The 60,948-nt window shown below is 44.8% G+C and overlaps 1 protein-coding gene across 1 annotated transcript; it reads left to right on the top strand.

The window, feature by feature from the left end:
* The first annotated feature begins 21,981 nt into the window (after positions 1-21,981).
* On the top strand, positions 21,982-39,494 carry TNFAIP2 (TNF alpha induced protein 2). Its single transcript, XM_069737649.1, has 12 exons — positions 21,982-22,032; positions 25,184-25,384; positions 26,498-27,107; positions 27,269-27,383; positions 28,060-28,182; positions 28,711-28,811; positions 30,098-30,196; positions 30,306-30,432; positions 30,524-30,646; positions 30,820-30,975; positions 32,819-32,940; positions 38,406-39,494. The coding sequence occupies exons 2-12, from the start codon at positions 25,198-25,200 to the stop codon at positions 38,542-38,544; spliced, it is 1,902 nt and encodes a 633-aa protein (XP_069593750.1). The 5' UTR covers positions 21,982-22,032; positions 25,184-25,197; the 3' UTR covers positions 38,545-39,494.
* Positions 39,495-60,948: the final 21,454 nt, after the last annotated feature.

Genomic DNA, 60,948 nt, shown 5'->3' with positions numbered 1-60,948 from the left:
GATACAATGTATTATTATTATTATTACTATTATTATTATTGTTATTACCGCCTTCCTGGTAGATACAATGTAATAATAATAATAATAATATTATTATTACTATTATTATTACTACTGGCTCCCTGGTAGATGCGATTTACAATAATGATATTATTATCATCATTATTATTCTATTATTATTACTATTATTATTGTTGTTAGTATTATTACTGCCTCCTTGGTAGATACAATGTATTATTATTATTACTATTATTATTACTGCCTCTCTGGTAGATACAATGTAACAGACAATACCCAGTGCGCTGGTCGGATCTATGTAGAAAACCTCATGACTCTCCTCATGCCCGGGCACACGCCTGGCATTACCACTTGCATTCCCTGCCCTTGGCTCTTTCTGTGGCGGCTTTCACCTTCATGTAGATCAGCTGCAATGCTCCTGGCACAAGCTCAGTAATGGAGGTGCCAACAATACTGCACAGAACTAGGTCACAAGTAGTAGGACAGGCCGTGGCGTGGTTGAGCCTGGGCTCAAGGGCGTATTCCCAGCACTCTTATTCCTGAATACCCCTAACATCCTGAATCTGAAATCAGGACTTTACTGTAAGGCCGGCGTCACACTGGTGTATTGCATCGGATGCGAGATCATCAGATGCGATATGCTAATGGCACTCGGCTCCTGCTCGCAGCAGAGCAGGAGCCGAGGGTCATGCGTCTGTGCTCCGATTCTCTCGCACAGGGAGGATCGGAGCACAGCTGCGGAGGAGGCGGAGAAATGAATTTCTCCATCTCCTCCATTGCTGGGGTCTGCTTATAGCGCACATCACTCGGATGATATCGGAGTGGTGTGCGCTGTCTCACTTGCACCCATACGCTTATATGGGTGCGAGTGAGCTGAGAGATCTCCTCGGTCCGAGACAATCGCAGCATGCTGGGAGCTGCCCCATAGCTTAACATTGGTCCGCGTGCAATGCGATTTTTTATCGCATTGCACTCGTCTGTTTAAGTCGCCAGTGTAACCCTGGTCTAACAGCGTCCATGACACGTGGGTCTGGCAAAGGAGGCATGGCGGCTCTCATGAGAGCATTGAGGTTATTTTGGCCGGCATAGAAAGCATGATGACAGTCTTTGCTGTTGACATAGAGGCACTGAGGGCAGTGTGGCCTGTATGGAGAGCGTGTGGCCAGCATATATAGCCCCTTATGGAGGTTGTGGTACCTGGGGGGACATTGTTGAAGGAACTGAGGCGGCATGGGAGCAGTGATTGCTATAGGGACTAGGCATGGAGGACGTAATACGGAGAGGGTCACAAGGAGCATCTTTTTACAGCCCCTAGAACTGAATAGTGCAAGTGTGAATAGACTAGTATAACTAATGGCAGGAGGAGCAGGAAGGACCCACACTCTCTTACGTACCACACCCACGGCTCTTACGTACCCCACCCACGACTCTTACATACCCCACCCACAGCTCTTATATACCCCACCCATGGCTCTTACGTACCCCATCCACGGCTCTTACGTACCCCACTCACGGCTCTTATATACCCCACCTATGGCTCTCACATACCCCTACCATGGCTCTTATATACCCCTCCCATGGCTCTTACATACCCCACCTATGGCTCCCATATGCCCCACCCATGGCTCATACATGCCCCACCTATGGCTCTCGTATACCCCTCCCATGGCTCTTACATACCCCACCTATGGCTCCCATATACCCCACCCATGGCTCATACATGCCCCACCTATGGCTCTCGTATACCACTCCCATGGCTCTTACATATCCCACCTATGGCTCCCATATACCCCACCCATGGCTCATACATGCCCCACCTATGGCTCTCGTATACCCCTCCCATGGCTCTCACATACCCCTACCATGGCTCTCATATACCCCTACCATGGCTCATAGATACCCCACCTATGGCTCTGATATACCCCTACCATGGCTCTTATATACTCCTCCCATGGCTCTCATATACCCCTACCATGGCTCATAGATACCCCACCTATGGCTCTGATATACCAATACCATGGCTCTTATATACCCCTCCCATGGCTCTTACATACCCCACCTATGGCTCCCATATACCCCACCCATGGCTCATACATACCCCACCTATGGCTCTCATATATCCCTCCCATGGCTCTTACATACCCCACCTATGGCTCCCATATACCCCACCCATGGCTCATACATGCCCCACCTATGGCTCTCGTATACCCCTCCCATGGCTCTCACATACCCCTACCATGGCTCTCATATACCCCTACCATGGCTCATAGATACCCCACCTATGGCTCTGATATACCCCTACCATGGCTCTTATATACTCCTCCCATGGCTCTCATATACCCCTCCCATGGCTCTCATATACTCCTACCATGGCTCTCACATACCCCACTTATGGCTCTCATATACCCCACCCATGGCTCATACATACCCCACCTATGGCTCTCATATACCCCTACCATAGCTCTTATATACCCCTCCCATAGCTCTCATATACCCTTACCATGGCTCTTACATGCCCCTCCCATGGCTCTCATATACCCCTACCATGGCTCTTATATACCCCTCCCATGGCTCTCACATACCCCTCCCATGGCTCTCACATACCCCTACCATGGCTCTCATATACCCGTCCTATGGCTTTCATATACCCCCCATGGCTCTTACATACCCCACCTATGGCTCTCATATACCTTACATACCCTACCTATGGCTCTCATATACCCCACCCATGGCTCAAACATACCCCACCTATGGCTCTCATATACCCCACCCATGGCTCAAACATACCCCACCTATGGCTCTCATATACCCCACCCATGGCTCATACATACCCCACCTATGGCTCTCATATACCCCACCCATGGCTCATACATACCCCACCTATGGCACTCATAGACCCCTACCATGGCTCTTACATACCCCACCTATGGCTCATACATACCCCACCTATGGCTCTCATATACCCCTACCATGGCTCTTATATACCCCTCCCATGGCTCTATTATACCCCTACCGTGGCTCTTACATACCCCACCCATGGCTCTCATATACGCCTACCATGGATCTCATATACCCCACCTATGGCTCTTATATACCCCTCCCATGGCTCTCATATACCCCTACCATGGCTCTTATATACCCCACCCATGGCTCTCATATACCCCTACCATGGCTCTCATATACCCCACCCACGGGTCTCATATACCCCTATCATGGATCTCATATACCCCACCCATGGCTCTCATATACCCCTACCATGGCTCTCATATGCCGCACCCATGGCTCTCATATACCCCTACCACGGCTCTTACATACCCCACCTATTGCTCTCATATACCTTACATACCTTACCTATGGCTCTCATATACCCCACCCATGGCTCAAACATACCCCACCTATGGCTCTCATATACCCCTATCATGGCTCTTATATACTCCTCCCATGGCTCTTATATACCCCTCCCATGGCTCTCATATACCCCTACCATGGCTCTTATATACCCCACCTATGGCTCTCATATACCTATGGCTCTCATATACTCCACCCATGGCTCAAACATACCCCACCTATGGCTCTCATATACCCCACCCATGGCTCATACATACCCCACCTATGGCTCTCATATACCTTACATACCCCACATATGGCTCTCATATACCCCACCCATGGCTCAAACATACCCCACCTATGGCTCTCATATACCCCACCCATGGCTCATACTTACCCCACCTATGGCGCTCATAGACCCCTACCATGGCTCTTACATACCCCACCTATGGCTCATACATACCCCACCCATGGCTCTCATATACCCCTACCATGGCTCTTATATACCCCACCCATGGCTCTCATATACCCCTACCATGGCTCTCATATACCCCACCCACGGGTCTCATATACCCCTATCATGGATCTCATATACCCCACCCATGGCTCTCATATACCCCTACCATGGCTCTCATATGCCGCACCCATGGCTCTCATATACCCCTACCACGGCTCTTACATACCCCACCTATTGCTCTCATATACCTTACATACCCTACCTATGGCTCTCATATACCCCACCCATGGCTCAAACATACCCCACCTATGGCTCTCATATACCCCTATCATGGCTCTTATATACTCCTCCCATGGCTCTTATATACCCCTCCCATGGCTCTCATATACCCCTACCATGGCTCTTACATACCCCACCTATGGCTCTCATATACCTATGGCTCTCATATACTCCACCCATGGCTCAAACATACCCCACCTATGGCTCTCATATACCCCACCCATGACTCATACATACCCCACCTATGGCTCTCATATACCTTACATACCCCACATATGGCTCTCATATACCCCACCCATGGCTCAAACATACCTCACCTATGGCTCTCATATACCCCACCCATGGCTCATACTTACCCCACCTATGGCGCTCATAGACCCCTACTATGGCTCTTACATACCCCACCTATGGCTCATACATACCCCACCTATGGCTCTCATATACCCCTACCATGGCTCTTATATACCCCTCCCATGGCTCTATTATACCCCTACCGTGGCTCTTACATACCCCACCCATGGCTTTCATATACTCCTACCATAGATCTCATATACCCCACCTATGGCTCTTATATACCCCTCCCATGGCTCTCATATACCCCTACCATGGCTCTTATATACCCCACCCATGGCTCTCATATACCCCTATCATGGCTCTTATATACTCCTCCCATGGCTCTTATATACCCCTCCCATGGCTCTCATATACCCCTACCATGGCTCTTACATACCCCACCTATGGCTCTCATATACCTATGGCTCTCATATACTCCACCCATGGCTCAAACATACCCCACCTATGGCTCTCATATACCCCACCCATGGCTCATACATACCCCACCTATGGCTCTCATATACCTTACATACCCCACATATGGCTCTCATATACCCCACCCATGGCTCAAACATACCCCACCTATGGCTCTCATATACCCCACCAATGGCTCATACTTACCCCACCTATGGCGCTCATAGACCCGGGCCCTACCATGGCTCTTACATACCCCACCTATGGCTCATACATACCCCACCTATGGCTCTCATATACCCCTATCATGGCTCTTATATACCCCTCCCATGGCTCTATTATACCCCTACCGTGGCTCTTACATACCCCACCCATGGCTCTCATATACGCCTACCATGGATCTCATATGCCCCACCTATGGCTCTTATATACCCCTCCCATGGCTCTCATATACCCCTACCATGGCTCTTATATACCCCACCCATGGCTCTCATATACCCCTATCATGGCTCTTATATACTCCTCCCATGGCTCTTATATACCCCTCCCATGGTTCTCATATACCTATGGCTCTCATATACTCCACCCATGGCTCAAACATACCCCACCTATGGCTCTCATATACCCCACCCATGGCTCATACATACCCCACCTATGGCTCTCATATACCTTACATACCCCACATATGGCTCTCATATACCCCACCCATGGCTCAAACATACCCCACCTATGGCTCTCATATACCCCACCCATGGCTCATACTTACCCCACCTATGGCGCTCATAGACCCGGGCCCTACCATGGCTCTTACATACCCCACCTATTGCTCATACATACCCCACCTATGGCTCTCATATACCCCTATGGCTCTTATATACCCCTCCCATGGCTCTCATATACCCCTACCATGGCTCTTATATACCCCACCCATGGCTCTCATATACCCCTATCATGGCTCTTATATACTCCTCCCATGGCTCTTACATACCCCACCTATGGCTCTCATATACCTATGGCTCTCATATACTCCACCCATGGCTCAAACATACCCCACCTATGGCTCTCATATACCCCACCCATGGCTCATACATACCCCACCTATGGCTCTCATATACCTTACATACCCCACATATGGCTCTCATATACCCCACCCATCGCTCAAACATACCCCACCTATGGCTCTCATATACCCCACCCATGGCTCATACTTACCCCACCTATGGCGCTCATAGACCCGGGCCCTACCATGGCTCTTACATACCCCACCTATTGCTCATACATACCCCACCTATGGCTCTCATATACCCCTACCATGGCTCTTATATACCCCTCCCATGGCTCTATTATACCCCTACCGTGGCTCTTACATACCCCACCCATAGCTCTCATATACCCCTACCATGGCTCTTATATACCCCACCCACGGCTCTCATATACTCCTATCATGGATCTCATATACCCCACCCATGGCTTTCATATGCCGCACCCATGGCTCTCATATACCCCTACCATGGCTCTCATATGCCGCACCCATGGCTCTCATATACCCCTACCATGGCTCTTATATACCCCACCCATGGCTCTCATATACCCCTACCATGGCTCTCATATACCCCACCCACGGGTCTCATATACCCCTATCATCGATCTCATATACCCCACCCATGGCTCTCATATACCCCTACCATGGCTCTCATATGCCGCACCCATGGCTCTCATATACCCCTACCACGGCTCTTACATACCCCACCTATTGCTCTCATATACCTTACATACCTTACCTATGGCTCTCAAGATTCAAGATTCAAGATTCAAAGAAGCTTTATTGGCAGGACCAAATACACATCAGTTTTGCCAAAGCAAGTGTATAGAGGCAATAGGGATAGGGACTGTGGGGATGTTGGGTAGGATCTGTAGCTCTCATATACCCCACCCATGGCTCAAACATACCCCACCTATGGCTCTCATATACCCCACCCATGGCTCATACATACCCCACCTATGGCTCTTATATACCCCACCCCAGGCTCTTACATACCCCACCTATGCCTCTCATATACCCCTACCATGGCTCTTATATACCCCTCCCATGGCTCTATTATACCCCTACCGTGGCTCTTATATACCCCACCCATGGCTCTCATATACGCCTACCATGGATCTCATATACCCCTCCCATGGCTCTCATTTACCCCACCCACGGCTCTCATATACCCCTATCATGGATCTCATATACCCCTACCATGGCTCTCATATGCCGCACCCATGGCTCTCATATACCCCTACCATGGCTCTTATATACCCCACCCATGGCTCTCATATACCCCTACCACGGCTCTTACATACCCCACCTATGGCTCTCATATACCTTACATACCCTACCTATGGCTTTCATATACCCCACCCATGGCTCATACATACCCCTCCTATGGCTCTCATATACCCCACCCATGGCTCATACATACCCCACCTATGGCTCTGATATTCCCCACCCAAGGCTCTTACATACCCCTACCATGGCTCTTATAGACCCCTCCCATGGCTCTATTATACCCCTACCGTGGCTCTTATATACCCCTACCATGGCTCTCATATACTCCTACCATGGCTCTTTCATACCCCACCTATGGCTCTCATATACCTTACATACCCCACCTATGGCTCTCATATACCCCACCCATGGCTCAAACATACCCCACCTATGGCTCTCATATACCCCACCCATGGCTCAAACATACCCCACCTATGGCTCTCATATACCCCACCCATGGCTCATACATACCCCACCTATGGCTCTTATATACCCCATCCATGGCTCATACATACCCCACCTATGGCTCTCATATACCCCTACCATGGCTCTTGCATACCCCTCCCATGGCTCTCATATACCCCTACCGTGGCTCTTATATACCCCTCCCATGGCTCTCATATACCCCACCCATGGCTCATACATACCCCACCCATGGCTCTCATATGCCCCTACCATGGATCTCATATACCCCTACCATGGCACTTATATACCCCACCCATCCCTGGGCCTCTCTGCTCAGATTATTTAACTCCTTCCTGCGGTAATGAACCATTAAACAAACATTCCTAAACTCCTGACAAGTGTAAAGTGCTAGGAAAACATCCAAGAATTCGATAGCCGCCTAGAAGAAAAATAATCAAATTCATTGTGATGTCTGTGCATGAAATCAGCAGTAATAGTTGTATTTGACTGCTTCTGTATTAGATTGTAAGCTCCTTTGACAGCAAAAGGTAAAGGACAAGATATTTAACAAAGTTACAAAAGATAGAACGATAAGAAATCAGGTTATTAAAGGGAATATTGAACATAGGAAAGAAACATCTGCTTTCTTCAAATAAACAGCACCACCCCTGTCCATAGGTTGCATCTGGTATTGCATCCCTACCACAGTCATTTCAATGGAGCTGAGCAGCAGTACCAGGTGCATCCCATGGACAGGTGTGGTGCTGTTTGTAGAAGGTAGCTGACATATTTTCCTAATTCTAAACAACCTTTCAAATTCATAAAGGTTTTTTATATTTTTTATTTTTTACAAAGATCATTCCTGTGCACATGTGATATAAGGCCGCATGAGCTGTAAATAAGGAAATCCCCCATGTCTGAGTCGAATTGCCAATGCTGAGAGATTTTCTCATAAGACTTCTCCTTTAAGGAGCTTTTTTTGTAGAGACTTTCCAGATTCTTATCTTTTTTCATATCTTAAATCCTGAGGTTCGATTTCCTATCATTTAAATTCTTTTTATCACAGATTTTCATATTTATAACACAATTCTTCTCCCAAACCTTTAAAGAGAATCCGAGCTTTTGTCATTTAATCTGACAACAGCATGATCTAGGGACAGAGACCCTGATTCCAGCGATGTGTCACTGGGTGCAGCAGTTGTGACAAAATTCCTGTTTTCTCTGTCGCAGTTCTAGCAGAGCTCGGAATGTTTAGCTGTGTGTAACCCCGCCCACACCACTGATTGGCTGATTTCTGTGTACACTGTGCATAGACGGAAAGCTGCCAATCAGTGGTGGAGGTGTGGTTGGACACCTAGTCCTGCAGTGATAATCTACAGCTGAAAAAGCACTGATTTTATTGAAGCAGCACAATACAGCCTAGTAAGTGACACATCACTGGAATCAGACTACCTGTCCCTACATCATGCTGCTCTCAGACTGCATTGCAAAACCTGCTGATGGATTCCCTGCAAAACCATATTAGACCAATAATGCAGCCCACAGTGCTAAGAGAAGAGCTCAGGTCAGGGCAGGGGTGGATTAAGGGTAGCCAGGGCCCCGGGCTGTTCAGACACTGTGGGCCCCCCGGTCATGTGACGGGGTCATGTGACAGGGTCATGTGATGGGGTCGTAACGGGGTCATGCGACGGGGTCATCATATACCTGAACCAGATTATTCCAGAAAAATAGTTGCTGTGTGAAACTATAACCTGTCAAACATCCATTGATCTAGTCAATTTACCCTTTAGTTCAGTATATAGTATACAGTGTATAGTGTCAGTGTATAGGTAACACTGACTCACCAGTGACGTCTCTAGGTGAAGTCCTTCATCTTTCATCCAGCACAGACCGCCATCACTTCATCCAGCCAGGACTCGTCTCTGCAGGAAATAATACAGTTATCTAGAGCTTCGCTTGCAGAACACATTACTTAATTTTTCCCAACTTCTACATTACCCCACATGAAGAAAAAGAGGCGACATAGTGTCACTCTACACAGTAACAGGACGGCCCCCCCCATTTAAAACAGTGTTCTCAAGAAATAAAATAAATACATCACTGCAGTAATAATATCCCTTAATTAGCCCCTATGGTAATAATAGTATCCCCCATCCTGGCCCCGTGTATCTCATTCCTGGCTCCAGCCATATGTTCTCCCATCCTGCCCTCATGAGTATCCATTCTGCCCCATATGATCTCCCCATCCTGCCCCATCAGTCTCCATCGTATCCATCCTGCCCCATATGATCTCCCCATCCTGCCCCATCAGTCTCCATCGTATCCATCCTGCCCCATGATCCTGCACAATCTGTCTCCAATCCTGCCCCATGTCTTTCATTTTGCCCCGTGTCTCCAATCATGCCCCGTATCTACATTCTGCCCATGTCTCCAGTCCTGCCCCCAGTGTGTCCAGCATCTCTGCCCCCAATGTTTCCAGCATCCTGCCCCCAGAGTGTCCTGCATCCTGCCCCCAGTGTGTCCTGCATCCTGCCCCCAGTGTGTCCAGCATTTTGCCCCCAAAATGTCCAGCATGTTGCCCCCAGTGTCTCCAGCATATTGCCCCAGTGTCTCCAGCTTATTGCCCCCAGTGTGTCCAGCATGTTGCCCCCATTGTCTCCAGCTTATTGCCCCCAGTGTCTCCAGCTTATTGCCCCCAGTGTGTCCAGCAATATGGCCCAGTGTGTCCAGCATATTGCCCCCAGTGTGTCCAGCAATCTGCCCCAGTGTCTCCAGCATTGCTCCCAGTGTGTCCAGCAATCTGCGCCAGTGTCTACAAAATTGCCCCAGTGTGCCCAGCAATCTGCCCAGTGTGTCCAGCATTGCCCCCAGTGTGTCCAGCAATAAGCCCCACTGTCTCCAGCAGTGCTCCCACTGTGTGTCCAGCAATCTGCCCCAGTGTCTCCAGCATTGCCCCCAGTGTGTCCAGCAATGTGCCCCAGTGTGTCCAGCAATCTGCCCCAGTGTGTCCAGCAATCTGCCCCAGTGTGTCCAGCAATCTGCCCCAGTGTGTCCAGCATATTGCCCCGGGCCCCCGGATTGCCATTCACAAAAAAAAACAAAAAAAGAGTTCTCCTCACCTGACCTGCGCTCCAGCGGCGAGCTTCCTCCAGCAGCGCGGACTCGCCGGCGACTGACAATGACGTCAGACGCTGGCGACGTGTGCGCTGCGCCTGCGATCGATTTCAGCTGCCAGCCTCCAATTGGCTGGCGGCTGTTGTTAACTATTGACAACTATCAATAGGTGAAACTGCTGCAGCGCCGGTAGGGGCCCGGTGAGCAGATGCAGGCCCCCTCTGCCCACTGGGCAGTAATGCCCTGATGGCGACTGGGCCCTGGGCTACCGCCCAGATTGACCCTGTTATAATCCACCCCTGGGTCAGGACCATACAAGCTCTGATGCAATCTTCTGACATTTCATTATGGAGATAATTCAACATGGACTAGCCCTTTAAGTAGCAGGACTCTGGAACTGCACTTTAATTGTATCCATGTGCTCCTTCCTATGTAGTCCTGCACTCTGAAGAAAATATCCTGTACATGTATTCTGGTGTATCATGAGCAATCACATTCCTAGAGCTTTCTCCAGAGACTTGGAAATTCCAAGTAAATTCTCTGAGAGTCCAAGTCGGCATCTGTTAGATGGGAGCGTCATAGTTCTCTGGCTCAAGTCTAGGCAGGAGGAATCTGATGGCAGCTGACACTCCTGATATTAGTGTCGGTCCCATGTGATGTGATGGGGTCCAACAATTGTGTATTGTGAATATTAGGCTACTTTCACACATCAGGTTTTTTGCATCAGGCACAATCCAGCAAATGTTGGAAAAAACGGATCTGGCGCAGATTGTGAAAAACTGATGCGACGGATCCGTTTTTTGACGGATCTGGCTAGCATCTATAATATAACGCTGGGAGCGTCACTCTGTCCGAAGCCTTTATAGACTGCGCAGGCGCAAGCGCCGGCGCAGTCTGGCCCCCACAGAGTGACGCTCCCAGGAGATCGCAGTATGCGTAAGCACTGAACGCATACCGCGATCTCCACCGGAGAGTCAGGGACCGCCAGGAGGGAGGGTAAGTATATTCACCTTTCCCGGTTCCAGCGCTGCGTGCGGCTCCGTCTCCCGACCCCTCCGCTCCCAGCTCCGGAAAGCGCGGACTGCACAGGCGCCGATTCCTGCTGCCGGAATCGGCGCCTGCGCAGTCCGCGCTTTCCGGCGCCATTTTCTTGAAGACACACTCCGGCTCCACTGCAGGTGTGTCTTCAAGAAAATGGCGCCGGAAAGCGCGGACTGCGCAGGCGCCGATTCCTGCTGCCGGAATCGGCGCCTGCGCAGTCTGCGCAGTCTGCGCATTCCGGCGCCATTTTCTTGAAGACACACCTGCAGTGGAGCCGGACGATAGGTGAGTATGGTATTTTTTTTTTATATGGCAGCAGCATACGGGGGCATACACACTGGAGCGTCTTATGGGGGCATATAATACAATGGTGGCGCAGGATGGGAGCAGCACATGACAGAACGGGCGCAGGATGGCAGCAGCACATGACAGAACGGGCGCAGGATGGCAGCAGCACATGACAGAACGGGCGCAGGATGGCCGCAGCACATGACAGAACGGGCGCAGGATGGCAGCAGCACATGACAGAACGGGCGCAGGATGGCAGCAGCACATGAAAGAATGGGCACAGGATGGCAGCAGCACATGACAGAACGGGCGCAGGATGGCAGCAGCACATGACAGAACGGGTGCAGGATGGGAGCAGCACATGACAGAACGGGCGCAGGATGGCCGCAGCACATGACAGAACTGGCGCAGGATGGCAGCAGCACATGACAGAACGGGCGCAGGATGGGAGCAGCACATGACAGAACGGGCGCAGGATGGGAGCAGCACATGACAGAACATGGGAGCAGGATGGGAGCAGCACATGACAGAACGGGCACAGGATGGCAGCAGCACCTGACAGAACGGGCGCAGGATGGCAGCAGCACATGACAGAACGGACGCAGGATGGGAGCAGCACATGACAGAACGGGCGCAGGATGGGAGCAGCACATGACAGAACGGGCGCAGGATGGCAGCAGCACATGACAGAACGGGCGCAGGATGGGAGCAGCACATTACAGAACGGGCGCAGGATGGGAGCAGCGCATGACAGAACGGGCACAGGATGGGAGCAGCACATGACAGAACGGGCGCAGGATGGGAGCAGCACATGACAGAACGGGCGCAGGATGGCAGCAGCACATGACAGAACGGGCGCAGGATGGGAGCAGCACATGACAGAACAGGGGAGCAGGATGGGAGAAGCACATGACAGAACGGGGGCGCAGGATGGGAGCAGCACATGACAGGATGGGGGCGCAGGATGGAGCAGCACATGACAGGATGGGGGCGCAGGATGGAGCAGCACATGACAGGATGGGGACGCAGGATGGAGCAGCACATGACAGGATGGGGACGCAGGATGGAGCAGCACATACCAGGATGGAGACCATATACCAATATAAATGCTCGCCACCCGGGCGTAGAACGGGTTCAATAGCTAGTATCTATATAATAGGATAAAAAAAATTTGTAGCATGCTCAGTTTAAAAAAATGGAAACTGGCGCCGGAATCCGTCATTTTCCGGATCCGGCACCTTCCGGCTCCCATAGGCTTCCATTCTACCAAACGCCGCAGACAAAAAACATTGCTATGGACGTTTTTTCCAGAAACTGGAAACGGCAGATTTGCTGGATCTGGCGAAAACCGCACGAAACGCAAGGTCATCCAGCGCAATCCGGCACTAATGCAAGTCTATGGGAAAAAAATTGATCCTAGGCCATTTCTATAGTCCTGGCCAAACCCTTTCTTTACCAGGTGCAAAGACTGTTGTTGCTGGTTTCTCTTCTACCACCCAGCTCCTGCGGCATATGCCCAACCATGTTCCCAACCGTGCCTTGTTACCTGACCAATACATCTTTATGGAGATTTGGTTATTCTGTTCACACTTATTTGTCTTGATTTCCGTCTCCCAGGCCCATCTGTCCTCCTCCTTCATATCCCTGTCTTCTTTCTCCAGATCCCTCTGTCCACTTCCAGACACAACTGTTTTCCTCCAAACCCCTTTCCTTCTCCAGACCCCTGTGTCCTCCTCCAGACCCCTGGGTTCTCCTCCAGACCCCTCTGTTGTCTTCCAGATCCCTCTGTCCTCCTTCAGACCCCTCGGTTCTCCTTCAGACCCCTCTTGTCCTCCAGACCCCTCTGTCCTCCTCCTTATTGCCCCTCTGTCCTTCTCCAAACACTGCTGTACTCCTCTCTCAGACCCCTCTGTCCACCTGCAGTCCTCTATGTCCTCCCCCAGATCCCTCTGTCTTCCTCCATACCTCTATTATGTCCTCTTCTAGACCCCTCTGTCCTCCTACAGACCCCACTGTCCTCCTCCAGACCCCTCGGTTCTCCTTCAGACCCCTCTGTCCTCCAGACCCCTCTGTCCTCCTCCTTATTGCCCCTCTGTCCTTCTCCAAACACTGCTGTACTCCTCTCTCAGACCCCTCTGCCCACCTGCAGTCCTCTATGTCCTCCCCCAGATCCCTCTGTCTTCCTCCATACCTCTATTATGTCCTCTTCTAGACCCCTCTGTCCTCCTACAGACCCCACTGTCCTCCTACAGGCACTTCTTTCCTCTGTCCTCTACAGACTCGTTTCTTCTCTTCTAGACCCCTCTGTCACCTTCACGCTTCTCTGTTCTCCTCCAGACCCAACTGTTCATTTCCGCACCACACCAGTCTCCTCTTTTATCCTCCATGCTCTTCCAATCTCTCCTGTTCCTCTCCAATGTCTTTTTCAGACCCCCATGTCCCCTCTAGAAGCTTATTTGCCGAGCTAATATCAACTGACGATAATCTGATGTGTGAGGCCAACATAAGCCTAATTATAGTGAACAAGGCAAAACTAACCTTGAGGACCTAGAGAAAGCGTGATTGTGCATCCCTGACTCCACACTTGGTGCATGAACCTATGGACAGGAAGCTTCTTAATAATCAACTACCCTGCATAGTTATTTATTGGCAGTGGCATGTGTCTGTGCACATTGTATGTGTTATCCAAGCACTATAAGGTACAACATAGAGGGAGGTCAATGGAAAAGACATCATCTAACCCAAGGCCACCCCTGCTTCACAGTCTGCTGTTACCAGGTATGACGAGGTGCTCCTTGGCTTCACACATGTGGACACAGCATTCATCCATACATTCTGCTTCCTGGAATTCCCATTGTGGAGTAAAGTGAATGAAGTCAGCCATTACCGTAAGAGGAGATGTGAGGTCGACCTTGTCCTGTGCTCCTGCTGTCACGTAGCAAAACCGATTAGAAAAATTCCAATGTGTGAATATATTACCAGCTCCTCTACATGACACCAGTATATCTCGTGGCCAGCTCCAGATCACATTCCGTCTTGTTCTCACCCACCACTCGTTCCATTTAGGAAATGTCCCAAAGAGATATCTGAAGGTGTCAGGAGGCGACATGTACGGTGCTAGCGGAATTCATAGCATGTAATATGGCAGATAGACTCAACACTTGGACGTGTAACACAAGAGCGATGTCTTACCAAATACTGACATGTTTAGGAATCATTGATTATTTTACAAGGGTCAATGGAGGTAACTAATATTGTTTTTCATAGGCATTTACATAATGCACAGTGCAGCTCACTATTATTGGCACCCAGGGCTGGACTGGCCATCTGGCAATTCTGGCAAATGCCAGAAGGGCCTGTCTGGTCATGGGCTGCCTTGTCTGCTAGGTTGTTAAAAGAATCAGTGTTCTCAAGACACTCATACTGTTAAGAGTAGTGACGAAGCACAAAGTCGCTGACTCAGTCACTCACCCCAGCAGTCACGGGTATCATTAGAAATATTGGTCTTGTAGTAAATCTTGCTTTCCTCCATCCAGGGTAATATTAGTAATATATCCCATCTGGTGCTTGGGGACGGGGACAACATGGGCCTGTGTGTTTTCAAATGCCAGGACTGAATTTCAGCCCCAGTCCATACCTGTTGGCACCCCTTCATTTTCTTCATAGATTGTACAATATATTCAGAAAAAAATGTAAATGTACCAAAGTTATATCTTCAGGATTTTTTAATTAGCAGTGCAAACTAATACAACAATAAAACAGAATAAATAACAATAAAGGCCCCCTAATTAATAGTTAGTTGTTTACCCTTTGGCATTGATGACAGCCTCCAAGTGTTTCTTGCAGCCATCTGTAAGTTTCTTGCACTTGTCCACTGGTATTTTCTCCCACTCTTCGTGTGCAGTTTCTTCAAGCTCTTGATTGTTTGCAGGGTTCTTTTTCCCAATGGCAGATTTCAGCTCACCTCAAAGATTTTCAATGGGATTGAGGTCAGGATTCATTGAGGTCTATTTTATAACAGTCCATTTATTGTTTGTCAACAATTCCTGTGTACTTTTGGATGTGTGCTTTGGGTTATTGTCTTGCTGGAGGACCCATGATCTTCGATTCAAACCAAGTTTTCTTACACTGGGTAGGAAATTGTGCTCTAAAATCTCTTGATAGTTCTCTTGATTCCTGTAATAAGGTCAAGTCCATAGGTACCAGACGCAGCAAAGTAACCCAACAGTATTATGGATCCTCCACCATGCTTAACTGTTGGTAGGGTGTTCTTTTCCTTATAAGTAGAGTTGAGTGAATTTCTGCGGATTCGGTTCTGAATACGATTGGCAGTGAATATTGTTTTTGCAATATTCGAACAAAGCCGAACGTCATTAGAGTCAATGGGAGTAGAAGTGTCTGAAAATGTTCGTAACTAGTGATGAGCGAATATACTCGTTACTCGAGATTTCTCGAGCACGCTCAAGGGTCCTCCGAGTATTTTTTAGTGCTCGGAGATTTAGTTTTTCTTGCCGCAGCTGAATGATTTACATCTGTTAGCCAGCATAAGTACATGTGGGGATTCCCTAGGAACCAGCTTCTAACTATAATGGATCTGTAAAAACTCTTGCTGACTTTTGAATATACCGTAATAAATTTCAGTCTGTTCGTCTGACAAAAGCGAATAAAAATACCAATGGAGAGGACGTGCTGGCAGCACAGGAGTTACGCTGCATTCACACCTTGGGCTGCGGGGCTCCCGACTCAACAAACCCAAAATGACAGCCTAAAACATCATGATACTGTCAAGTTTGGGTCTGGAGAGATGCAGCTAGCCTGCGCATTGCAATCTGTACTCGGACCATGACACCTGATATGTGAGTAGTGGACAGCTCTGACAATTGACAACCAAATATGTTGTAGTTTCTACACAGAGGCTGTATTTGGCTACCAGGGGTCCATAATGGTGTCCCAGCAGAGTTAACCCTTCCTTTAAACTTTGCTTTTCTAAATTATGATCAAAACAGTCCAACATGGTGTCCTCTTCTATGAGCCAATACAAGGAGCACTTTGGTGAAACGATGGTTTGGGAATTGCAGCATCGAGACTCTGCAATTGTAACCTATTCCTATGGAAAAACCGTGTGTTCGAGCACCCCTTTAATAAGGACCTAATTGCATGGCTGCCAGTGGTGGGTGCAGAGTGCATTTCTGCTTTAGAAGTCATTTCACCTTTCTTAATCAGGGCAGTGATAACAATGGTTAAACACACCAGAGAACGTGCAGATAACATACATGTTCTATATAAAGAATATTTGAAGGGTATCACCCACATTGTGATGTACAGTGGTGAAAACAAGTATTTAGTCAGCCACCAATTGTGCAAGTTCTCCCACTTAAAAAGATAGACGAGAGAGGCCTGTAACTGACATCATAGGTAGACCACAACTATGAGAGTTAAAATGAGAAAACAAATCCAGAAAATCACCTTGTCTGAACTGGAAAGTATTTGGTCATTAGCAAAAGTTCATCTCAATAATTTGTTATATATCCTTTGTTGGCAATGACAGAGGTCAAAAGTTTTCTGCAAGTCTTCACAAGGTTGGCACACACTGTTGGTTGTATGTTAGCCCATTTCTCCATGCAGATCTCCTCTAGAGCAGCGATGTTTTGGGCCTGTCGCTGGGCAACACGGACTTTCAGCTCCCTCCAAAGGTGTTGTATGGGGTTGAGATCTGAAGACTGGCTAGGCCACTCCAGGACCTTCATAGGCTTCTTGCAAAGCCACTCCTTCGTTGCTCTGGCAGTGTGCTTGGGATCATTATCATGCTGAAAGACCCTTCCACATTTCATCTTCAGTGCCCTTGCTGATGAAAGGAGGTTTGCACTCAAAATCTCATGATACATGTCCCCATTCATTCTTTCACGTACACGCATCAGTCGTTCTGGTCCCTTTGCAGAGAAACAGCCCCAAAGCATAATGTTGCCACCTCCATGCTTCACAGTAGGTATGATGTTCTTTGTATGCAGCTCAGCATTCTGTTTTCTACAAACATGACGACTTTTGTTTCTACCAAACAGTTCCACTTTGGTTTCATCAGACCATATGACATTCTCCCAATACTCTCTAGCAAACTTCAGACCGGCCTGGACATGTACTGGCTTAAGCAGGGGAAAACGTCTGGCACTGCAGGATCTGAGTCCCTGGTGGCGTAGTGTGTTACTGATGGTAGCCTTTGTTACAGTGGTCCCAGCTCTATGCAGGTCATTCACTACGTCCCCCCGTGTGGTTCTGGGATTTTTGATCATTTTGACCCCACGGGGTGAAATCTTGCGTGGAGCTCCAGATTGAGGGAGATTATCAGTGGTCTTGTATGTCGTCAATTTTCTTATTATTGCTCCCACAGTTTGCGACGCCCCAGGGTCCTGGTCATCGCAGTGGTACTGCTTTCCTCTCAGGGAGAGTGATGTTACGTTTGGAGGCAATGAAGGAGAACTCTTTGTCAGGTAACACAATGCATGCAACATGTTCACACTCCAGACAAGAAGGGGAAGCTCTAAGCCTGTTTAAGGTGAACTTCCCTATAAGAACATCCTGATCTGGAGGGAAAGGGTTCAGTTCCTGTCAGGAAGACAGAGGGAAAGGAAGCAGAGGAGCCCTGTGGCCTGAAGTGCTACAGGTCCTAGGAAACAGACGGATAGAAAGCAGAACATATTGCAGCAAGCAAAGCAAAGGAGAGGATATCAGAGGGAGATCAGCCAGGAGCAGGCTGCTTCCTTCTGATACGCAGAAATCTGGTGGCCGGCATACTGAGGGAGTAAGGATCTCTACGCTTTACTTCAGAGACCGGCAGGACAGCTATTTCCACGATACCTGTCCGACCTATACCCAGGAGACACTGTGGCAACTTCCAGAGGCTGGGGCATGCTAGAGTCCCTATAAACCGCCTCAAGCCACCAGTCATACGCGTTTGTCCTATCCTATCTGGGGGACGGAGAGAGAGAGACATAACATCTGTAACATCTTCATCAGTTGTGAGGACCTTATGAGAAGCTTAGCAGTAAGGGACTACAACACTGCAGCGCAAAGGAAGGCTACTGATTTCCACCTGGATAAGGGGACTCTGGACTTGCCTCCAAACCGGCCGGACTCTGCCTGCCCTGTGGTCTGGTGCCCTGGACTGTAGATGTTGAAGCCTTCAGTAACAGGTAAAGAGACTGCAACCTTGTTTCCTCGTTCTTCACTATGCTAATCACCATCCACCACCTACACACCGGGAAGCCCTGGGGACATACTTCACTTGTGGGAAGGTATACCATCTAGCTGCCATAACATCACCCCAGCGGACCCCTTAAAGCAGTGTCGGTCACCCTGACCGAATACCAGGTGGTGTCATGAACATATCCCTTTAAAGACCTTTCCCCTTTTACAACGGACGTCCCAAGGGCCACGGACCGGGTCAGCCACCGTGACATCCCCCTGAGAACCGAAGGACCCGGTACCGAGTACCCCTTGCCCACGGGGGCGTTCCAAGTTCATTTCATCACACCAAGCTGCTTGTCTGTTGCAGATTCAGTCTTCCCAGCCTGGTGCAGGGATATAATTTGTTTCTGTTGTCCTTCGACGGCTCTTTGGTCTTCACCAAACAGGTGGCGTCACAAACATATCCCTTTAAAGACCTTTCCCCTTTTACAATGGACGTCCCAAGGGCCACGGACCGGGTCAGCCATCGTGACATCCCCCTGAGAACCGAAGGACCCGGTACCGAGTACCCCTTGCCCACGGGGGCGTTCCAAGTTGATTTCATCACACCAAGCTGCTTGCCTGTTGCAGATTCAGTCTTCCCAGCCTGGTGCAGGGATATAATTTGTTTCTGGTGTCGTTCGATGGCTCTTTGGTCTTCACCATAGTGGAGTTTGGAGTGTGACTGTTTGAGGTTGTGTACAGGTGTCTTTTATACTGGTAACAAGTTCAAACAGGTGCCATTACTACAGGTAATGTGTGGAGGACAGAGGAGCCTCTTAAAGAGGAAGTTACAGGTCTGTGAGAGCCAGAAATCTTGCATGTTTTTAGGTGACCAAATACTTATTTTCCACCATATTTTGCAAAATAAATCTTGCCAAATCAGACAAGGCGATTTTCTGGATTTGTTTTCTCATTTTGACTCTCATAGTTGTGGTCTACCGATGATTTCAATTACAGGCCTCTCATCTTTTTAAGTGGGAGAACTTGCACAATTGGTGGCTGACTAAATACTTTTTTTCTCCACTGTACATTTTCCTGGATCAATTGTTTAGACCGATCCAGAAAATTAAAGAGTCAACAGAGGAAAAATCCAATAAAAAAGTCCAAAGTAGGATAATTATATATATAAAAAAGGCCTTTTTTGTACAATTAGGTACGTGGTGGCAAAGAAGAAGAGCAAATATACACCTAAAATTATATAGAATTTGAACCAAGCGGTCCTACTGAGTAGTTTGGAGCTGTATGTGACGGCTGTTCCTGGGCAACCGATCATGTGACACCTCACGTGGCCAAAATGTCACTACCGTGAGACGCAGAACGCCGGTGGACTTCTGGCTTGTTCTGTTTGCACATGCGCCAGCACCCATCTGTTTTCTTTCATTGGTGGCCACTACCTTTTTAAACATCCCCTGGAGCCTGAGGCCACCCCCTGATAAAGAAACGCGCGTCGGGGTGAGCGCCACACAGTTTGCAGGACACTACATGATACAGTTATCTCCCCATTCATTTACTCTTGATGGAATATAGCATTTTATGGACAGTGGTGATGGACTATGCATACCTTTTACATAGGGAATATGCAATATTACAACATATATGATTTTCCACAGGTCTAAGGGTATGTGCAATTATTGACATCTGACGTTCTATCCATGTCTGTTGAATTACACTTTAATGTGCTATTTGCAAATCTTTTGCATGGGAATGCCACTGCCGCTCCCCTGAATTTATCAGTGTCACACAATACGCACCCTGAATATATTACCGCCACACACCTTTTCATCTGAATATAGTACTGCAACTCACCATGCCTGAGTGTAGTACTACCATACACACATCAGCGTAGTCCCTTCGGACTCAATGCCCTACCAATGTGTAAAAGTAAAAAATGCCCTACCAACTCAATGCCTTTCCAAATTGTGGAAGTAAACAGGGCTCTACACCTCTATGCCCTTACAATGTATGAAAGTAAACTATTCCTTACCAACCTGATGCCCTTTCAATGTGTGAAAGTAAACAATGCCCTACAACTCAATGCCCTACCAATGTGTGAAAGTGAACAATGCTCTACCAATGTGTGAAAGTGAACAATGCCCTACCAATGTGTGAAAGTGAACAATGCCCTACCAATGTGTGAAAGTGAACAATGCCCTACAACTCAATGCCCTACCAATGTGTGAAAGTGAACAATGCCCTACCAATGTGTGAAAGTGAACAATGCTCTACCAATGTGTGAAAGTGAACAATGCTCTACTAATTTGAGAAAGTAAACAATGCAGAACAAAAAAAGCAGGGAAAAGGCAACCTGTGAACATAGCCAGCTTCTTTCTTTCCTGATCACCTACTCAAAAGCAGACAGGAGTTTTTACAAGCAGATTGAATGTTCTGTAATGTAATATATTCTTGTCAGCTTAAGACCATAAAAAAATTGTGTCAAAACTCATCACCTCCTGAATATGTGAAATGTGCGGATCCGACCCTTCACGAACCATAAAATATGTAGCAGAGCCGAGTGTGTGATTGTGGACAGTGACAGCTGGAGGACAGGCAGCACACTTTCACTTTTACTCTTGTTACATTGTGTATAGGGAGAATGTCCTATACATTTGCTAATAATGACATTTAGAAGCCCCTATAAGAAGAGGCTGGCAGGGGCTGAAATGTGCTTGTGTGGGGTTTCCCAGGCAGATGGGAAGTTTTCTAGTGATTCTGCAGTGGGGTGGGAGTGGCTGTAGCTTGAGGATGACATACATAAGAGTCTGTGATGCAAGGAGATCAGTCAGTACCAGCCCAAGAGCCAGACATAGAGCCTCCAACACAGGTAAGGAAACAATGTATCATGCCACCCTGCCAGATGACATAGTCAGCTCTGCTGTACCCAGGGTATGATGTAGCCATGCAGCACGGGCAGGGGGCTCCTAAATACAGCGGCTTTCTTTGGATGATTTGCTGACTTCACTGCAGACAGTAGAGTTGCACCTGATACAAAGCAGAAAAAAAATGTATCTTATCTCCATTTTCTGTACAGTTGAATGCAATGCATTGCTCTCTGTTATCAGCCAACAGGCATTTAGTGGATGGATGGTAATAAATGACTTGCACTGTATGTCAGATCTGCAGACACTGACCTGTGTGTACTTAAGGCTACGTTCACATTTGCGCTGTTGGGCGCAGCGTCGCCGACGCATACCGACGCATGCGTCATGCGCCCCTATCTTTAACATGGGGGGCGCATGGACTTGCGCCGGTATGCGTTGTATTGCATTTTACAACGCATGCGTCAGTTTGACGCACCAGACAGGGCGCGGAGAACGCTACTTGTAGCGTTTTCCCTGCGCCAAAATTCAGGAACATTACAAGTTTATGTCAACGCATGCGTCAAAAAACGCAGTGTTGTGTATTGCGTTGACGACGCTGCGCCCAACAACGCAAATGTGAACGTTACCGTAGCTGCACTTCTTCTTTAAGTTATTAAAAAGCATCTGAAACAATGACTATTGTGTCCAAAATCTTTCCCCTTGCGAAATCTTGTATATTTAGGGAACAAAGGTCATGTGTGTGAGAGTAGTCACCGCTTCTGAAGGCTGGGAATAATGGGGAATTTGTGTCTGAATCGTATCTTGGCCTTTATTAAAGCTTTTAGTATTTACATTCTGATACATGTATATAGATACAGGTTCTATCTGTTCCTCCTGGAAGTGTATAGATAACATGACACGTAGGGACTCTAAGCAATTCCATAGCCAAACTATGTCCATACACAGTGTTGGACAGCCTCCCGGTAACGCCCAGTTGTCAATTTATTAATACTTTTAACGGAAGAATAACATAGGAATAAAACCACTCAGTTTCAAGAATCCAGAATTATTATTTTACGGGTGGGGTTTGTATTATTTACTGGAACAGAAATGTCCGAATAGAAGATTTTGCAAAAAATATCTTTTGTCCCCTGGAAACCATCAACAAGCAGGCTGCCGATGACGGATCCTGTTAAGCTGTCGGCTTTATCAATATAAAATACAGTATTAGCATCTTTTAGAATTGGTTTTAGGTATTGAGATGTGAATGGACCCACTAGTAATTCACAGAAGAACAGTATTATCCGCTCGAGAGGCCAAAAACAGCAGCATGTCGATGGTTTCCGGGTGACAAAAGGAATATATTTGTAATGAAAACTAAGCAGAATATGACGTGGGCTTACAATAAGATTCCCTCCTTTGTGGATACATTGTATCTGTGATGATTATTTGTAGGTCATCTCCTTCTGTGACCTCTTATGACTCAGCACATGCAGGAGATTATCACAGGTTTTTTAGGATTAATTGATTTCCAATAATTGATACTTTCTAATTGAAATATATTGTGGCTTCTTAATCACATGATGCAAGCAGGATGGTGAACTTGGCAGACTGTCAGGATCTAGGACTGTCAGGATATAGGACTGTCAAGATATAGGACTTTCAGGATCTAGGACTGTCAGCATCTAGGACTGTCAGCATCTAGGACTGTCAAGATATAGGACTGTCAGGATCTAGGACTGTCAAGATATAGGACTGTCAGGATCAAGGACTGTCAACATCTAGGACTGTCAGCATCTAGGACTGTCAACATCTAGGACTGTCAACATCTAGGACTGTCAGCATCTAGAACTGTCAGTATCAGTCAGTGGCAGTGCTATTGATGCTGCTGCAGGGAGAAGCACAAGACTTGCAGAAGTAAAATATAGGGTGCAATGAAAGTATGGCGTTGGAAGGACCACCCACCACCACCACACTCTCATCTGCTATTCTGTTGGGGAAGGAGAAGTCCACTGGATGGAGGATGGGGTGACTCAGCTGAGGCTTCTTGCATTCTTTGGACTTGGTCCAGAGATGCCCTTAGATAAGGGCACAGAGATGTGCAGAGGTTTATTCCTGGCAGATTTTTTTCTTTTTCTCTAAGCACGCAACAGCCAGACATTTGCATAGAGCGCTCTTGTCCTATAAGGAATCCATAAAAAATCAGAATGTCCTGGTGGAACATCATGCATGGAGGCCTTCTTTAGCCTCAAATATGTATTCGAAGCAGAGGGGGGTTGTCCGAGGTCTTATTGTGCAATTGCTCATTTGTAATCTCATACGGTCCGCTGAAGAAGAAACTGACCTCATTCTCGTCTCTCACATGTTACAATGGTGGCGAAAAGAATGGAGCTGAGAAGTTTTGGCATGGGGTTCTCCTAGGGGCATAACTACATTAGGTGCAGGGGTTGCAATAGCAAAAAAAGTCCATTTGGCCTGTATGAAAAGCCCCATACTACTAAAGCCTTGCAATAATTGGGGGCCACGTCGGACCTTTAGCATTGGGGTTTATGAGCTTCAAGTTATGTTGCTATGCAGAGAAGTCATCTATCAGTAGGATAGGTGGTAATTTACAGATCGGTGAGGATCCGTCCACTGGGACCTGCAGAACGGGGAACTGTTGTCCCTGTTAGAAAGGAGCGACAGGACGCATGCTCTCCCCGCTGCTCCATTCATTCCCTATGGGGCTGCCAGGAAATGCAGCGTTCAGCAGCCCCATGGAAAATGGGTAGAGTGCCATGATGATGAAAGTGCCCCGATCTGTCTATTGAAGCGGTGGTATTGCACCAGCACCGATCTATACTTTACCATCTATCCTGTGGAGCACCCCTTTAAGGGACTCAAAACCCCACTGGGTTGTCAGCAGCCCTAATAATACTGATCTTACCTGGGTGTGTATAAAAGGACTATTATAATAGAGGAACCTAATAACAATTATTATCAGGGTGGATACAGGTTAAATTCTCCAGCAACTCTGCAGTTAACGCTTGTGATTGCCCAATCAGCAGCTTAAAAACGAAACAGGAAACGCAGTTTGGATTTTTTTTCCATTCTGCTGCTAGATTTATGGACAGAAGGAAGGCTATGTTTAGGTGACTCTAACCATCCTTGCTACTTTGTTTCCTTCCTTTATAGCTGCCTTCTGATACATGAAGAATATCAAATCCAGAATGGCTGCGGTGGCGCAACTGGCCACAACGGAGAACATTACCGGAAAGAAAAGGAACAGCGCAGACAGTGGCCACAAGAAGAACAGTATCTTCAAGGACATGATGAAGCCCTTCAGACCTCGGAAATCCAAAGAGCACGATCAAGAAATCAAGAAGGAGCCCACAGGTAGGACTGGTCAGCAGGGTCTCTGGAGTACTTTGGAAGCAGATTTGTTACTGGTTGAGGCATCTGGTTCATTGATGTTAATTAGTCATTAATCATTGATGTTAATTAGTGGTACAATGATATGGTAGGCCATATTTCTAAGGTGGTTGTAGGAAATGTGGTGTGATTGGTCCCATCAGTTGGAGTATATATGTCATGGTGATCATCCTAGGTCTTGGTAGGTACTGTGTTATGGCAGATTTCTTTACCCTAATTGTTACGGTCCTAGTACTATGCTATGGTTTGTCCTACCATATGGATCATACTTGATTTAATCATGGTACGAATGGACAACGTTCTTGATTGTTGTGGTGAAAACCTTATTGTCGTGTAGGTACTATGATATTGTTGGTGCCATCAGTCAGAACATATCGGCATCTTCTAGGGTTTGGTTGATTTCTATACTCAAGACTTAATAGGCACTGTGGTATATCTGGTTCCTTTAGTCAAATCCAATTTGTTACAGTCATAGATTGTACTGTAGTGGAACTGGTCATGGCACTATGGTATGATTGGTGCCATCAGTCAGGACCTAAGTGGTACTATGATATGCATCAGTCATTATTGTCATGGTGATACAACCATGGTGTTATCGGTCTCATCACACAAAACTATTTTTTTCGTCGTGGTCATGAGACTATAATTGGTCTTATAAGTAGGATATCGGTCATAGTCATGGTACTGTCGTATGGCTGATCTCTATAAATAAAACCTACTTGTTATTGTCATTATATGAGAGGTCCCATCAACTTGGGACATAGCTGTCATAGTCATGGTACTGTTAAATGGTTGGTACTGTTAGAGTATATTTGTAAGGGTCAGGGACTATGTTCCCATTATTCTGCTATGTGGATACTAATATATAAGTGATTCTATAAGAAGTGAGGGGGCTGAGTTGTAATACCAGTCACAATCTGTGGACAAGTGTGACACACGCTTTTTCTTTAAGGATCAACTATATTTTTATAATCTCCAAAAATATGAAAAAGTGACACATTCTGAAGAATTTTTGTCTGGTCTTGGTTAAATTCCCCTGAAATTCCACCAAAAATTTGTTTTTTTTTTTATTTTCAGTTGAAGACATACAAGAACAAATTGACAAAAAACATTTATTAGATGCTGCCAAAAACCTGATTGATCTAGAACACAAGATTCTCCAGGATCCTCTTCTGCAGGACAAGATCGAGGACATTAATGCTCTTTATGGAAAGTTAGAGAAAGTGGTATTTCAAGTAGTCGGGGACTCAATCACCCAACCAAATGGAGATTTGCTTTCGCAGGCTATAAATGTCATCGTGGAACTAGAGAAAGAAGACGCTCAACATGTCCACCACAGGACCTACCCCAATAGTCCATGGCCGAGAGGCTGGAGATTGAAATGGGAGCAGTGCGTTGAGAATAGTGTGACCGGTCGCTTCAGTGACTTGACCAATTTTTTACTCAATGAATTAACTTCTTCGTTGTCCCAAAATCTGGCTACTTTGGGAAAAATTTTAAAACAAGACTTAGTCCAGGTGGTCACCCATCTGAAGGATCATTATCCTAAGGACTTTGATGTTTGCAACATTTATGCAAAAAATTACTATTGGTACGTGGTGTCACAGATGGAGCTTATAACAGGGTTTCAGCTGGCGGACGAAGATACTTACCTGGTCCTGTGTTGGGTGCACAACTATTATCCAAAGTAAGTATCTCACTGAGTTTCTCTACCGATGTCCTGGCATGTGTTGAGTATGATCTGAATCACCCTTATGTTGTAAGTGGAGGGGTGTACCAATTATTCCCAAATAATGCATGGTGTAATATATGTAGCAATACGTTATAATCGGACCCTCTCTATTGCAGCTTGATTTTGAAGCACCCAGTGTTGACTGGACATATCGATGGCTCAAAACTGCAAGACCTTCTCTCACCTCAAGTGATCAGGCTATTAGAAGCCACTTATGTTGCCTATGAAATCGTGAGTACTTCTACAAGATTTTTGTGTCTTTCTATTTATTCATTTTGGCCAAACCCACTGATTTCAATGTGAGCGGCCAACCATCTGGTGGGAGTCTCACGATTCTCCTCCAACAGATGATGTCAGGGAAGATAAGAATCGTCATTCATAATCCAGATCCTTTTGCTAGCCAGAGTTGTCCTCCTCTACTACTGAAATCACATGAATGCTCAAACACATTAATATGCTCTGATGTAAACCATCCATTGTAGCTGTGGATTGATGTTTAGGGTCGTTGAGACTGGGGTGTAGGTTCACCTTCCAGCAGAACAAGTATTTTGCAGCCTCTAACAGCTTTTCCTCCAGGATAGCTCCATCCATTTTTACATAAACTCTGATCAACTGTCCTTACAAAAGAAAAGCCTCCCCACAGCATGATGCTGCCACCACGTGTGACGGTGGGGATGGTGTTTTCAGGCTGATGTGCAGTGTAATGTTTCAACCACACAGAGCGCTATGCATGTAGCCCATAAAGTTCTAGTTTGGTCTCATCTGACCAAAGCAGCTTCTTCAATGTGCTCACTGTCCCCTACATGGCTTATAAAGAAGATGCTCTGGTCAGATGACACTGTATAATTATCTTTACATTTGGCACAGTAAGAAGAAGGTAACTGTAATTTCTGTTCCACTCTGACAGGAGTCTGTAAGGACGTACACGAACAGAAGTTTGGACATGGAAATCAATCGCTGGAAGAGCGGGAAAGAACCAGATAAACTGGGAAATTGTCACCACACTGAGCTACACATTGATATAGTCCAGGTAAAAGGCGCCCATGTGTTTTTATGTTGCATGTTACTAGTATTTCAGGCGCCAACAATTACCTTTTGAAAACTGTACCCAATTACACAAATATGAAGTGCAGGTTTCTCAACCAGCTGCAAATCCCTTAGAGAAAGTTGGGTCAATGTTACATAGAAAAGAAGAACCGGGAGCGTCCAATGGTCACTAGTCTCTTGCAACTCAATGGTCTTCAAAAGACTTGTCCTCTTTCATGAGCCTTTCTCAACTGCACAGAATTTAAAGGGGTTTGTTCTTTGTACAACACACTACATATACTAATGTAATGGAGATGGAGCTCAGTCAAGTGGATCCCACTTATAGGACCATTAGTCAGAGTGGAGGCGCAATAAAGGGCAACTCTTCTCTTGTAGGACTTATGAAGTGGGTCAATGTGAGCCATGACGTGCATCAATTAAAATCATTCTTAAATGTCCATGCTGCTGCCCAATATGTCAGATTGGATCTTGTAAGGTAATTACTAATTTATTGCATGTATTTCATTGGCAGATTTACAGTGGAAAAATTAAGAAAGCAGGAGAAATAAATAAGGAGATGGTGGACAAAGTATCTCGCTTGCTCCCTGATGAGATGGGGGAGTATTTCAAGAGGTAAAAGAATCATTTATTAAAAGGAATTGATATCTGACACCTTGAGTTAACTGGCAAGGCATGCTGGGATTTGTGGTGTTGGAAGGTAGAGAATGCTTAACTTCTGGGACCATCAGAGAATGCAAGGGAGCAGTGTGGTTGATTTTTTTAAATGGAGTTTTGTGGCAGTTCTGTGCCACGGCCAGACAGCAATGTGGACAGGACATAAAGTGACAACATATCCTACTAATATACCACTTTATAAAATGGAAACACCCTTTAAAGAGGACCTGCCCCTTGCCATAAATATATATTGCTCTACCTGGTGTTAACAACACTGTTCTCCTGAATCCGGAGCTGTTTTTCTTTTCTCCCTGCTCCTCTCCTTTCTTGAGATATGGCCCTCTCCTTCCGGTATATAAATCTAGTCTTGTTAGCCAACTGGGCGTAGCCTTCAAAAAGATGCCTACTAATACACCCACTTGGCTAAAAAGACCAGGTTTATATGCAGGGAAGAAAGTACCATATCTCAGGAATGGAGAGGCTCAGGAACAAATGAGAAACATCGCCGGATTCAGGAGAACAGCGACTTTTACAGATTTTAAACAGACACATTTATGACAAGTGGCAGGTATTGTTTAAAGGGAGTCTATCAGCACGGAATGACTGTTCAAACCAAGCACAGTTGTTCGGTGCACCCTTAGCGTGGCCAAACACATAAGTGCACCTTCTCACCCGCTCGTTCCTCCTCTATCTCCACCCTCCTTTTATTCGATTGACAGGTTTGGCTCCATAGAGCCGGAGAAGGGCGGAGACAGATGGAAAACAAATAGGTGGTAAACAAATCAGTGCTCCTTCCCACCCGCTTATTTTGCCTCTATCTCCATCCTTCTCTATGAAGCCAGAGCTGTCAATCATAGAAAAGGAGGGTGGAGATGGAGGGAAACCAGGCGGGTGGGAAGGTGCACTTCTTGATGTTTGGCCGCGCCAAGGGCACACCGAGCGCCTTCAGAAGGAGCTTTGTGCTTCAGCCTCAGAGGATACAATTATTTCATTAGAGCCGCTGGGGTAATGAGTGATGGTCCCTAGTATTAAATAGCATTTTCTTTACATATTCCCCCCAAAAAAATCCTAACTGACCAATGACGGCGGCATCACTACCTAATCTAGAGGGGTAAAAAGTCAGGAAAACTTTTTTTCCGGAAAAATGAAAATCCGATAATCTTATCACATAGTGGCCAATGTTTCACATATCAAACAAATGATATTATGTGTCAATAAATCATCAGAAATATCTTCTTTTATAGATACAAGAGCAGCGTGGAGGAATTCCTGGAGAAAAACAAGACGCATCCGTTCTACAAAGAGATCGGCATCACCAATGTGAACTGCTGCCTACACTTCAGGTGAAACCTCACATTATTATTGATAGGACTTTTTGTGTGTTATTGTTACCTTGTTACAACGACCTAATTCCTAGTGCCAGTTTCAGGTTTGGCTTTTATTCCTTTTCAGGAGATTTATAGAAAATAAAGCCGTGGAGTTTGAAGTGGACATGAGTCAGCAGATGCTGGCCACCATTCTCCAGTGTGAGGACCTGACGTACGACGCTTTGCTCCAGGAGCTTTATCGAGAGCTGAAGGTAAAACCGCGACAAAAATAATGCCTAAAAATAAAGTTAATTGGAATTTTCTTATCATTTTACATTGAATTTGTCATTTGTTCCTGCTCAGACGCAATTCAAGAGAATGTCGCAAGGCAGCAACCTGTGCAGCTACCAGATCATGCAGGACATTGTAAAGACGGCGGAGAGATTCGTGTCCGGCTTCAAGACCCTGTGCCCACCCTGCTACAAGGTGAGAGCTGCTATCGGAGGTCCTACAGCCCCTCAGAGTTACTTACCGTTTGCAGTGACCCCTGGGGGCTCGGAGCAGTGGTTGGGGCATTTTGGGTCCTAGCGGTGCATTCTTCAGCAGTGTCCCCCGTGGTGCTACACCAATTACCAATTTTCTTCCAAATATTTTTTTAGGATATGATCGCGAGGATTCATTTGCACCTGGTGAAAGAATATCTTATAAGAATCTTAAAGAAAAAAGTCCGCCATAATAACGCGCTGCAGCTGCAGACACTGGCCACTCAGATCAACGAGAACGCCAATCTCATCAATGACTTCTGCGCCGCTCATGTGAGTAGTGCATCCATCACTGAAGCACTATATGTACTATTGCAATCAGCTTCACTCCGAAATAATAAAGGAGGTAACGTTGCAAATAGTCTTAGGAAAATCTCCCACTCGTTTCTGTACACAGCTGCTTTGCGCTCCTATGGGTCTCCATGGTTCCAGACTAAAAACAAGCATTTTTTGCAGTCTGACCCTGGAATCGTGTGTTACACCACTTCCTCTACATCTGACTACAGTTTGTTTGTAGTCTGTTACCTTGGTAACATAGCCCTGCACAGGAGCTGTATACTCATCTTCATGCTTGTCTGGGGGTATAAGGTCAACAACCGTTGTATTTGCATTGGTTAAACATTTTTTTAGCATTTCCCACAGTTAGTAAAGTAAAATGACGTTGTACCCAAGCTGGCAGGGCTTGAGTACATCGGTCCAGAACTGCTCTTTCAAGTGCCACCACTTTTTAGCGAAGTGGAGAAGATCATACATTTGTGATCTCACAGGTTTATCCAGGTACAATGTCCAGGTGGGCTCTGACAGCAGGTGTGCCACCTATGGGAGCCACAGCAAGAACTCATACGGTTTTGTTTGGCTTCTTGCTGACCTAAATCATGGTGGACTTTCTGGGGGTTCCTCAATGAGTCATGAAGCATCAGTGTCCGCCCGGTGGTCTGCAGTTCTATAAGATAGTGACAGTACATCCACATCGTCAGAAGGTGCCATTTTTTTCAATGAAGCTTGAGTAGAGGCAGGTTCTGCCTGGAGTTGAGACCTTTCTGTCATCACCTTCATTATTGGACTCCGTAGTCTCTGGCTGGTTGGCATTAATCTTTCGCTGGTTGCCATTAGTTTGCCGCAGCTGAATGTTGGCTTGTCAGATATTTAACCACTTCCTCCATGTCCACAGTGTTTGGTTTTGCAAAAGCAGTAGGTTTAACAATGACTTAAAACTTTCTGTGCTTTGGTGCCCGCATCCTCCTCCGTAAGGTATAAGTATAGGGAATAAGCTCGTGGGATCCCACTGGAACAGACGAGCGCTGCTGGTCATTTGCTTCTTTTGCTGTTCAGGAAAACAAAATACAAACAATTCATACACAAACCCTAAAGCGCCTGACTGCTAAGCACACATGTAGACGCTCAACAAGATGGCGGACGAGTGCACCGCGCCCAAACATCTGCTTTACACCCAGCAGGTTTCCCAGGAGTGAACTCTGCTCTTTTCCATCACACCTGAGCACTGCAGGCGATCGGCCGCAGTCATAGCAAACACATGGAGCAGGGAAATTCTCAGGTCTCTTGCTTCAAATCTCCCTCTATAAGGCTATGTTCACACGTTGCGTTTTTATGCAGCGTTTTTTTTAATGCAAATTTCGAGCTGCGTTTCACAGTATGAGCCAAGTCTATGAGGTTTCTTAAATCTCCTGCACACACCATTTTTTTTTTTTTATTTCAAAGAGCTGCGTTTTTTCAAAATGCAGTTTGTCACTTTTTTCAGAGTTTTTGCAGCGTTTTTCACTCATTGAAAGCAATGGGTAGTGAAAAAAAAAATGCTGCAAAAAACGCAGGGATCCAGTTTTGGTGCCAAACCCTGATGAAGCTGAATTAGATGATTTTTTTTTTATGCACTAAACTAATCAGTACGCACAAGAGACAGTTGTACCCTGAAAAAACTAAGCAAAACCTGCTTTTTTTTAAGCAGCTTAAAATCATAAAAAAGCAGCAAAAAGGCAACTTGTGACCATAGGCTTAGACAGGAACCTATGTGACATGTTCACACCATCCAGCACGTTCCCCCTGCTCCTGTCACAGTGTATCCAGTAGAATAATGGATATTTCTTTCTTTAATTTACAGAAGTCAGAAGCCGAATGGTTAAAACCTGTAATACCCAAAATAGCAGAAATTATTCGTCTCCAGGACTTGAGCGCCATTCAGCTTGAAGTGGCCACGATGGTGGAAGACTATCCAGACATCGGGTGAGAAGAAAAACCATTGGTCCTTTATATGCTCTTAATGACGTAGTTTTGAGATTCGCAGCACAGAGTGTTTCAGGAGGAGAGTTCTGGTTTTGAAGCAGGTCCCAGTAATACCGGGGCTTGTCATAGAAAGAAAAGTGTCCACAGCAGCACAGAGTATTTTGTGCGAGAAATGCGCTGATTATGTGGGAGGTCATAGATTGAGATTAAAACTGTAGTAGCAGGATCACAGCAGCACAGAGGATTTCAGGAGACGAGTGTGCACTCCTTTTAGGATCTTAAAGTCACGTAATGCAAGGAGCAGGCTCTTCTGCTGCACAGAGTATTTCAGGTGAGAAGAGTGCAGTGATTTTGTGAAATTTTACAGATCGAATTTTAAATAATAGAAGTCGGTTCCCAAAAGCGCAGAGTATTTCAGGAGAGGAGTGTCCAGATCTTGTAGGATTTAACAGACAGAGCTAGGAGCTGGGTCTACAGTAGTATTTCAGGGGAGAAGGGTGCTTATTTTATGGTGTTACATAATACGACAGGGCTCCCAATAGCACAGAGTATTTAAGGAGAGAAGTGTGAAGATTTTGGCCGGCGTCACACTTGCGAGTTTTACGGACGTATGAGTGCAGAAACTCCGTCCGTAAAACTCGCAAAAAATACGGCACAATTATTCTCTATGCCCCTGCTCCTATCTGCCGTATTTTACTGATCAGTATTATACGGCTTTCTACGGCCGTACAAAATCACAGCATGCTGCGTTTGTCACCGTATTGCGCAAATAAAACGCCAATGAAAGTCTATGGAAGCCCCAAAAATACAGATTACACACGAACCAGCAGTGTGACTTGCGAGAAATACGCAGCGCTGTTAGAGAGAAAAGCCGGTAATTCAGTGCGGTGTACAGTAAAATCACACTGACAGCTTACAGTAGAATAGGTAGAATAAATATGTACACATAGAATAGGTATATATATATATATGTCATTGAGACACATATATGTATATATATTAATATTTCATACAGCCGCGATATAGCAAAAAGCCGGTAATTCAATTACCGGCTTTTGCTTTCTCCTTCCTAAAACCCGACATGATATGAGACCTGGTTTACATACAGTAAACCATCTCATATCACCATTTTTTTTGCATAATCCACACTACTAATGTTAGTAGTGTGTATATGCAAAATTTGGCCGTTCTAGCTCTTAAAATAAAGGGTTAAATGGCGGAAAAAATTGGCGTGGGCTCCCGCGCAATTTTCTCCGCCAGAGTAGTAAAGCCAGTGACTGAGGGCAGATATTAATAGCCTGGAGAGGGTCCACGGTTATTGCCCCCCCCCTGGCTAAAAACATCTGCCCCCAGCCACCCCAGAAAAGGCACATCTGGAAGATGCGCCTATTCTGGCACTTGGCCACTCTCTTCCCATTCCCGTGTAGCGGTGGGATATGGGGTAATGAAGGGTTAATGCCACCTTGCTATTGTAAGGTGACATTAAGCCTAATTAATAATATAGAGGCGTCAATTATGACACCTATCCATTATTAATCCAATACACGGGAATGGGAAGAGAGTGGCCAAGTGCCAGAATAGGCGCATCTTCCAGATGTGCCTTTTCTGGGGTGGCTGGGGGCAGGTGTTTTTAGCCAGGGGGGGGCCAATAACCGTGGACCCTCTCCAGGCTATTAATATCTGCCCTCAGTCACTGGCTTTACTATTCTGGCGGAGAAAATTGCGCGGGAGCCCACGCCAATTTTTTCCGCCATTTAACCCTTTATTTTAAGAGCTAGAACGGCCAAATTTTGCAGATACACACTACTAACATTAGTAGTGTTGATTATGCAAAAAAAATGGTGATATGAGATGGTTTACTGTATGTAAACCATGTCTCATATCATGTCGGGTTTAGGAAGGAGAAAGCAAAAGCCGGTAATTGAATTGCCGGCTTTTTGCTATCTCGCGCTGGATGAAATATTAATATATATACATATATGTGTCTACTGACATATATATATATATATATAGACAGTATATATGTTTTTATTTTTTTTTTAACACATGGATCCCTTGTATAGGCGTATGTCGGCTTGGCAAGCCTGCGATAAAAACACGCAGTACGGCTGCCATACGGATTACATATGGAGGATGCCATGCGCAAAAAACGGTGACACACCCTGCCTACGGAGGAGCTACGGACCACTATTTTCGGGACTTTTCAGCGTATTACGGCCGTAATATACGGACCGTATTTGCATACGCTGAGTGTGACGCCGGCCTTTGTGAGATTACATATTAGCTGTGAGACCCCAATGGGAAGAAGGTAGATCCCAGCAGCACAGAGTATTTTATAATATAAAGGTGCCTAACTTGCAGGAGAGTAGCATAGTGGGAGAAGCATAGTCTTCAGCAGCACAGAGTATTTAATAAAAGGAGCGCGCTCTTCTTGTAGGAGGTCACAAACTGAGAAATGCAAGAAGCAGGCTACCTGCAGCACAGAGTATTTCAGAAGAAAAATGTCAAACTCTTGCAGTGATCTGTCCGTTCATAGTCTTGTTACTGCGGATGGCGCTGTAGAGCAGTGTGAAAAGGGAAATAAAAAAAACACAGGAGCACAGAGTATTTTAGGAGATAAATGCAATGATCAAATTCCCTAAGGAGAAACACCCTAATCTGCGGTCATTGAAGTGACGCCTTTAACGTTTCCAGATGGCCCAGCAAGCAAACAAAGCAGAGCGTCGGTATTCACGGAAATCCACTGTTTGCGGGAAGGAAAATGAAAGCTTACATTCCCCAGAATTCACGAGTGACAGATGAATTCCAGTTCGGGGTTCCTTGTGTCACATCCAGGATCCACATTGTCTCTTTTTCTGGCTCAGGCCCCTCCAAGGCAAACACCATTAACTTCAGACACTGGCGCTGCCTCTGCCCACATTTTAGCTTAGTTTGTCCTTTCAGCGAGTACAGTAACCAACGATTTGCCATAGAGGGTTAACATACTGCATTTAGAAAAGTCGTCTCCGGCAATTATTTCTATGAGTAATCTGCTAATTAAAAAGGCATTGAGAGATGTTATTCCAAAATCCTGCTTATTTTTTTGACAAATTCATAAATATGAAATTTAAATGTATCCATGGTATTCATGTCAGAGATGCCTGTGTATACAGTACAAAGGATCACTGAAAAGGCAGCCAATCAAAATAGTGGGAAGTGGTTACATCTTTGATTATTCACCCAATCAAAACATAAGAGGCAGTGACATCACTAAAGAATGCAGCCAATCAATTCAATGGGAGGTGGTTACAAGGAATCAATGACATCATAGAATATTTCGCCAATCCATACACTAGCGCATAACCTCATGTGACTATCGATACAATAGAAATGGGTAATATCACTTAATGCTCAGCCTTTTAATACTATAGGAGGTAGTGACATCACACTATTCAGCCAATGACATCACTAATTATTCAGCCAATGACATCATATAATATTCAGCAATATTCAATTTAAATATTTACAACCCCACCAGTAAAGTTATCCAGTTATTGCATAGAACCATTGACATTCACCTATGAAACCAGCCAGTGATGTCAGTAAGTACTCAGGAGCAGTACACTCCCTTTATGTTGTGGCGGTTCATCAAGTAGTGACTAATGATGTCATACCATATACAGCCAATCAATAGAATGGCAACCATTCACATCACTGAAGTATCAACCTTGGGAGCCAGTGATGTCACTGTATACTCTGCCAATCAGTGCAGCAGGACCCATTGATGTCACTGTATATTCTACCAATCAGTGCAACAGGACCCATTGATGTCACTGTATACTGTGCCAATCAGTGCAACAGGAGCCAGTGATGTCACTGTATACTCTGCCAATCAGTGCAACAGGACCCATTGATGTCACTGTATACTCTGCCAATCAGTGCAACAGGACCCATTGATGTCACTGTATACTCTGCCAATCAGTGCAACAGGACCCATTGATGTCACTGTATACTCTGCCAATCAGTGCAACAGGACCCATTGATGTCACTGTATACTCTGCCAATCAGTGCAACAGGACCCATTGATGTCACTGTATACTCTGCCAATCAGTGCAACAGGACCCATTGATGTCACTGTATACTCTACGAATCAGTGCAACAGGACCCATTGATGTCACTGTATACTCTGCCAATCAGTGCAGCAGGACCCATTGATGTCACTGTATACTCTGCTAATCAGTGCAACAGGACCCATTGATGTCACTGTATACTCTACCAATCAGTGCAACAGGACCCATTGATGTCACTGTATACTCTGCTAATCAGTTCAACAGGACCCATTGATGTCACTGTATACCCTACCAATCAGTGCAACAGGACCCATTGATGTCACTGTATACTCTGCCAATCAGTGCAACAGGACCCATTGATGTCACTGTATACTGTGCCAATCAGTGCAACAGGAGCCAGTGATGTCACTGTATACTCTGCCAATCAGTGCAACAGGACCCATTGATGTCACTGTATACTCTGCCAATCAGTGCAACAGGACCCATTGATGTCACTGTATACTCTGCCAATCAGTGCAACAGGACCCATTGATGTCACTGTATACTCTGCCAATCAGTGCAGCAGGACCCATTGATGTCACTGTATACTCTGCTAATCAGTGCAACAGGACCCATTGATGTCACTGTATACTCTGCTAATCAGTGCAACAGGACCCATTGATGTCACTGTATACTCTACCAATCAGTGCAACAGGACCCATTGATGTCACTGTATACTCTACCAATCAGTTCAACAGGACCCATTGATGTCACTGTATACTCTACCAATCAGTTCAACAGGACCCATTGATGTCACTGTATACCCTACCAATCAGTGCAACAGGACCCATTGATGTCACTGTATACTCTGCCAATCAGTGCAACAGGACCCATTGATGTCACTGTATACTCTGCCAATCAGTGCAACAGGAGCCAGTGATGTCACTGTATACTCTGCCAATCAGTGCAACAGGACCCATTGATGTCACTGTATACTCTGCCAATCAGTGCAACAGGACCCATTGATGTCACTGTATACTCTACGAATCAGTGCAACAGGACCCATTGATGTCACTGTATACTTTGCCAGTCAGTGCAACAGGAGCCAGTGATGTCACTGTATACTCTGCCAATCAGTGCAACAGGACCCAGTGATGTCACTAAGTACGGTATTCTTGAGCTCAAAACCTGTGAGATTACTTTTTATTCAGCCAATTAGACATTTCGTACTCAGGAACAGCTGATTGACAAGTCACAGTGATGGGAGCGCTGACCACACTGGTATTGTTCTTAGAAATAAATATAACTTTAAAAAACTAAGTGGTTGAGAAAACTATATAGAACAAGACACCTCGAGGGTTAATGTATGTTTTTGTTTTCTGTGGATTTTTGGGGTCTCTTTACTTCTAGATTACAATGGTTTTCTATCATTTACAGGAACAAGCAAATTGAATACATACTGTACATTAAAGGGAACCTTTCCAGTAAAGACATCAAGTCCATCCTGACAGTGGCCAACACCATCGAAAGAAGACCATCTAGTAAACCTAAACTTTTTGAATTAATCAAAACTTAACAAACGCATAAGAACACTATGAGGTATCCAGTTTACATGGGGCAACTGTCCTTCTCACATTTGTGGTCAGAAGTTCACGTTCCGGTACAAACCATCGATAAGGTCCGTGTACCCAATGACCTCTAGATTTCATTGCACTTTCACTGGCCTCCATCAAGTAGGGCCTTACTCCATATAGCTGTACCATAGCTTGCATTGTATCAATGGAGCTTTTATCTTTATAATCTTTTATTGTCTACTAATGTCATTTTTTACATTTTATTTAATTTTTTATATATGTATTGTATAAGATGCATAATGAGCATGTAAGAATGTATACAGTGTACAATCATTGGATGCATAACGGGCTCCCCTACTCAAAATAAGATACCTGATTGATTATTTTTCAATCTTGTCACCTGAGTGATTTTATTTTTGTGTTTCAACATGTAATATCCAATAAGTGATTACACCACATGCATATGTATAATGAAATGCTCCTTTAAGAGCAGTATTTCATTTTTGCTTGCTATTAAAATAAATGTTCAGAGTTCTTAAAATTTGTATGCACCACTAATGTGCAGTGACCCATAGCATACAAAGAACTGTTAGAACCAATATATCTAGTACTTTGTAGGCAGAAGTTAAAATAGGTGTGAACTAATGACCTACAAAGTCAATGCACTGAGAAGACAGTATTAAGGAAGGCATGGTCAATGAGGAACCGCCATGGGCTTAACAGCTTGTTCATTCTCTGTAATTAACTGGTAACATAACTGATCCAGACCATAGGCTACAAAATAAGCTTTCATTATCAGGAAGGGATTTACATAATAACATTGTATTTTACTGAACAGATCATACAAATATGTTTATATTATGCATGTTTGTTTTTCTGTGTTTTTTTTTTTTCATTTACAGTTTTATATCTTTTTGAATTAATATTTTTGTAATAAAATATTTTTTTTTTACTTTGTAATTTTTGTGATTTTTTTATTAGAAAAATTTAACAAATATTTCACAATATTTTCTATAAGTCAATAGGTGTAGAAATGCAATGTAAATGAGTTTACTTAGTATGGTTAATATGGAACTGCCATGGGCCTCACTGCTAGGCCATCCCCTGTAATTTTATCAAAAGGTGTCCATATATGCTAATTCAATGGCACTTCAGAACAAGATATAATTCAAAACAATCTGGAGTGTAGTTACTCCAGAAACAAGAAGAGATTCATTATGATAAAATATTTATTTTTTATTAATTTCATTTAAAACCTTAAATGAAGCAACATGATGGTAAAAAAGCAGAGTGCCTCATAAGGAGGACACCATAAATTCCCAGTAATCTATCTATCTATATATATATATATATATATATATATATATATATATATATATATATATATATATATATATATATATATATATATATATATATATATATATATAAAATATAAGGAGAAGTGGACTAAAGATGCGTTGTATAATACAAATTAATATTTGGATATTAAGAGGTGCATTTATAAAATTATACTTCTGTTCATGATAGAACAATAGCTAACAGATACAGTAGCAGTAGTCCAAGATGCCCCTGCCACAAAATAGCCAGTAAATGCACACGTGTCCTTGTAACTCAATTGCCCATAGGCTATTACCCCACTGTGAGGTGAGATTGTATACCAGAAATCACATAGCAAACACAAACAAGCCCAAGTAGTTACCTCATACAGATAGGAACGGCGTATCCTCTAGGCAGGCTAGATAGTCCCTGTTTTTTACTAGGTTCAATGTTGTGGTCACTTTCTGTCCAGGGGTCAAAAATGTCAAAGCTCATGCTTTGTTCCAGAGCTTTCCTGGTGGTGGTGACCATGAGGACCCTGCCCCAATTTTGCAGAGGGGGGTTAGTCATTTTGGCATTTTACCCTGAGCTGGTGGGCAAGATGTTAGATGCCCAGGGGGATGCCCCAACCTCCTGCCCTCCAGGAAGGTTATTTGTACCACCAAATCTGTGCCTCAAAGTAATAAGGGAACATCACAACTCTGTTCTTGCTGGCCATCCCGGTGATAAGGCAACTGCGGACCTCCATTCTTGTCGTTTTGGGTCGGGTTGTGGTTGAACAAGTATCTGCTTGTAGTGTCTGCACATGTTCTAAAGTATCACATACCCCTCTGTCTGTTACTCTTCTTCCGCTGTCCATTCCTATCAGGCCATGGACGCACTTGTCCATGGATTTTATTACTGACCTAACTGTGTCTGCGGGCAAGACTGTGGTTCTGGTGGTTGTAGATAAGTTCAGTAAAATGGTCCATTTTGTCACATTACCGGCACTTTCGAATGCCAAGACTCTTGCTCAGGTCTTTGTAAATGAGATTGTGAAGCTTCTCAGTGTTCCCTCTGATGTGGTGTTTGATCAGGGGACCCAGTTTGTCTCCAAGTTCTGGAGGGCATTCTGTTCTCGACTGGGGGTGCAGCTGTCCTTTTCCTCTGCCTTCCATCCCCAGTCGAAGGGACAGATCGAGTGCGTTAGTCAAAATTTGGAGACCTACCTCAGATATTTTGTCTCCGAAAATCAGGAGGATTGGGCATCCAACATACCGCTGGCAGAATTTGCTATTAATAATCATTGTCACAAGTCTACTGGCAGGTCACCGTTCTTTTGTTACCATCCGCAGTTTGGTAATTTTAGCGGTGGAGGGGCTTCGGGACTTACGGAACAGGCACGTTTTGCTTCTTCGCTCTCTTCAGTGTGGCGGGGGAGTTGTGAGTAATTTGTAGCTTATGGGAGACAGGTACAAACATATGGCTGACAGAAAGCGGACCTGAATGTGAATGACTTTGTGTGGTTGTCTACCAGGAGTATCAGGTTGAAGGATCCTTCCTGGAAGTTGGGACCTAGATTCTTGAATTCAAAATGGGAGGAAATGGAGAGAAAACATAGGATGTCAGAATCCACAATACACCACTATCTCCACCCATACATATATACTGAAAGATAAAGTGAAAATAGAGTGAGGTGCCAGAATACACTATACAGCTTTTATCCTCCATTGACCAAATAAATTCAAAAGTTCTTACAGTGGAACCCAATATACCTGTTTGTGAACGATTCTCCAAAATCATTGAAGGATCCACTCAGCGTCCCCTCACCTGGACGCGCGTTTTGCTGCCAGCTTCTTCTGGGGTTTGGCATGTTTCGTCGCTAGCTTCTTCTGGGATGCCCCAGAAAGAAGCTGGCAGAGAAACACAAGTTGGGCTAATGTGTTAGGCAAAGTTGGCGAATTTGAATTTAAAAAAATTAACTTCTCTTTCCTCAGAGCCCATTGTAGCCAAAATTCTCCACGGTCTGAACCTAACGATTACATTATAACCCTAATATGCATCGTACTCATAGAACAATAGTCATCATTTTTCTTCTGGGAGGAACTAGAATGTCTTCTGTGTAACCTGCGATGTTGGGCTTTACGTCCTCGTGTCATAAACTGACCTCTATATGTCAAAACAAACAATATGTAAATTCAGTTCCTCAAAGTTCTGTTTAGCAACTCTTCGCAACTTTTTTTGGCAACCATTATTATAAACTTTCTGAAAAGTGGCTAGAAACAAGTGATGAATTGACCACAGTTTATTTACATTGTGACTTGTAGGAAATCTTTTCCACTTCCTCTGATAATACAATGTTACTAATACAACATTTTATAGCGGCTGACTCATCTTGGATACACAATGCCAGGATGGATGTGTGAAAAGGCAGTTGATTTAACCCCTTAACGACCAGAAGTATTTCAGTTTTGTGATTTGGTTTTTTGCTCCACTTCTTCCCAGAGCCATAACTTTTTGTATTTTTCTGTCAAAATGGCCATGTGAGGGCTTGTTTTTTGCTGGACAAGTTAGACTTTTGAACAACACCATTGGTTGTAACATATCATATACTGGAAAATGGAAATAAAAATCCAAGTTTGATGATATTGAAAAAAAGGTGCAATTCCACAGCTGTTTTTGGATTTTTTTCTTTTTAACCATGTTCACTAAATGCTAAAACTAACTTGCCATTATGATTCTCCAGGTCATTACGAGTTCACAGACACCAAACATGTCTCGTTTCTTTTTTATTTAAGTGGTGAAAAAAACTAATTTGGTAAAAAAAAATGGCACCGTTTTCCGATAACGGTAGCGTCTCCATTTTTCGTGATCTGGGGCCGGTTCAGGGCTTATATTTTGCTGACGTTTTTATTGATACCATTTTGGTGCAGAAATGATATTTTGATCGCCCGTTATTGCATTTTATTGCAATGTAGCGGCGACCAAAAAATCGCAATTCTGCCATTTTGATTTTTTTTTTCATTACGCCATTTAGCGATGGGGTTAAGTCTTTTTTTATATTGATAGGTCGAGCGATTCTGATGTGTATATTTGATTTTGTTTTATTGTTTTATTTTGAATGTGGCGAAAGGGGGGTGATTTGAACCTTTTTTAACCCCTTTACCCCCAAGGGTGGTTTGCACGTTGATGACCAGGCCAATTTTTACTATTCTGACCACTGTCCCTTTATGAGGTTGTAACTCTGGAACGCTTCAACGGATCCCAGTGATTCTGACATTGTTTTCTCGAGACATATTGTACTTCATGATAGTGGTAAAATTTCTTTGATATTACCTGCATTTATTTGTGAAAAAAACGGAAATTTGGCAAAAATTTTGAAAATTTCGCAATTTTCCAACTTTGAATTTTTATGCAATTAAATCACAGAGATATGTCACACAAAATACTTAATAAGTAACATTTCCCACATGTCTACTTTACATCAGCACAATTTTGGAACCAAATTTTTTTTTGTTAGCGAGTTATAAGGGTTAAAAGTTGACCAGCAATTTCTCATTTTTACAACACCATTTTTTTTAGGGACCACATCTCATTTGAAGTCATTTTGAGGGATCTATATGATAGAAAATACCCAAATGTGACACCATTCTAAAATCTGCACCCCTCAGGCTGGCCTCACGCTCAGCGTATAAAAATACGGTCCGTAATTTATGGGCGTAATACGCAGAAAAGTCCCCAAAATAGTGGTCCGTATCTCATCCGTAGGCAGGGTGTGTCAGCATATTTTGCGCATGGCATCCTCCGTATGTAATCCGTATGGCATCCGTACTGTGCGATTTTCTCGCAGGCTTGCAAAACCGACATACGGACATACAATGGATCCATGTGCTCAAAAAATCGTAAAAACATACAGTACAGACCAAAAGTTTGAACACACCTTCTCATTTAAAGATTTTTCTGTATTTTCATGACTATGAAAATTGTAAATTCACACTAAAGGTATCAAAACTATGAATTAACACATGTGGAATTATATACTTAACAAAAAAGTGTGAAACAACTGAAATTATGTCTTATATTCTAGGCTCTTCAAAGTAGCCACCTTTTTCTTTGACTGCTTTGCACACTCTTGGCATTCTCTTGATGAGCTTCAAGAGGTAGTGACCGGGAATGGTTTATACTTCACAAGTGTGCCCTGTCAGGTTTAATAAGTGGGATTTGTTGCCTTATAAATGAGGATGGACCATCAGTTGTGTTGAGCAGAAGTCTGGTGGATGCACAGCTGATAAGTCCTACTGAATAGACTGTTAGAATTTGTATTATGGCAAGAAAAAAGCAGTTAAGTAAAGAAAAACGAGTGGCCATCATTACTTTAAAAAATGAAGCTCGGTCACTCAGAAAAATTGGGACAAATTTGAAAGTGTCCCCAAGTGCAGTTGCAAAAACCATCAAGCGCTGCAAAGAAACTGGCTCACATGAGAACCGCCCCAGGAAAGGAAGACCAAGAGTCACCTCTGCTTCTGAGGATAAGTTTATCCGAGTCACCAACCTCAGAAATCGCAGGTTAACAGCAGCTCAGATTAGAGATGTGGTCAATGCCACATTGAGTTCTAGCAGCAGACACATCTCTACAACAACTGTTAAGAGGAGACTATGTGCAGCAGGCCTTCATGGTAAAATAGCTGCTAGGAAACCACTGCTAAGGACAGGCAACAAGTAGAAGAGACTTGTTTGGGCTAAACAACACAAGGAATGGACATTAGACCAGTGCAAATCTGTGCTTTGGTCTGATGAGTCCAAATTTGATATCTTTGGTTCCAACCACCATGCCTTTGTGAGATGCAGAAAAGGTGAACGGATGGACTCTACATGCCTGGTTCCCACCGTGAAGCATGGAGGAGGAGGTGTGATGGTGTGGGGGGTGCTTTGCTGGTGACACTGTTGGGGATTTATTCAAAATTGAAGGCATACTGAACCAGCATGGCTACCACAGCATCTTGCAGCAGCATGTTAACCATCCAGTTTGCGTTTAGTTAGACCATCATTTATTTTTCAACAGGACAATGACCCCAAACACACCTCCAGGCTGTGTAAGCACTATTTGACCAAGGAGTGTGATGGAGTGCAACGCCAGATGAACTGGCCTCCAGAGTCACCAGACCTGAACTCAATCGAGATGGTTTGGGGTGAGCTGGACCGCAGAGTGAAGGCAAAAGGGCCAACAAGTGCTAAGCATCTCTGGGAACTCATTCAAGATTGTTGGAAGAGCATTCCCGGGGACTACCTCTTGAAGTTCAACAAGAGAATGCCAAGAGTGTGCAAGGCGGTCATAAAAGCAAAAGGTGATTACTTTGAAGAACCTAGAATATAAGACATATTCTCAGTTGTTTCAGACTTTTTTGTTAAGTATATAATTCCACAGAAGGTGTGTCCAAACTTTTGGTCTGTACTGTATATACTGTCTATATATGTATATATATATATATATATATATATATATATATATATATATGTCAGTGAGACACATATATATATTAATATATCATACAGCACTAGATAGCTTAAAAGCCGGTAATTCAATTGCCGGCTTCTGCTATCTCCTTCCCAAACCCGACATGATATGAGACATGGTTTACATACAGTAAACCATCTCATATCCCTTTTTTTTTTTTGCATATTCCACACTACTAATGTTAGTAGTGTGTATGTGCAAAATTTGGGTGCTCTAGCTATTAATTTAAAGGGTTAAATCGCGGAAAAAATTGGCGTGGGCTCCCGCGCAATTTTCTCCGCCAGAATGGTAAAGCCAGTGAGTGAGGGCAGATATTAATAGCCTGGAGAGGGTCCATGGTTATTGGTCCCCCCATGGTTAAAAACATCTGCCCCCAGCCACCCCAGAAAAGGCACATCTGGAAGATGCCCTAAATGTACCTAAACAGTAGAAACCCCCCACAAGTGACACCATTTTGGAAAGTAAACTCCCTCCTCAGGAACTCATCTAGATGTGTTGTGAGAGCTTTGAACCCCCAAGTGTTTCACTACAGTTTATAACGCAGAGCCGTGCAAATAAAAAATATTTTTTTTCCCACAAAAATTATTTTTAGCCCCCAGTTTTGTATTTTTTCCAAGGGTAACAGGAGAAATTGGACCCCAACAGTTGTTGTCCAATTTGTCCTGAGTACGCTGATACCCCATATGTGGGGGGAACCACCGTTTGGGCGCATGGGAGGGCTCGGAAGGGAAGGAGCGATATTTGGCATGCAGACTTAGATGGAATGGTCTGCAGGCGTCACATTGTGTTTGCAGAGCCCCTAATGTACCGAAACAGTAGAAACCCCCCACAAGTGACCCCATATTGGAAACTAGACCCCCCCAAGGAACTTATCTAGATGTGTTGTGATAACTTTGAACCCCCAAGTGTTTCACTACAGTTTATAACGCAGAGCCGTGAAAATAAAAAATCTTTTTTTTCCCACAAAAAATTATTTTTTAGCCCCCAATTTTGTGCTTTTCCAAGGGTAACAGGGGAAATTGGACCCCAAAAGTTGTTGTCCAATTTGTCCTGAGTATGCTGATACCCCATAATTGGGGGGAACCACCGTTTGGGTGCATGGGAGGGCTCGGAAGGGAAGGAGCGCCATTTGGCATGCAGACTTAGATGGAATGGTCTGCAGGCGTCACATTGCGTTTGCAGAGCCCCTAAAGTACCTAAACAGTAGAAACCCCCCACAAGTGACCCCATATTGGAAACTAGACCCCTCCAAGGAACTTATCTAGATGTGTTGTGAGAACTTTGAACCCCCAAGTGTTTCACTACAGTTTATAATGCAGAGCCGTGAAAATCTTTTTTTTTCCCACAAAAATTATTTTTTAGTCCCCAGTTTTGTATTTTCCCAAGGGTAACAGGAGAAATTGGACCCCAAAAGTTGTTGTCCAATTTGTCGTGAGTACGCTGATACCCCATATGTTGGGGTAAACCCCTGTTTGGGCACACGGGAGAGCTCGGAAGGGAAGGAGCACTGTTTTACTTTTTCAACGCAAAATTGGCTGGAATTGAGATCGGACGCCATGTCGCGTTTGGAGAGCCCCTGATGTGCCTAAGCAGTGGAAACCCCCCAATTATAACTGAAACCCTAATCCAAACACACCCCTAACCCTAAACCCAACTGTAAACCTAACCACACCTCTAACCCAGACACACCCCTAACCCTAATCCCAACCCTATTCCCAACCGTAAATGTAATCCAAACCCTAACCCTAACTTTAGCCCCAACCCTAACTGTAGCCTTAACCCTAGCCCCAACCCTAACCCTAGCCCTAACCCTAACCCTAGCCCTAGCCCTAACCCTAACCCTAGCCCTAACCCTAATGGGAAAATGGAAATAAATACATTTTTAAAATATTTTTATTTTTCCCTAACCCCTAAGGGTTTTTCTTTTTGCTTTTTATTGCAAAAAACATTTTTTGCATTACCACATATTGAGAGCTATAATTTTTCCATATTTGAGTCCACAGAGTCATATGAGGTCTTGTTTTTTGTGGGACAAGTTGACGTTTTTATTGGTAACATTTTTGGGCATGTGACATTTATATTTTTTTTATGTTTTGGTGCTTTTATACGATAAAAACTATTTTATAGAAAAAATAATTATTTTGGCATCGCTTTATTCTCAGGACTATAACTTTTTTATTTTTTTGCTGATGAGCATCATGTATGTCAACAGCATGTATGGCAGCTCGTTTTTTGCGGGACAAGATGACATTTTCAGCGGTACCATGGTTATCTATATCTGTCTTTTTGATCGCGTGTTATTCCACTTTTTGTTCGGCGGTATGATAATAAAGCGTTGTTTTTTGCCTCTTTTTTTTTTTCTTACGGTATTTCTTGAAGGGGTTAACTAGTCGGACAGTTTTATAGGTTGGGTCGTTATGGACGCGGCAATACTAAATATGTGTACTTTTATTGTTTGTTTTTTATATTTAGATAAAGAAATGTATTTATGGGAATATTTTTTTTTCTTTCTTTATTTAGGAATTTTTTTTTTTTTTACACATGTGGAATTTTTTTTTTTTACTTTTTTTCTTTGTCCCAGGGGGGGACATCACAGATCGCTGATCTGACAGTTTGCACAGCCCTCTGTCAGATCAGCGATCTGACTTACAGCACTGCAGGCTTACCAAGCGCCTGCTCTGAGCAGGCACTTGGTAAGCCACCTCCCTCCCTGCAGGACCCGGATGCTGCGCTCATTTTGGATCCGGGCCTGCTGCAGGGAGGAGAGGTAAGAGACCCTCGCAGCAACGCGATCACATCGTGTTGCTGCGGGGGTCTCAGGGAAGCCCGCAGGGAGCCCCCTCCCTGCGCGATGCTTCCCTATACCGCCGGCACACCGCGATCATGTTTGATTGTGGTGTGCCGGGGGTTAATGTGCCGGGGGCAGTCCGTGACCGCTCCTGGCACATAGTGCCGGATGTCAGCTGCGATAGGCAGCTGACACCCAGCCGCGATCGGCCTCGCTCCCCCCCTGAGCGCGGCCGATCGCACATGACGTACTATCCCGTCGGTGGTCATACAGGCCCACCCCACCTCGACGGGATAGTACGTCATATGTCAGAAAGGGGTTAAAATGTTTTCATATTTTCAAAAACTTTTTTTTTACTTTTTTCATGCTTCAATAGTCTCCATGGGAGACTAGAAACTACTGTACTTTGATCGCTTCTGCTACACACAGGTGATGATCAGATCGCCTGTGTGTAGCAGAAATGGTCACTTGCTATGAGCGTCGACCACCGGGCGGCGCTCATAGCAATCCAGCAATGACAACCATAGAGGTCTGCTGGAGACCTCTGGTTGTCATGCTGATTTATCGGTGACCCTCGATCATATGACGGGGTCACAGATGAGCGAGATTTGCGACACTCTTCCAGTAAGCTCGAGTTAAAAGCCGCTGTCAGATACTGACAGCAGCATTTAACTAGTTAACCGCCGCAGGTGGATCGCGATTCCACCCGCGGCTGTTGCGAGCACATGTCAGCTGTATAGATCAGCAGAGGAGCTCGCACTAAACACAGGGAGTCCGACATGGGCGTGCTATTATGCCCAATGCCGGAAAGGGGTTAAAGACAATTTCTTGAGTCATTGCCTTAGTTTCTGTAAACTTCTCAGTCAGTTGAAGACATCAGATCACATTCATGGAAAACTAATTAGTGTGAGGAAGCTTGAGGTGTTTCCAGGAAAATACACAAGGCTACAATATGGGAACTGACAGAATTCAGAAGTAATTGTGCATTGCAATCGGGGACATGACAAGGTCCATGACTGTATCATCATATACGCAAATTCCCAATGCAAAACCAATTATGTTGCATCTTTTCTTAGAATCTCGGCTTTTACTGTTCCTCTGAGGCTGCCGTCACACTAGCAGTATTTGGTCAGTATTTTACATCAGTATTTGTAAGCCAAAACCAGGAGTGGGTGATAAATGCAGAAGTGGTGCATATGTTTCTATTAGGCTGGGGTCACACACAACGGCTAAAAAATCGGTCCGTTTTATACGGACGTGAATCGCACAAATGTTTCCTAAACAGTGATCCGTCTGTAATCCGATTGTAATGCGATGATGCGATTTCCTCGCATGTGAGCGTCCGTTTGAAATCCGTTTGACATCTGTCTGGCGATATTTTGTCGGCGGCTAGCAAAATGGACAAATAACGGTTTTTAGGCCTGTAAGAAATTTAAATCAACAGCCAGACACCTATTTATTGTGAGGCTACCAACTTTGCAGAACATTTGTTGCTTGGTTTGTGTTAGTTGTGCTTTGTGACAAACATGACAGATAGACTGGCATTTAACCACCAGCGTGTGCTTTTCAATTGTGTTTTATCCCATTTTTGAGAGGCATACCCTGTGATTGTGGATCCGATAAGGCGGAGAACAATGTTGGTCCATCCACTTTTGAGGCAAAGGATAACTAAAAGGCCATTTCCCCCGTCTAGAATCATGTCTGCGTAGCCATCCTGACAATTATTTGCAATATTGTTGGATGAGCCTTGTTACGTTTGATATTTTTTGTGAGATTGGGCACCCTGAGATCACGTTTCAGGACACCAGAATGCACAAACCTATTTCTGGAGAGGAGCGGCTTATCCTTACATTATTGTATGTTTAAACAATTATATGTTGATGTTCCTAGAATCAGCATAGTTACATCCCTGCCCTAGGAACCTCCCTCCCCATCGTCCACTTGATGTCTAAAAGTACGTGATGAGTTAACTACTTATTTAGTGTCACCTCCGGGTGCTACTCCCTGGCAAGAGGATGCATTATCTATGTAGTGTTGTTAGATTTTCCTAGTATAAACTCTATTCATTTTACGATTTTGTGTTTGTTCTTTTGCTACTGTTTTCCTGTTATATTTAGCTAACAAATTACGTAACATGTCCTAACATTAACAAGCAGTCATTGTGATTAAACATTTTACTTTTTATTTTTTGGTTTGTCCGAAAAATATAAAAACCATATTTTAAACATATGGTATAATGTTACACTCACATTTCAATGTAATAATATAAAACCTAACAAAAATTTTTAGGACGAACAAATAGAAGGCACTCACTGTGTCACAAATTCAAAACTACAACTGATGGTAGGTTGGGGGTGGTGAAGGCGGTGGTCCAGATTGGGTTGTTTGCCTAGGTTGCTGGCCAACCTCAGTGTCAGCATGTGTGGTGGCAGACAGACCTGAATTCTGTTGTATCCTTCCAGGATCCAGTTGTGGGTTTGGGTAGTGATAATTCTGAAAATGTTGAGGGTTGTCCTGAGTGTAGGGCTGACCAATCTGACTGTATCCCCAATATGGCCATGTCGCCCATACCCATGTTGTGGCCAGCCAACAACATTGGGTATGTTCAAGTGGCCATAATGGGCATGTGCACTATGGCCCATATATTGGCCCTGATTAGGCATGTTTGTGAGTGGTGCTAGCTGTGGCGGAGGTGTAGGCATCCGTGCAGGAGTAGGAGGAGGAGCTTGTGGAGGATGAGAGGCTGATTCACCTTGCACTTGATGGCTTACATGTGACTGTATTGTATTTGCATTTGAAAGCTGCCACCTTTCTAAAAAGTCAAATACAGGCCTGGGATTATTGGGTGGGTACTGGCATCTAGGACTATTTGTATAGCCCCTCTTGTACGCAACTGGAACTCACGGGGGAATAGCCCTGAGATACTGTGCCAGACTGCGTCCATATGCCTCCTCCCCATCATCACGAGTAACTGTTGCCAAATAATCTAAAACACCTCTGTCCACCTGACTCCTTGTGACAGAACCAACTCCTTCTCTCCTTCGCCGGGCTCGCCGTGGGATGCCAGAAGCCTGGGGAGAGGCAGCCAGAGGCATGGTGGGGCTGCTACTGATGTCCTGTTCCTCGGGATGTGCTGCCTGGCTTTCAGATTACGGTGGTGGTAGTGGTGGTGGTGGTGCTGCTTGGGTGCTTCTTGAAAGTGATGAGGAAGGACCAGCCTGTTCATCATCATTACCCACTGGATCAATTTGCACCTCGGATTCGGTACCCGTCTCCCTCTCTGTAAGGTTTGACTCTGTGCTATATTTAGAAATTAGAACAAAAAAGCATTAATAATTCACTCACAAAAAAACAAAAAAACCTTAATAAAACAATGCACTTACGGTCTCAGATCCATCACCGGAGCTAGGAAATTCAGCCGGTCAAAGTAGAGGTATTTGCTGTGGACCTTATAGTTCTGTGCATTTTCATGTTTTGTCTTGTCCAGCTTTGTCTGTGAAGGATTTTTTGCAGCCATTTTTTTTTAGTGTTTTAATACTGACCGCATAGTACTCTGTTCTTTTCTTTCTTTTTAGCTAGTATGGCCTCCTATGCTAAATCCTGATTTCATGTCTGCGTATGTTATTTCCCTCTCCTCTCACAGTCAATATTTGTGGGGGGCTGTCTTTCCTTTGGGGATTTTCTCTGAGGCAAGATAGGTTTCCTGTTTCTGTCTTTAGCGGAAGTTAGTTCTTAGGCTGTGTCGAGGGGTCTAGGGAGTGTTAGGTACCGCCCACGGCTACTTCTAGTTGCGCTGTTAAGTTCAGGGTTTGCGGTCAGTACAGGTACCACCTTCTCCAGAGTACGTCTCATGCTGCTCCTAGGCCACCAGATCATAACATTCGCCCACTCTACAAATCAGGCTGGCATATAGATTGATAAATTGTTAAGTGCTTTGTTGTCAGGGATTCGCAGTATCTGACACCAGTGCTAGTTTAGGCTGTCCTTTGTCTGTTTGTATGGTGTATGGTTTGCTGGCAGGAGGCGTACTAACACATGGTTGAAGTTTTGAATTAATTTCCTTGAATGGTAATTGCTTTCACTTGTACAGATATCTCTGGTAGTGTGAGATCCGAAGTCCATTGTTACTCTTTAGTTAATGTGTCACTAACGTCACTGCACTTTTCTGTGAGATGGTTTTGAAATGATTGTTGTTAAAGTGAAAGTGTTGTGGAAGTAGATATTCTAGCAATTTATCTGGCATTTTTAGACTACGCAGTTTCTGGGTATACAAGAATTGTTAACCCCTTACTGACATCGGACGGTATAGTACGTCCGATGTCAGCTCCCCTGCTTTGATGCAGGGCTCCGCGGTGAGCCCGCATCAAAGCCGGGACATGTCAGCTGTTTTGAATAGCGGCGGGTGAAATCGCGATTCACCCGCCACTATTAACTAGTTAAATGCCGCTGTCAAACGCAGACAGCGGCATTTAACTACCGCATCCGGCCGGGCGGCCGGAAATGACGTCATCGCCGACCCCTGTCACATGATCGGGGGTCGGCGATGCTTCTCCATTGTAACCATAGAGGTCCTTGAGACCTCTATGGTTACTGATCGCCGGTAGCTGTGAGCGCCACCCTGTGGTCGGCGCTCACAGCACACCTGATTTTCTACTACATAGCAGCGAACAGCAGATCGCTGCTATGTAGCAGAGGCGATCATGCTGTGCCTGCTTCTAGCCTCCTATGGAGGCTATTGAAGCATGACAAAAGTTAAAAAAAAGTTTAAAAAAATGTGAAAAAAATAAAAAAAGTATAAAAGTTTAAATCACCCCCCCTTTCGCCCCAATCAAATAAATCAATAAAAAAAAATCAAATCTACACATATTTGGTATCGTCACGTTCAGAATCGCCCGATCTATCAATAAAAAAAAGCATTAACCTGATCGCTAAACGGCGTAACGAGAAAAAAAATCGAAACGCGAGAATTACGTTTTTTTTGGTCGCCGTGACATTGCATTAAAATGCAATAACGGGCGATCAAAAGCACGTATCTGCACCGAATTGGAATCATTAAAAATGCCAGCTCGGCACGCAAAAAATAAGCCCTAAACCGACCCCAGATCATGAAAAATGGAGACGCTACGAGTATCGGAAAATGGCGCAATTTTTTTTTTCCTTAGCAAAGTTTGGAATTTTTTTTCACCACTTAGGTAAAAAATAACCTAGACATATTAGGTGTCTATGAACTCGTAATGACCTGGAGAATCATAATGGCAGGTCAGTTTTAGCATTTAGTGAACCTAGCAAAAAAGCCAAGCAAAAAACAAGTGTGGGATTGCACTTTTTTTGCAATTTCACCGCACTTGGAATTTTTTTCCGTTTTCTAGTACACGACATGGTAAAACCAATGATGTCGTTCAAAAGTACAACTCGTCCCGCAAAAGATAAGCCAAATTGACGGAAAATAAAAAAGTCATGGCTCTGGGAAAGAGGGGAGTGAAAAACGAACACGGAAAAACGAAAAATTCCACGGTCATGAAGGGGTTAAATACCCTGGTGGTAATTGTTAGCTAACTTCCTATATCACTGAAGACCCCATTCCTTTGACATAAGGAGTACATACAGCTTTCACAGTCACATATCCAACTGTTCAAAACCCCATGGGAACTTGTCTCAAGAGATAGACACACATGTCCCTCAGAGAGCACTAGAGCAGGGGTCCCCAACTCCAGTCCTCAAGGCCCACCAACAGGTCATGTTTTCAGGATTTCCTTTGCATTGCACAGGTGATGCAATTATTACCTGGGCAAGACTAAGGAAATCCTGAAAATATGACATGTTGGTGGGCCTTGAGGACTGGAGTTGGGGACCCCTGCACTAGAGAATACAGATGTGATAGCATCTTATACCCTTATAAGTGATTCTCACCTAAACCATTCTCCACGAGATCTGAAAGAAAATCCCGAATATATACGTCAGAGTCCAGACGGCCAGGTCTTTCACACCAAACGTATATGTGTTAGAAAAAGTGCTCCTAACTAAATACTGTGTATAGGTTCTGATGTTTTTGTCATATGGAAAATAGTACTAAAAATTGTGAACACTCATTGAAATACATTAACCTATATTGTACTGAAGGTTTTGCTTTTGCTCTCCTCTGTGGGTTTAGAATGTAGAACTGTTTGTCTCTGTCACACGGACAGATGAGTAGAGAGTAATGTCATGTCGATTCAGAATGTATAAAGTATGTCGATAGGTGGAATCAAATGTATGGTTTTAAAGAATGCTCACTATGAATTGATAAAAAGGAATTGTTGAAGGAAACTGAAAGTGCTATTGTTGAATTGAAAGCAAGAACTCTGAGAGTAATGAAAATCTATCTAAGATAAGACACCCAGTAAAGTACGGAAACTTGGCACTTTGCCAACTGTCAAAAATTTGCACATAGGTTCTATGTCCCAAGTACATGTTGCCCTATAAACAAAATTTTCTGTTTTTGCTTAGTTGAAAAGTTATTGAAGTTTCAAAAATTTTGGCTATGTGCCAGTAAAATTTTCTTTTTCTTGGTTTTTGAATCCAGCTACTCTCCAGCACTGAGGTAGTGGATTCAAAAGTGGGGAGGAGTACTAGTAAACCACTGTGTTTTTGCAAGTTGTATAGCCCTTATGGCTCAAGAAACTGCAGATTTCTCAAGATTTCTCAAGAAACTGCAGATTTCTCACCTGTCTCTCATATACCTCTCATTAATCCAGATGTTGAGCTTTTTGTAGATGGTGCAAGAAGCATCGGAAAGGATGGACGGCTCTACGCTGGGCATGCAGTGGTCACACAACATGAGGTAATAAAAGCAGAACCACTCCCTCCTCACATGTCCACAAAAGAGGTGGAGTTGATGGCACTCATTGAGGCGCTTAGAGGGGCTGAAGGGAAACGATACAACATTAATGTGATGTCAAGATATCTTTTGGGAGTGACCCAATCCCACTTCTGACACCAGGTATTCCTGTCAAACACTGGCACCTCATTAAACAGGTGATGGACTCACTACTGCTCCCGAAAGAGGTTGCCATAGTCAAGAAAAAGGCACACAGAAAGCTCACTACCGACAAGGCACAACCAAGGACGACCTAGCAGCCAAGGAAGCTGCAAGAATGAGGCGACACGAGACCCCTGGGGCACCTCTATGGACCATGGTAAGCACTGAGTATAACCAGCCGGCCTTAGGTATCTTGTAGGCTCTGACTCGGGGATCCACCGGGAAGGAGTCGAAGATCTGGTTGCAGAGTGGTACTCGGGACCATAAAGGTTTGTGGAGGGTGGGACAGCGGGTGTGTCTGCCAAGATCTTTATGCTCTGTGACAACCCAAGTGGCTCATAATCCAATGCACCGGTCCAAGGATACATGTGCCCTGGTAGATGAGAGGGTCACTCCTGGTTTCACAATGATCCCTACTGGATTCTACTCAGGCATGTTACACATTGCGCAACACAGATAGTATAGGCAATGCACCATAGACACATGCCCAAGCCTCTCTACCCGTTTCAATGACTGCAAACTGACTTCATACAACTACCTCCAGGTAGGAATGTATGTGCTTGTGTGTGTTGATCTCTTCCCAGGGTGACCAGAAGCCTTCCAGATGCCAAAAAGCTACAACAGCATGGAGGTAATACAAAATGTTATACAACTGAGGTCACACAGGAAAATGTCCCCTTCCAGGCAACCTCATAGCCGTGTCCAGAGTCCTGGGAGATACTGTTGCTTATGCAGACTAAGTTTATTGTTAAGTTAAATAAGACGTGTGACTAAATTTGTTCTCAAGTTCCATCCATCCCAGATCCTGAGGACCTAGAAGGTGCCCACTAGATCCTACCCGATGACTGACTCCTCATCACCAAGAGGTTCAACAGACGTACCCTCGAACCTAGAAATTAAAGCCCGTTCCAAGTCTGGTCTACTACCACAGCAGTCCATGGGTCCATGCTTCCCACTGCAAGGAGATGCCAGATCCAGAGTCAAGTGACGACTGCCACTCTTCATCCGTCTGACACTTATCCTTCACCAAGCCCAAGGGGTAGCCAGTTACCAAGGGGTAGTCACTCATGAGGAAGGCATAGTGACATTTTGGTATAATAACTTCACCCCAAGAGTAACATATCAATTTGACTATTGCCTCATAGTAAAATGCCCAGGCCCCATGGCACAGTTTGACATCTGGCTAAACACACAATTCATTGGTGTCACCACTGCTGAAACAGGGGAAGGTTCATACTGTGAGGATTGGTCACTTGTTGGGTGGCACACTGGTGAAAGTGACTGGGGATATCAACCAGTCCAGGCCCTGCAACGCAGAGATAAATGGGGAATCAGCCTATTAACCTGCATGACGCTGTCCAAAGCCCCATTTAAAGGCCAGAGGGGCCTTCCAGATTCAATGCTCCACATCCCTGACACTCAGTGCCCCAAAGAGGGATGCATAGTCCTGTACCTCACCATTGACAACCCCTCAGAAAATGACCAAGGGTTATATGTACTAGGTTCAAGTACTAAACTTGGGAGGGAGAATGGTGGCAAAAAAGGTAAATTTTGGCTAAGAAGCATAGATACCAGTGGGGGCACACAGGGGCTACCTGATAGATTCAAAGCCAGGAACGAGACAGCAGTTGTGCTTAAACCCACCATTCCCATAAATAAAAACATACAGTGGATAAACTACCCATACTATAATCAACAACGGTTTATAGAATACACTGGGGATGCCATAAAGGCAATTATTCACCCATTAAGTTTGCAATAACTATTCTATCTGTTTTAACTGTATTAGCCTTAATTCTCTTTCCTCATAGCTACATGCCGTAAGAAAATGATGTTGAGGACCATGGAAACCAAAGTGATGATGACCATACATGCTGATTTCAAAGATCCCGTAGTCGAAAGATGCTGCTGTGAAGCCATGAGAGGAATGTCATATCCACATCTCCCGGAATATGTCTGCCTGAAGCACACCGATGAGGGAGAGACCAGGATCTGACTTCCTCCTGTGCAAAGTCCTTTAGGAGGGGGTTCATCTACTAGAGATGGATCGTCTCGTGTATATGGTGAAGATTAGTTAGTTAGATTCCAGTTTTTGAGTCAGGTAGGCCGGGAGGACAGATCGATAGGCTCGACGAGATCAGAGTTTTGATTTTGCAAATCTCCAAAGGGGGGACTGTTAAGGGGAGAATGTATGGCATATGAAGATATACTGAAATCAAACTTATATGGACGCTTTGCTTAGTGTTAGATTCATGTCACTTTAAGGTTTTCTGATCCACTGTTATAAGACTTAATTCTGTTTATTATTCCATCCCAGGATGTGCCAAGATATGCCAATGTCTAGATGGCTGTATAATTCCACTAGTGTTATCAAGAGTAAATACACCTGTACGTAGGGAGATCAATTCCCAATAAACTGAACATCAGTAGAATACGTGCATAGACAGATGCCAACCTGACCTAGAACAGGTCATTAGGGTGATAACGGTACAGAATAATCAACAAACAATATAATCAATCAAAATGACTTGTGATAATTAAGTTGGAAAGACCTATGATGTAATGTGCTGAGACTGCCCGATTTCTCTAATAAAAAGAGCGGTCCGACTAATAAAGGGCAGGAATCTTTTAAGAGACAATTGCTTGCATTTGTGTCCTGATTTCTCCGACCGTAACACCTCACATCCAATTTGGCAGCAGACAATTAAGACGGGTCGCACCCTAGTGTGACAGAATTTACACACCTAGAGATGTCACAGGTGAGTCAGTGTGTTACCTATACACTATATACAGAGTTCATGTGTACAATGTCACCAGTGATCACTGTATTACCTTTACACTGACACTATATACAGGGCTCCTGTGTATAATGTCACTGGTGATCACTGTAATATCTGTACACAGACACTGCATACTAAGTACAGATCTCCTGTGTATAATGGCACTTTTGGTGATAGTATTGTTTTTTTTTTTATTAATGATCAGTATTGTAGTATTCAGTCACTATGTGGTGGTAATATGTTGTCCGGCTATAGTGTGTCGATATTTGTCCCTTGAATGTACTATTATTCCATCACTGTGGTGGTAATATGTGGTCTGGTCATTTTTTTCCTGTATGTGGTATTATTGGTCACCATGTGGTGGTAATATGTGATCTTGATGTGGTGCGGTGGTATTTGTTCCTTGTATGTGCTATTCTTCGGTCACTGTGGTGGTAATATGTGATGGACATGGTGTGGCAGTATTTGTACCTTGTGGATCGCCCCCCAGACACAGGGCCACGAGTTCTCCGTACCGGGCCTCTCTGGTTCGGTTCTGAGGCTGTCACGGTGGCTAGGCCCGGTCCGCGACCCTGCTAAGGGGCGTCCAATGGAGGTGGTGGTATTCTGTCAGGGGTTTGTGACGCCACCTGTGGTGTTCGGTCAGGGTGACCGACGCTGCTGTGGGGTCCACTGGGGTGATGGAATGGCAGCTGGATGGTATAACTTCCCACAGGTGAAGTGTGTCCCCAGGGCTTCCCAATAAGGTGGATGGTGATGGTGTGAGGTACAGGCAATAACGAGGACACAGGGTTGCAGTCTCTTTACCTCTTTACTGAAGACTTCAGGATCCTCAATCCAGAGCATGTTTAACAGGGCTATCAGAGACCGGCCGGTCCGATGGGCACATCCAGAGTTTCCTTTGCGGATGGAAATCGTTGCCTACCACTAGCGCCTGTGTGTTGTAGTCCTACCCTGCTGAGCATTCGGAATAGTCCTCACAACTGCTGTTCTCGTTCGTTTGTTCTCTACAGCTCTCTCTCTCTTCAGTTCCAGATGTTACTAGTTTCTCGTCCCCCAGTATGTTTTGGCTAGGACGCACCCGTATGATGGGAAGGCTTGGAGGTCTTCCGGGACCCTAGAGACGCCCCTCTCCCAATGTTGCCCCCTATGTCTTCTTAGGAAATTTAAGGTAGACAGCCAACCTATAATTAACTGTCCGGTGGAGTTTGAAGTAAGGCCTGAAGTCAGTTACTCCTGCGGTGTTCCGGCCACCGACTACGCGCCTCAGTAAGATGTTGCCTCTCTCTCTCGGCACGACTCCTACTGGCTCTCCTTTGTGCTTGATCTCGTTTACACTGTTCCACAATATCCTTCCCTTCGTGTCTCTCTCCTGGATACCGCCACAGGGTGTGCAGGCGCGGTTCCGTTACGTTCTGTTCACTAGGCACCTGCCAGGTTCCCACGCCTGACAGGGACCCCCCTGTGCCTTCTCCCTGCAACACCCCCTGCCACGGGAGGTTGCCTGGTTCCAACCCAGTCAGCTTCTGACTAACTTCCTCCCCAGCCCCTAGTTTTACCAATGTGTTCTGATGATACCTGGTCAGGAGAACTCCTTAGTGCCATCAGACGTACAGCCACTCTACTTAGCGGCAGAGTGCCATACTGCAACGACCAGGTCTCTGGGGCACTGCACTCCCCCCCGGTTAAATCCAATACTCCTGGACTGGGAAGAAGAACAACAATATAATACAGCAAAAGACATACAAAATTTTTAAAATGCTTAGAACAAGTAAATAGAAAAGGTGCTTCCCTTTATGGGAGGTAAGGACACTTGAACGTTACAAACAAAAAACAGGATTAAATATTTTTAAATAACATTTTGACTATAAATAACTCTCAGTACCCAGCCGGGTATTCTACCAAGTGCAAACTTTTGAACAATAAGTTAACTTTTCCTTTAAGGGTGTATACGCTGAACCCACTAAAGGCCTACTATAAAATGCTATATAAATAACTCAACTTTTCTTTCCGTTCTAACTTCCCCAATGCAGGACCGCCTAGCTCCTTGGCTGGGCCTACTGTCATTGTGCCGACCATCTTTCTACATCTCTCAGGAGGACTCTCTCTCTAACCCCTACGGGTTCACTTCAAGCTTTCCTGTCCTCAGTCTCTGTCAACATTATCAAACTTTTTTAAATTTTTAACATTATTAACGTTTCAACTTTTATTAAGGCAATCATGTAAACATTCCCTTTAAGAGGGACCCAAGTCTCTAGTGCAGATTCTCTCTCTGTCTGCAAGTCCACCGAAAGCAAGACCTTCTGCGTCATGTCTGGAAGCATCATCTTCGCAAAGTCTTCTCTCGCTTGTAAAACCAGTAGGGAGCACCTTTAAGAAGGTGCAAACTATATACAATACAGTTCTGAATCATTCACCGTCCATGATCCGGCAGTCTTTAAAACAATGCTGAACTTTGTGCAACAGTAGAAAAAGAAATAGAAAACATTAGGGATCCTAGGTAAACAAAGGGATCCCTAGGAGTTAACCCTGGTCGGGTTTAAAGTAGCAGCAACAGCAGGAAACATTTAACTATGTACATATTCGGGTTTTCGAGGTTTAGTGCTATAGTAGGTTGCAAGGCATCCATCGGTCGAGGACGCTTCCCGGCCGCTGAAGTTCCTGTTCCGTGTCCTCGCCTGTTGCAGTGTCATTGTCATGGGTTCGTCGCTCAGGTGCGGCCAGGTCACCCGGTGTCTGGATCCGAATGTCAGCTTTGGTTGCAAGTTCAGTAGCGGCGATAATGCACACTGTGGTGACAGGGGTGGAATTCGTCAAATCCGGGTTAGTCGTAGTCAGAACAGCAGGTGGCACCACTACCGTCTCGCATCGGTAGACGTTCCGGGCGCACCATCCTTGCGCACTCCGATGGCGGGTGTATGTCACATGATCCCTTCGATACAGCAGTTGATTATCCCATCTATCACGGCGCGGGGTCTTCACGTTGTAGCTAGTAAAGAAGATTTC

Source organism: Ranitomeya imitator, chromosome 1 (assembly GCF_032444005.1).
Source record: "Ranitomeya imitator isolate aRanImi1 chromosome 1, aRanImi1.pri, whole genome shotgun sequence".
NCBI lineage: Eukaryota > Metazoa > Chordata > Amphibia > Anura > Dendrobatidae > Ranitomeya > Ranitomeya imitator.
The sequence above is the reverse complement of the archived record's forward strand: the minus strand, read 5'-3'. Positions and strand labels throughout refer to the sequence as shown.

Bases quoted from the DNA above. Each gene is read 5' to 3' on its own strand.
- TNFAIP2 (XM_069737649.1), top strand. From the start codon at position 25,198: ATGAAGAATATCAAATCCAGAATGGCTGCGGTGGCGCAACTGGCCACA. The intron at 28,812-30,097 runs GTAAAAGAATCA...CTTCTTTTATAG, and splicing joins ATGGGGGAGTATTTCAAGAG to ATACAAGAGCAGCGTGGAGG. The intron at 30,976-32,818 runs GTGAGTAGTGCA...TTTAATTTACAG, and splicing joins ATGACTTCTGCGCCGCTCAT to AAGTCAGAAGCCGAATGGTT.